We start from the raw sequence: 71,822 nt of genomic DNA, 5'->3' as shown, positions 1-71,822 counted from the left end.
AAATTCGAGTTCTTCCCCTTACGCAGGATACAATTTTGCATCACCAAGTCAACAAATCCATATGACCAGCCAAGTGCAGTGTTTACCACAAACTGCCACTCCTACTTCGTCAAACGGTAAGTGAACGAAACCCGGGCTCCTGAAAAAGGCTAATTTTTTAAAGACCTTTACTTATCTATCGGAAGCTTTACCATGTTTTTATAAACAATTACCTCGCCCAAATGTAATTCCCTTTAAAACCAGCATCGTTTCATAAAGAACATGTTTCGAACAAACTTAAAAATACACAATCTAATGATAAAAAACATAATAGCGTTATTAGCTATTGCTGTGAGACTGAGCCTAATAAAGTAGGCATGAATAGACTAAGCGAGTGAGGCTAAAACTGACAAAGTAAGAAATATGTACGTTTTGTTTGCAGTGCACGGGGTCCACCCGACACCAGCCTCTGCTATGGCAACGACCTTCTATGCTGCTTCAAGTGTAAACGTTCAACCAGATCCTTCTCAGTTTCAATTTCATTTACCGGCGGAATGCGATCAAAGTTGTCACAACACAGTTGGAAGTTACACTTGCTCTTGCGTTGGTGGATACCAACTGGCGGCTAACGGGAAATCGTGCTTGGGTAAAATTTATTAAACAAGAAAAGTTGTTTGGTGATATTTTTATTGTGCAGCTACAAATTTTAGTGGGAAAAGCAATAACGACAACGAATTGTTTGACGCGTTCGCGATTGAAATAACAGATCGCTGTGTCGATTTGTTCAGCTTCGCTGCCTAATTATCGTTTAAAAAATGCTGTTCCATACTTTTCAATAGTTCCCAATCAATTTGATTCATTACACCCTGACTCAAGTATCTATGCTCTTCACGCTGTTCTCGATAGATTTCTTAGGGTGCATACCAAGGAAAGTTTATGTAACAATTAGCAGCTTCTTTAGTTGATCATTTTCTTTATTCTCGTAACCTTAATGTGAGATTCAGAAGCCATGCTGAAAGGAGATATCTGATGCTAGTCACACTTAGGGTCAAAGGGCTCATGATATAGACTTGAGACCCCCAAAGTTACTCTCCTCTTCTTGTACGCGTTTTCCATTATCCCAAGGTGTCCATTGTCAGTTTAGCTTGCAATTTAAATATTTTACGTGGCTGAGTTTTTTCCTTCAATTTTCTAACTTTTTATTTCTTTTTACACAGACGCTGATGAATGCGCGATCAATAATGGTGGCTGTAGCCATCATTGTTACAATGTCCCTGGATCATTTTACTGTGGCTGTCCAGACGGAATTAGTATGGGTGCTAACAATTTGACTTGTGTTGGTAAGAAATGTGAGCCGTTACCTTTTCACTACTGACGACAATTTCTGCCCCTGATTTCTGAGTGGAAATGAATAACGATCAATAATGAAAAAGTATGTGGGGAAGAAAATATGACAATCTAATGCAACAACAACTTTGACAAGATTTTAGCGGTAGTGCTCGGTCTTGAGACCCGGAGACGGTCATAAGTCTGTTGCCCCCTGGTCAACAAAATATAAAGAGTTGCTCATTTGCAAAAAGAGCAGAAAAATATATCGAAAATGCAATGCGTTTGCGAATACGTGATACTTTTTTGTGACCCAATCACCTCGAAGTTATAATAATAATAATAATAATAATAATAATGAACGTTCTTAATACGCATTTAAGAATCTCAATGCGCTTACAATAATTTTCACTAAGGTAGAGATCGGACGTCAGCATTATCAGGCGCCTCTGGCAGCCGCTTTAGTCCATGTAACGACCTCACCTTTTCCCACCCATCCCACCCCAGGGGAGGACATCCATCACACAGTAATCTCGTGCGTGGGAAATTAACGTCTCCTACCCCTAACCCTGCAGGAGACGGGACCTCCATTTATTCGTCCCTATCCGAGAAGACTAGAATATCTAACCATTTCTTGATGTTGAGAAAGGAAGCATATTCTTCTCAGTTAATTTTAAGACCCTGAGTGTTGGTCCGGCCGGTATTGAACTCTCGACCTCCCGCACAGCAGTCCGGCGCTCTCCCAATTGAGCTAACCAGGCGGCGGTAGCAGGCACGAGTAGTTGAGACACATTTAATTCCTGCTAAATTTAAAACTATTGATTTGTTTACCTCATCTTAGAACCTGGTGTGTCTGTTAACTGCAGTGACATTATGACAGTTGCCTTAGAAAAGAAGACATTTCCCTTTTTTGACGCTGCCCGATTACATTTGAGGTACTCATCGTGTAAAGCCACACAGAATGACACCCATCTGCTAATCAGCACTCCGCTAAATGGTTGCGGAACACTGGTCAACGAGACTGAAGATGATCTTATCTTCTGGAATGAAATCCGAACGGATGTGATCGTTATCGACAATGTCATAACTAGATCACATGACATAAAAATTCCATTCTATTGTAGTTATTCGAGGAAGAAATGGGTCAACCTGGGTTTCAAGCCTCAGCATCTACACTTTGGAACAGAAGGTAAATAAAATTTTCCGGCCATCGTTCCGATTAATTCAAATCAGCAACGTTTACCTTAAGTTGCTTTCCCCCTGAGGAAGATGCAACTCTTTCATCTTGAAGGTAGAATGCAAAGTTGTTTAAGTCTGATAAAGATTCAAAACTTAACACGGTTAAGTGCTAATATGGCTTTATCTTTTCTGCTTTCTAGCTGGGTATGGTAACTTTACCTTTAAAATTGACTTTTACAAGAGTTCGTCATTTGCCACACCCTATACTGAGCAGGACTACCCTCTGAGCGTGCCAATCAATCAGTACTTGTATGTGAGATACAGTGTAGAATCCAGTGCTGATCTGGTAATAATGGCCGTGACATGTAAGGCCACTAAAACTGGAAGCTTTTACTCCTGGCCACAATACTCTATCATACAGAACGGGTACGTATGTTACTCAAGCGTATTATTTTGAATGGTTTTTCTGGAAAAAATACACAAGTTTTAGTCAGTTTAATCAAGGATTAGATATTTCATAGAAGTAAATCGTTTAAATGCTATTAAAGGTTTATAGTTCATTGGCTGCGAATGTTTAATTTTTGGTGCAAAGTATGGAGGCAGTCGGAGAACCTTTGAGTATTAAGCCCCATGCAAATGCACTGGATTCGTCCACTATACACGCTCTCGACATGTTGAGCTCAACAAGTTGAGCGCATTTGAACACCCTGTTGAGAGGTGTTGAGCGGTGTTGAGTGGTTTTGAGTCTTGTTGAATCAAATTTGAAACTGGTCAAACTTTTCGCTCAAAACCGCTCAACATTTCCTTTGTTTCGCGGTCATCCATGCGTGGCTCAACAAAGTCGAGTACATTTGTACAGCAACGCTCCACATGTTGATCCTGCGCACGCGCAGTGCCCAGCGTATCCATTGGGAGTTTAAACACACCAAACATTTTTACAAGATGGTGTCGCAGCAGTTAGAAGTTCTACAGGAAAGTTCAAATGCAAAAAATTCTAAAAGAGGAAATACAAGAAAATGGATGGAGGAAGAAACGGAATAGCTGATTGATATTTTGGAGAAGAATACATGCTTATGGGACGCCAAGCACGAAAGAATACCGTTTAAAAAACAAGAGAGAGAAAGCACTCAGTGATATGAGTGACGAACTAGACATTGAGGTAGCAGATATTGAGACAAAGATGTTTGGCCTTCGATCTCAGCTTGGCCGCGAACTTAACAAAATAAGGTCAAATAAATCAGGTCACGGCGGATATGTTATTCCATGAGCCTTTGTGAAATCTTCGGAATGCTCAAAATGTTGAGTCATTGTTGAGGTCATTTGAACACCCCACTCAACACCTCACTAAACACTCAACGTGTTGAGAGCTTGTACAGTGGACAAATCTAGTGCATTTGCACGGGGCCTTAAGGAAAAACAGAAGAGTAGACTTGATCGGATAATCATTCTGAGAAGTAAATGGACGATTCGATTAAGGTGTTGGCTAATTATACCTTTTTTATTCCAGGCTTTCGTCGATCCACAACATAGTCATTCTCAAAAGCTAGGAATAGAAAAAGAAATACAGTAGCTGAAGGCCCCAATCGAATCGTTCATTCAATCATTATGTTACTGAAGGACAACTTCGAACGTTTAACTGATTTTAAAGAGTAATGAATGGATAGAATTGGACCACATAGGCCAACACATTTTCTTAATTACTTTTACTATCTACAGTTGTCCGCAAGATACAACCATGGAATACAACTTTGATCCTAAGAGGAATTACCAGCAATTTAAAATCAGAGCGTTCAGATTCTTTAACGACTACGATCAGGTGTACATTCACTGCGAAGTTTTGGCCTGTCATAGATACTCTTCAAACTCCAGGTGAATTAACCAACTTGGACAGCTATACTGAGAGCATTCTTTCTGTACTGCACATTTAAGTTTGTACTTGAGCCTATAGGCCCACCCAGCCGGAGCTTTTCCCCGTTTCCCCGCTGTATCATAAAGCGACTAGAAGCATGACTACTCCCCCCTGGGATGTATGGGATGCTATCCCATTGCAAAGTTACCCCCCCCCCCTTGAGTTGCATCAGGCTTCCCTAAAAATTCGCCAGTACCCATCTATACTCCTGTGTTGAGAGAGGTACTGTGAGGGTAAAGTGTTTTGGCCAAGAACACAACACATTGACCCGGCCAGGTCTCAAACTCAGACCTCTCGACCCAGTCCAGTGCACTGACCTTTGAGCCACTGAGTCTCCTGCATGAGTATCGTTAAGCCACCTGGTACATCTAAATGATCATTGAGCCCAATCAGGGAAAGTAACATAGGTAACTGCTGGGGATAACGAGGATATGTGAGTAACATTACAAATCAGTTACAGTTTAGCAGAGGCTCTTTTTTAGCCTTCGAAACTCAACTGGACTTGCTTTAATGTTTGCAGTTGGCTATCTTTACAAAGGTACTTGTACAAAAATGCGTTTAAAATGGAAGGTACCTCAGCTTTCCCTTACTGGTTTACATCATTGCGAGAACAACATCAAAACAATCAATGGCACAAATAAATAGCACGGAAATCTCACCGTCACTCAACGCTATTCTTTAATGCTACAAGAAATGTTGTCGTTTATTATGGCGATCAATGCAATTGATGGCCTGATTCTAAATCGTAAGACAAACGATTATTCTTTCATTTATTATTCTGTAAAACGTAAAGGTTTATACAATGTAAAATTTTCAAATACTTTTCAAATACCAGCCACGAATTTTTTTCACAAGTATTTAAACGTTTTATCAAACTAGATCGATCTGTCCAGAAAAATGCTGTAGGCTAGGAGATGCCAAATAAATATTGATCAGTGGCGAGTATCACAACCATACTAGTGAAACTTGATTGTAATATGATTTCTTCACAAGATAACGAAGGCGTTCGAAACTAATTCAAATCTTCTTCAACTACTTTGACAGGTGCAGCCGAAGTTGCTTAGGCAGTAAGAAGAGAAAGCGGAGGGATGTTACTCGTGACGAAATAGAACATGAAGAGAGCACTACCAAAGTTACTCTTACGCGAGGACCACTGATCATCCAACAAGAACAAGAGCTAGGAGGCAAGTTCACATACAATGTGAAGAGATGGGGGATCGAAATATAGTTTTATCAGTTAATCTAGGGCTTGTGTTGAAGATATCAACAACGCTATCTTGCCTAAATTTTAAATTTAAGTACTTTGGAGTATTACTCAGACTGGTTCAGGTTTTAAATACTCAATAGTTGGCCATTTATTGTAATTGATAAAAATAATAGTGATGATGAGAAAAACTTTTAAAACCCAAAAATTAAAACATTGCGCATTTGATCATATATTACATGTATTTTGCGCAATACAAATATTAAAGTTATTATTATTGTTATTATAAAATTCGAGTCCTCGTCTATTATCAAAAACAAAGGTGAGTATAAAAGGATTTTGTAAAAAGATAAACTACGGTGCTTTTTAAGCAAGGAAACAGTTAATTTTAGCTTCTTGTCAATAAATATTAAGATGTTTCCTTCTTTCATTTCTACCGCTAACTTCATCAACCGAAATAAGAATAGTAAGAAAAATTAGAATTTAATGTCTCTCTTTCCTTGGTCCCCACTTAAGCTTTGATTCATCTCCTGCTTTCAAATTACAGACGCAGATCAAAACAAGCAAACTGCGCTGATTGGTGGCCTTGCAGGGGCTGGAGGATTTGCTCTGATTGCAGTTGCAGCATTGGCTGTGTTATTTGTCAAATACCGCATTGCACGACGGTTCATGAATAGGAACAAGGTTGGAGACCAGTACGCAACCCAAGATGAACAACTAAGCAGAAGAAATGCTTACGTTCAGCCTGAAGACATGGCCGAACATGAAGACTCTTTCTAAATATATGCTATTCTTCTGCATCGTGTATTTGCCCCCTTAACAAACAACAACCCAATACATACTTTATGTCGGAAGTTAAGAGGTTTCCGCGCTTTCATTGCAACCTCTGAGAAAAATAAACATTCTCATCTCCCTCCTGGGTAATTTAGCCCCTTAAAGGTTACGTAACTTGTTTGTTTCACTCCAGCTTTACATTGAATAGTCTCTTATAGACTGCAGGCCTTATTTTGAATAGATCGCTTTTAAATATTTAGAGAATGTTGTGAAGGACATGTAAGCCAAAACAGTATAGATCTTCTAAGTCGTGCCTTAATTTAAGAATCTTTGATCACTGTAACTGGATCTTTTAAAAGCAATCAAAATTGAATAGAAAAGGTGGTTTTAAACCACGCTGATTATCATTTCTCTTCATCAAACCTGCCTTTTCAATCGCATTTTATTTTCTTTAGCTTTAGTCGTTTTAAAATGTCACGAAGTATTAAATAAGCACACCTTATCTTCAGACTCTCTGGTGCAACTAGAGGCTAAAATACGTTAACACAGTGACAATCTTTTCTGCGCTTTCAAACAATCGCAAAGATGGAAAAAACTCACTGATTTGCCTTGACTAGGTAGGGTCAAGAGATGTTATTCGAAATGTTGTCTAACCTCACTGACTCCAATTCGTCCCGTCATGTCTACGTGGCCAGAAGTTGATCCTCTCTGTTCGTGGAAGCTGCTGAGAGTGTAGATAAAACAACTTTATTTTGACGGTGGACGGCAAAATTTGCGACCTTTGACGGTTCATGAATTCAGAATAAAAGACCACTGAGAAGTGAAGAAACTTAGCCTCAGTTATTCATCCAAGGTTACAATTTGGCAAATATTCGAAGAAATCAGTTATTAAATTAAAAGTAACAATTTAGCGCTTAAACTATGCTCCCCAGACTGCTCGCATATTTTCAAAATAAATAAATGAATAGTTTTCCCTGTTCCTTTTTTCAGGCCAACCACCTTGCTCTGAGTTTTGATTTCAAATAGTACTCTGGGATGGATCTATAGTGCACGGGTCACACAATCGAGTTGCGCTTAAATTGGTGTCTGTTCATTTGCAGTCAATTTAATTTACCACCTAGTCATTACGCCAAGTACTGTATTGAAGCAGTTCTAATTCTTTTTCCTTTGGTTTTATCTGCGTTTGGAAGTGAAGGTCGTGAAGGTGTTGCACTAGATTACTTTCGATTTCTGTCAAAGGAAATCATTTTGTGCCCAATTAATCTCAAGTAAGTCTTAATGGTACTTGAAGTCAAAAGGAAGCGATTGAGGTCTGCTATATCCGATCAAAATTACCTGAAAATCGACTTTTGGACACCTTTGTACGAAAAGAGAATTAAAAAGAGAACTCTTTATTTAATCGGAGAGCGACCACGATTTTCATACTGCTTTCCCAACGGATACCAAAGGTTGATCCCTGAAACTGAGTAACAATCAATGGAAATCTTAATTTCTAAGGCAATAAAAAATTATTCCCTCAGAATTGAGATTGGCCAAGTCATCCTCCTCACGAGAGGTTTTCAACAGAAGATGAACTTGTGTACGTTTTTATCCCCCTTTCATTTTAACTCATCTCCATGGCGAAGGTAGAAGGTGCAGTTGGACCTTCTTGAGGGCACAAACGTCGATAGTGACGGATAGGAACAAAGGGATCAAGTTCCTAATCCTCCAGTTTTTGAAACATCATTTTATTCAGAGCATGGTGTGTCTGTGAGGTGTGGCAGCCAATAAGTACAAGCGTCATTTCACAAGGGAAGTTTCCTGTCATTAGATGCTAGCCAGTTGCACTTGTTAGACCCTTAATGCCAAGCTACGGATACCGAGTCGTGTCTTTTTATTAGCACATCCTTGAATGGCTGTGGCACAACGCTTTTTCAAACAAAAGAGGATTCCGTATTTTTAAAACGTCGTCTACTACTATTCTGAACGGATTGGTAGTGTGGTTAATCGCGAACAGGACTTTGAACTTTCATTTAAATGGGACTATTTTACAGTAGATGAAGTCACCTAAGAACGATGTCTCAGACTTCGAAGTTCTTCCAGAGAGACGCCCACTACCATCCTTAGGTAAGTATAGAAATGGTTGATATATGATGAATAGCATTTCAAACCTCCCAATACAAGCAACTCACAGAAATTTACAGCTAACATTGTTGTGATATATGTAGTAATGTAGTACGTCACTGAATCACGTGGTCTTTTTTAAACATGGAATGGTGTCAGAAGTGGTAGATCTCAAACACAGTTTGAACTACGAAAATCACGCTCAAAATGAGTGTCTTCAAGCTCCCTTCAACGCTAAGGGAAATAATGCAGACAACTGGCGTAGGTGAAAACATCGATTTCAACTGTACATGGAAGCTTCAGTCAAGTAGCAATCATTCCCATTCTTAGGTTTAAACGCGTTTTTGTATCTTTCGTTTACTCGTTACGCGTTAAATGGTACCTGCTAATAGTTTTATACGACGGTTCGTTCGCTGGTCAATACATTACGTAATTTAGCTCACTCCGTAGGAACCCTTACCGTTTCCCTGCAGGTGTTAGGTTTTAGGTTTCAGGTTTACGTGAGTGTATTCAGTCAGATAGTTGCGATCGGCTACGAGCGACGGCTATCTATAGCTACAAGAGATTTTCTTGCATGATCGTGCATGCTGTTGCCTCCTCTGGGAGCTGGACCAAAGTAAGTTCCTGTACATTTATTTTAGGTTTATTTTATCTTAGTTTCGTCACGTTGTCCATTTATTTTGGGCTTTTGTTTTCTACATAGTCGTTTCTTTGTTTTTTAGCGTTATGTTCTTGTAGCTCATTATACTTAGGTAGTTGTCGTCCTATTCACGGTTTATAGTTCAAACCATGAAGTCACAAAGCTTTACCATAATAATTTCAAGCTATCGGCACAGTAGTCATACGTTCATTGTATATTTACGTCTGCTGGATTAAACTTGGACTTTGGCATTATACGTGCGTTCTAATTCAGCTCCGACTCTATTTACGTTGCACCAGTCGAGTTTTCCACAAAGGTAACCTCCCAAGGTTACACCCATTAATCCAGACAATACAATTCCTTTTACGCACCATCTTGCAGAACAAAAATAAACCAATTTTCTTTATGTTTCCTAAGACCTAAATTTTTCAATTCTCTGAATATAGAATTCAAAATGTTGACACACTTTCCCTGTTCAAGTCTAAATTACTCCTTGGTTGAATCCCCACTTATTCCCTTATTATTTATTTCTATTTTTCGCAAGCTGTTTAAGTATATGTTTGTTTGAGTGCCTGCTATTGTTGTCGTTGTTTTACATGTGTTTGTGCTATTTCCATTTTAACCGAAAATATTTTTGTACCTAAATTATTCCAAAAAACTGATACCTCACTTTTGTTAAATATGAGGAGCCTGTAGCTCGCATAAGCCTCTTGGTTTCCCTACGGGTTTCCTCGCCACGTGATAAATCTTCAGTTGTGTTATGTATATGTACTTCATTTTATTACTACTGATGTATCATAAATTACAAAATGGCAAAATAAACCATACAATACAATACAATTCAGGGTCAATGAAGAAACTCGAAAAGCAACGAGTCCCCATACCTCATCTCGTGGGAGAAGAAGCACTTGAAATTTACAACACATTTTCGGACTAGCGTAATCCGAGACTCAATACCACATTTGCACGGCACAAATTCTTCACCTGTGTTCACGAGCCAACTGTAAGAATCAATCAGTATGTAACCAAGCTGTGTATAAAGGCAAGCACGTGTGTATTTGGAGAGCTGTGTAAGCCGAGCTTAATTCGAGATCGTACGTGGAATAGTCTGCGACACAATAAGAGAAAAGGTGGAAAGCAGGAAACCGACTAAATTCTTCAGAAAGTAATTGATATGTGCAGAGGGTCGGAGTTTCCAAAACTGACGCCAAACGATATGATCACCAAAGAAGCGAAGAGTGTAGGTTGTGCAGACAAGTAAGCTACACCTAGTGGTAAATTCCCGCCAAAAGCTAAGACAGTGAGGAATATTACAACCAGCCGAGGAAAAACAGTGGACTCCTAAACGCATGTAAGAGATGTACATGTGGAAGACTTCATTCACCGAGAAAATGCCCTGCTTCAGGAAAAATCTGTCAAAAATGTAAAATGGAAACCATTTTGCATCTCCGGGTCTCTCGAAGAATGTCCATTTTGTGGGAAGTGATCAAGCCGCTCAACCTGTTCGCAAAGACGGAAATTAGAAATATTATTCATCGGTAAAGTACAAAAAGATGACCATGGTCAAGGATGGAAAGCATCTCTTTAAGTGAGCGACAAAATTGTAGAGTTTAAACTGGATACTGGAGTACAGGCAAAAGTAATTCCATCAGCTGTATTTATCTCGCTCAAACGAACAACGCAGCTGAAACCAATCAAAGCAAAACGCACTGGTTTCAGCGGATCTGAGATACCTGTCCTACGAGTCGCAAGGATGATTTGGAAGTACAAAGACAAAAAGATTAACGCTGATTTCTTTGTTGTTGAGGTTGAGGGTCAACCTTCCCTACTAGGAACATGTCAGGAACTGAGCTTGATTAGGTTTGTCAGAACTATTGATACAGCTAATGTCACCACAGAGAGTTCAATTCTTGATGAGTTTAACGACCTATTTCAAGGTCTCTGAGAGCTTGAAGGGGAACATCATATTGAAATTAACTCAGAAGTTAAGTCTGTCATCCTTACCCTAGAAAGTTCCATTCACCCTTATATCCAAGCTAAAGGAAAAGCTAGAGAAAATGGAGCAGCTAGGTGCCATGGAGGAGATTCATCAGCCAAGAGAATGACTTAACCCCATTGTGATAATGCAAAAGCCAGACGGATGTCTGAGAATCTGTCTTGATCCAAAAGATTTGAACCGAGCAGTAAAGAGAGAAAACTTTCAACACTCAACAGCCGCTGAGAGAAACAGCAAGCTAACTAGCGCTAAATTATTCAGCGAATTGGATGCCAAAGATGGCTTCATGTAAAGCTCGACCACCCTAGTGCTCTTCTCACAACCTTTAACACACCATTGGTCGTTTCAAATATGATCGGTTACCATTTGGCTTGAATTCCTCAAAATAAAGTATTTCAGAAGAAAATGCAAGTTTCTTTTGAAGAAATCGAAGGAGCAGAAGTTATAAAATTATGATGATCTTCTTGTGTGGGGCAAAGAATAAGAGAGCCATGACGGAGCACTCAGAAATGTGCTTGAGAGCCCAAAATAAAGCGATTAAACTGAAGAAACAAAAGTGTGAAATCAAGATTCCCGAAGTTTTGTATGTTGAGGGGGACACAGGGGGTTCTGAATACCGCAAGACTGCAAACAAACTAGAGCAAACACCGCATCACCCCAAGAATTATCATCAACACACCTAAACCGCGATATAGTATAAGTCTCAGGATTTACCTGGTCTGGCTTCACTCATCTTTACCACGCGCTGATCTTTGGCTGGCTGATAGTGCGTGTGGTAGAAGTCCAGAGGTCAATTAAAATAATAACGAACACGGCCTAGGGTTAATCAGCTGATGTTTATTAAATAAAGGTTAACTTGGATGTGTCGCTTATTTTGTTCGACAATTAACCATAGGTAATCAGAATCTAGTCTTTATAAGTGTTAAAGAATAAACTCCAACACCGGAAATAGTTTATTTTACCGAACACGGTCAATTTGAAATTACAAACATCGTACACCGTAAGGTTTGAGATTACCACAACACCGCAATGGGGGTTGTTCTTCACCGCAATACCGCTTAAAGAAAAAGGGTCAACACCATAACATCGCAACCCTAATGTCCCTCTCTATATTGGTGACAAGATTACCTAAGATGGGATCAAACCTGATGAATCAAAGATTGATGGAATGCTCAACTTGCCATGCCCACAAAACAAGAAGGATGTGAAGCGCCCGCTAGGCATGTTAACCTGCCTAAGTAAGTTCATATGCATCCCAAACATGAGCTCTTTAACTGAGCTGCTAAGAGTAATAGGTACATTGACACTGGGGGGAGCAGTAAGAAAGAGCTCCAAATGAAATTAAGAAGATCCTAACCTCAAAGCCAGTACTAAGCTACTAAATGTGAACGAGCCTGTAAAGCTTTCAGTACATGCATCCCAATCAGGACTTGGAGCTGTCTTGCCTCAAGATAATCAGCCTGTGTCATATGCATTAAAATCCCTGACTGATTGTTAGAAAGGGGAAGGCCCAAATTGAGAAAGAAACAATGACAATAATATTTGGATGCGAACGCTTTCATCAGTATCTGTATGGCAAAGAAATAGAAGTAGCATCCGATCACAAACCACTAGAAGCAATATTCGCCTAACCAATTGCAAAAGCACCAGCCAGAACTCAACGCTTACTGCTTCGATTTCAGCACTACTACCTTAAAGTGAGGTACGTCTCTGGAAAACTAATGTTCATATCTGATGCAGTATCCAAAACCCATATGAAGACTACTCACAATAAGAAAGGGATACCTAATGCTGAAACTGAAATGCAAATCCATTTCCTGATAGCCAATCTTCCAATTTCAGAACAGAAATTGAAAGATTTTCAAGAAGCAACAAAAGCAGATCCAACCCTTCAGAATGTTACACAACTGACCTAACAAGGATGGCCTAACACAAACATGAAATACCTGCTGATGCAACACCATCATCACTGGATTTTCAAAGAAGAAATCCATGAAGCTAACGGAATTCTGTTAAAAGATTATTGTTCCAGAACGTCTGAGACTCGAAATGCTCCGAAGAATTCCCGAAAACCACCTGAGAATTGAAAGGAGCACACAAAGAACCCGCAACATCCTGCACTGATGAAACATACATGCACAGATAAAAGATCTGATTGCAAATTGTAGTTCATGTCTATAACATACAAAGAACAATACCAAAGAGCCCCTGATACAGTATCAAGTCCCACATCGGCCCTGGCAAAAGATTGCCTGCGATCTATATACCCTTGGTGGAAAGGATTTTCTTCTAACCGTCGACTGTTACTCAAAATGGGTAGACATTGGCTTGCTTCGCAACAGCACCGTTAGTTCTGAAGTCATCACCCAACTTAAATCCACCTTTGTGCGCTATGGGATGGCTGATGAACTCATTTCTTACAACGGTCCTCAGTTTCATGAGTCTTGGACAATAAACTGTGGACAGTGTTGAATTGCATGTTTATTACTCTGCATATTTGTTTGGAAAGGAAATGTCATGATATATGTATTATGCCAATGAACTCACGTGGTGTTTATTAAACATGGCAAACACAAATATCCAGATGATTTGGTGGAGAGTCGCATCATTGAATAAGATCTCGCATTCTGCTTGGTTAACGAAGCGAGGTATTTTGCGTGGAATTGCGAGTTGAAAACGAGGCTAAGCGAAATTGTTTCGCATCTACGTCACTAAGCACAACAACTATCGTCAAATTGTTACAAAGTTTGGTTTCTAAGTCAATTTAAAATGTTTTCAAAACCATTGTCACATTCTAAAGAGCAAAAACAACAAAAGCGTTTTCAAAGTGAACGTGGGGTTCTTCCTTGTTTTGAATTGAACTTCAAATTCTTGGAGAGGCATGAAAAACCTCTTTCGCTCGCGACATCCCAAAAACGAGAAAATCCTGTGAGCACAGCCCCATAAAAAACAATCTCCGAGCTAACAGGTCACGCCAACCCGGGTTCAGTATCCATCTGCAGCCATAATCTTTTAGAAAAACGACAAAGGATGTCAAGCAAGTTGGCTGGGTTTTCAGTCGTACCACTACGACTATCACAGCTGCCAACGCCGGCGACGGTCCACGCACTAAAGCTTTGCGAGATATTTATGTCCACAACGTTGCACTTCCATCAGTAGTTGGCAATAACGCAACATCAATGAATAACGGCATTGATGATCTAGCAGCAAGAGTTCTAGATGGATTGTTCACCAAAGTATCGCTCAAAAGCTCTCCAGTGAATATTTCCATCAACTTTCAGTCGAATGCTCATCCCAACGATTCAGCTAGTGGCAGTCGCCTGTAGTGAATTTCTACAAATAAAAGATTGAAGTTTTTGGACTTTTCATGAAAAACTTTTTTGTTTTTAAAGGAATAAAGAATCGATCAATAGACGCATTTACACTTCAAGGCACTTACCTTACTTTAATCGCGATGTTATTTCACTTGAAATCAGCGCTTTCGCTTGCACACTTCATTACTCTCAGTTTGCCACCGAAGAGGTAAAGAGCTCCCATCGTCAAAACTCTACCATCATATATTAAAGACAGCCAACACGCTCTTCAAAGTTTTCGCGACTTTGATTGCCTTGGTCAAAACAAACTTCTTTTCACCATGGATATTACGTCTCTTTACACTGTCAATCCTAATGGCGAAGGTCTACTGGCCCTTAAACATTTTTTTGATCAACGTACTGTTAAGGAACCTAAATCTGAAACACTACTACGCTTAGCCGAACTAGTGCTCACACTCAACTGTTTTTCATTCGGGACAACTTTTTCAAACAAACCAATGGTGTAGCCACGGGTACCAAAATGGGACCTAGCTATGCCAATCTTTTTGTAGGTTTTGTCGAACACCAATTTTTCAGCCAATACAACGGCTCCAAACCTGAACTCTACGGTCGCTACATCGACGACTGTATCGGCTCCACCTCCTCTACCAGAGAGGAGCTGACTTAATTCATAACCGCAGTCAATTCTTTTCACCCGGCTCTGAAATATACCTGGGAAATTTTTGACAATTCTTTATCGTTTTTAGACATCAAAGTTTCAATCGAAGGCAACGGTTTATGCACTAGTGTGTATTACAAACCTACAGACTCGCATAATTACTTATTGTATTCGTCTTTGCATCCGTCTCTCGTTAAGAATTCCATTCCTTTTTCTCAGTTTCTAAGACTTCGTCGTTTATTTAGTGATGACTCTGATTTCCACCACAAATCAGAGTCAATGTGCCAGTTTTTCGATGAACGTGGTTACCCTGATTCTGTTGTTCAAGCGGGTTACCACCGCACCCAACTTATTGATCGACACTCAGCACTACAAACGTCACAAAAGGAAGATTCCGATCGCATTCCATTCACTCTCACGTTTCACCCTCACAACCACTCAGTTAAATCCATCATTCTTAAAAACTTTAAATTACTTCAAAACGATCCAGAGACGAGCACTATCTTTTCGCAACCTCCGCTCATTTCATTCAAACGCGACAAAAACATATGCAATTTTTTGGTCAGAAGTTCTTTTCAGACTAATGACCAACCAAGCACTTTTAAATGCGCTCTTGCACGATGCAAAACGTGTCCTTTCATTCACAACACTGAGAAAATATCGGGAGCCAAACGATCCATTAAGATCCCCGATCACTTTACGTGCACCTCCACCAATGTAATCTATTTTATAACTTGCTCTTATTGCAAAAAGATTTACATCGGCGAAACAGGCAGAAGACTAGGTGACCGATTCCGAGAACACCTTCGCGACGTGGAGAGGAATGACAAGAACACATCGAAACCAGTCACTAGACATTTTAATTTACCTAACCATTCTAAGCAACACATGGCAATCTGCCGTCTTTCCTTACACTTAGGTAGCACGGAAAGCCGGAAAACTCTTGAACAAAAGCTCATCTTTCAAACCGGCAGTCTAAATCCCACAGGTATCAACGAACGCTTTTCATTCCACTAACTTATTCGTGTTTTTCTCGTTGCCATGTTCCCATCAATCACGTAGCTCCTTTTTCTGCCTTTAAAGGTACACACAACCCACAATTCCTATAAACGTCAGCTTTTATAATCGTAACGGTGGTCAATTTACCATTTCAACTTTGTTGATATATTTAAATTATCCTTGTCGAGCAAACTATTTGGAATTTTGAAAGAAGATGTTAACGATAAACGGCTTGTAAATTCAGTGAAATACCACTATTATCCTTAAATAGTATGAAGCTTGTTTAAAAAGTTCGAAAATTAATGTAAAATCGAGCACGAGGTACAAAGAAAATTGTCGAAGGTTCAAACGTGTACGACTAACCTTGCTTTCTATTCGTTAACATAATGACACTTCCGACAAGTGGCTTTGAAATGGCTTTCTAGAGCGCGCGCTTCGCGATTCGTGCGATATCGGTTTTCAAGTGCAGTTTAACGCGGAATTCCCTCGTCGGGTAATGAATTTTCCTATATAATCTTGTTCCCAGGTTCAACTTACTGCACACTATGAGAGATTATCACCTGCACATGAACTGATGGCCCTATAATTGACCTTTTCTCAGCAAAAGGGGCTTTTTCAATCATATCGTTTGTGCTTTTCACCTGCATCTCGTGCTATAACGGTATATAATGGTGTCAAGGTCTTTCTCTTTAAACGTGACAATACTTTGGACAAACCATGCAATGAAGTAAATAATTGTGCCTTCTCAAGTCTATTTTCTTGACAGAATTATACAAAAGTCATCTAATTAGTATGTGACTTGTTAAATGTTATTAACATCAACAAAACAATTACCTATTTCTATATATAAATATTATTAAAATGTCAACGTTGATTTGCTAAGTTTATAGTTTTCTTAGGATCATGTTCAACACTTTTCAACACACTGGCTGCTGCCCTCAATAAAGATTACCAAAATCTTTATCACAATCGTAAATTATTTTATTATTGACGCCTCTTTTAAAGCCATTTGAACCTGAGCTATTTACTGTGAACAACTCCATTGCCACGTTATATTTCAACCAACTTTTCTCATATCATTTTCTCCTGCATAACCTGTCTTGTTCCCAAATAAATATCAATTTTCAGAAAGATAAGGCAACCTCACCCTCAGGCCTAAAATCTACAGAAGCTCTGGATATGCTACATCTCACACATCCTACCCTGAGCGAGTGAGTCTCAATGAAGACATGTATTTTTGGTACTGTGTGGAGTCCAGTGCTGACATGCATGGTGGTTATGGTACTTTAACAGTAAGCCTACCATGCCAATGGTCCAGGTTTTCATTCGATGCCAGAATACAGCATTAATCAGAAGGTTGGGTTTAATTCAATCTTACATGGTTTTAAATATCCAAATACCAATTGATAATAGGATCTGTTACAATTTTTGGGTATTTCAGGACTGGATTGATTACTTTGAGTGTAAAGCAGTACTTAACCCTTTAACTCACTTGAGTGACTGAGACAGGATTTTCTCCTATCAATGTCAAATTAAACAACATAACGCAGACAAGTGATGACAATGAAGAAAAATATATCACATTTCTACATCCCGATTACCGCAAGAACAGTAATACTTGCCACCATTTGTTTGGAGAAAATTCCACAAAGTTTGCAATTGTTCTTCTGTTACCCGTGTCACAAAAGTCATCTAACCTTCCACAAAATCAGGTATAATATATTAACTAACTATGCAAATGTATTATGTTGGTGTTTAAATTAATGAGGGTCACTGACCCGCTTGAAAAGCATTTTGCCGTTATCTGCTTGATATCCTAATTCATCCAAGATTCAAGTCTGTTTTTAACAATGGCATTCTTTTTGTCTAAGAATTCAACACAGGCGGCCCAGGCTCAACTGTGGCCAATGTTTAACAAAACAGCAAGCCATTTAGCAAAATATTCCCTCCACTTTTGGGTTGGTATTTATTTCTGACTGAATCATTCATATCATGGGGCTACCCGTTGGGCCTAATTTTGCTAGTGTCCAGGCTGACCGCGTCGTAACGAACATTTGACTGCACAGGTTTTGACGGATGCGCATTCTAACGGCGTTGAAATGGCGGTAAATTTGAGATTTTCGCTGGACTGGTTGCTCGACAACCCAACTTTTGTGGGATTTGTTTTGATGAACTTGAAGGGCTACGTTTTGGCTTTCGTGCTGCCAAGTTTCGATTTAAGGGGAAGTATTTAAGTGTGTTTTTTGAGCAATTTTGGCGAGCGTGTGTGAGACAGAGGTTTCCTACCTTCCCTTTTACTTGGTAGTGCTAGGACGTTGAGCTGAAACACAGCAAAACGGCCTCAAATCGCGACAAGAACAGCACGGACTGCTCTGTATGAAGGTAAGACTTTATTTCTTTTATTATTTGACACAACTTTATATTTATGGGGCTCAAAAGCAAGTCCAACTAAACCACTATGCAAACTCTATAATAATCCACTGTGAAAGAGCCTGTGACAGAGCCTGTGACAGAGCCTGTGACAGAGCCTGTGACAGAGCCTGTGACAGAGCCTGTGACAGAGCCTGTGACAGAGCCTGTGACAGAGCCTGTGACAGAGCCTGTGACACAGCCTGGGCCGCCTGCGATTTCAAGGACTAAGGTTGGTGTCTACAAAAGAGTTAAGTCAGCTATGTTATGAATATCATTGTCAGGGCCCTTCTTAGCTAAATTAATGAAAACAGCCTTTCACCAAACAACATCTCTGACTTTGTGGTTATATACTGAAAAACATACTAATTTAGATTTTGTTATTTTAAAATGAAAGCATGAGAGATGAAATTAAATCAACAAATGCTGCCAGCTAACTTAACCTACATGTTAAGTACGCGGATCCACTACAAATGAAGACCAGTTAGCTTATAAACGTTCTGAATGCCAAAGCTGTGCAATGCAAGTCTTGACTGGATGGAAGAAATGAATAAGCCATGTAAGAATTATACTAAAAACAATTAATGATAAGTGAATAACTTGTAAAAAGTTTTCGCTCACTTTAGTAGATTAGTTAGACCTCATTTTTTGGTAATGCTTCTGCAGGTTATTCCTGGCACCTTTGACTACCTTGTCTATTTCAACCCAGTCCACCCCAACATCAGTGTGCATGTTCTCGAGATTCTTTAGTTTCCAATCATGTCCTTTATTCTTGTGACCTTAATATTTAATAAGTTACTCTCAGGGGTTAAAGAGCTAATAAACACAGGAGATCTACTTGAGAATGAGGTTACATTTGCTGCTGATCAACCTCTCATTACACTTTTACATTTTATTCAAAACATGTATTGAAAGTATGTTTTGACTTGTATCTCATTCTTCAATCATTTTTAGTAGTAGAGAATGCAATCTCATTTGAAAATACACAGTATATCTTTTCACGAAAAAAAAGGGAAATTTATCCATTTCTGAAAGCTTGGTACTATGATATTTATCCAAAAGCATTTAGTCAACATGGAAAAACATCGCGAAATTTTTGAAAAGGTGAACACATGCAATTTTTGTACGACCACTCAACAACTTGGGGAGTTTTTAGCGCTTTGCCTGGATTATAGCAAAAACTCCCTTGAATTACTAAAATATTTAGTTTCCGACAATTTTTTCCCCGCGAATACTAAAGCATTCCTTTACACGCATTCTATCCCCATGAAAATCAAACATTGTCAATTGTCTCCTCGATTCGGAAATCGGCCCTATGCAAGCTTTTATCGAAAGTTATCCAGCTCTATACTCACATAAAGCATAATGAACAAGCTTATGTAGAAGTTGAGGAGTTTCTAGGCTACAATACGGAGATAAAAAGAGTATTTACGTGCATCTGTAACTAACCTTTATGTAAAAACTATTAAATTACGAACGTATGCACGTGCTTACACAACCAAACCTTCGCTTAGCTCAATTACCGCTTGCATCGACCTTGTAATTCCACCCTAGCTGTCGACATTAATCCTTAGAAAACTGAAAAAACGTTTTGGATTGTCGTTCTTCTTGAAATTCGTCTTCAGGAGCTCTCCAAGTCTTTAAAATTTACCAGGACGGCCGGCCGCTTATTAACCACTATGGCTTCGTTACCGTTTAAATAATAAAAGTTGCGTAGCGTAATTTAAGTGTCTTAAATAAAATTTCCTCTGTAAAGAGCTTTTAGGTTAAACCGTCAAGAATTATTTGTAACCCGTTGATCAGAAAAAAAGGAAAATATCGTCGAGAGCCAATGAGAACTCGAAGTTGATACAAACAAAATTCCTAACGTGGCTTTTACATGAAAGTAGTGGATCAGTGATTTCCATCACTGATCTGTATTATCGCCAATATGTCCCTACCCGGCCTTGTGATGGTCATATAGCCGAAAATTTACCCAGAAGAAGGGGAAGTCAGCTGATATAAAAGGAAAATGACTTGCCGTTCTGGAGTGACTTTTCCGAGCAGCCCTTCTGCTTTTGTTCTCACAACCTTTCTAGGTTTTTCTGTCTGTCCGACTTAAGGTGTGTAAAGTCAGTTGAGTTGTTTTCTCTTTAAATCATTCGATTATGTGATTATCTCTTTTTTTAGCGCCAATGCAGGATGTTGAAGCTTAGGAAGAAGAACAGTCTTGGATATTTCTTCTTTAAAATGTGCAACTGAAAGCACAGCATTCTTTAGCCAAAACGGTTAACCCGGCTGAAGTTAATGCAGGATGCCACCGAGTCTATTCTGCAGCTGTGGATTGCAGAGAACGCGAAGCTATATTCGCGTTGCAATATGTTCCCTTCATCCTTATTGCCAGTAATTTTAAATCCCACAATTGAAAATATATCTAAATTGTTTATAGATCCTTAAGAACAGCGTTAGTCGTTCAACATTTACTTAGATTCCAATGTTAAGAATGATAAACCATAAAATATTATTTGTAAAAATGATTACAATCGATCTATTTGGTTTTTTCCTTTAGGGTCTTATCATGCTCAGTCAGATGACTTGGGTTTACGGATTTCAAAAAGGTGCTCCTTATTTCTCAGTGTACTCAAGGACAGAAGAAGTTTTGAAAATGGAACAAGATTGACATTACTTCCCAAAAGATTGGATACAGCTTTCAAGAAGCTAATACGAGGTGATAACATACTGAGTGAAATAACTAAACAACTGTGTTGACATTCTTTCACAAAAACAATCAGATACCTGTAACAATTGTCATATGCCCTAACGTGCTCTCGTTTCTTCCTTAATTTCTTTGATTTCCCGAAAGAGATCTGTTTCCCAGAAAAATTCCCTCGTCAAGCTTACACCGCAGTGGCATACTCACTCAGCCAAGGGTCAGCAATTTATTGTTCCATTATAATTACTTTAACAACGGCTTTAATTATAACAAATGGCAAGAAGATGTAGCATGTTAACATTATTTTACTTTCAGTTTGAGGAGAAAATGCAATGGAAATAGCTAATACGGGGTGACAGTTACTGAGCAAAATAAATGCGTTTTTAATCTTTCAAAGTCACAGCCAGTGAGGTGTGTCATACGCGTAATCGTGTGGACGCCTGTCACGTTCCTCTTTTCCCAATTTCTTGAAGGAACCTTGCTTAGTTTGCTTTGAATCACGTCAAACATCATAGATCAGTCAATTATGTTTTTAACAGACCGTCAAAATCTTACATTCCCAAAGATCCGATAAATGTGAAATCGCTGAGCTTCTCCCAGCTAAAGTTTTGGCTAAATTAAAGAAATGCTATTCTTTACAAACTCCACGCCTTGATAAAAGTATGCAAAGAGAGTAAGTGTTTTCGCTTAATATGCAGAAGTACAATATATGACGACAGCATAGATTCATTACAAACCCACTCGTGCACAGAGTGAAGGTGTGATGTTTTATTTGGGGGACAAGTGAGGCGTTTTGCTATTTAATAGGAACGGCATTTTCCAGCTAAAACTAAATATTCAAGTGTATTTGTCTTCGGTAATTGGAGCAACTCCCTCATGTTATTGTAACAAGCTTGACAGCAGTCTGCTTTATTTGCATACTGTCTTGAATATTCAAAGCAGTTGTGGACTCGCAAAAAATTATCTACAGCTCAACTGAGCAGGCTTGTGATTGATATCACGTTGTTGACTCCATTTGCTTGATTATGTTTTGATTGATTTTGGTTTTGCTTTTATTTTACAGAAGAGTCACATTGCGGTCAGGGATGGCAAAAGTTTATTTGTTGGTTTTTCTTGCCCAAGTGAAACTAAGTCCCCTCTCGTGCACTACTCACGAAATATGTTTGTGATTAAGACATGCCGGAGCTCCACAAAATAATTTGCCTTTTCAGTTCATGAAACTATATATTTTTTAAGATTAAGGCTAGCTCTTTTCTTGCAAGCGATCAGTGGAACTTCTGGGAAAAGAGAAATAATTCGCGTAGAAATCCTACTGAATACTGAGAGCGTGGCTGCCGTGTGGTGCCACAACCAGGCACAATTCAGTGGGTAAGAACAAAGGCTGTTTTTAATCAAACAATGCAAGTCAATTTTGAAATTCACTAAGTTATTAACTTAAAAAAACCCTTACAATACCTATGATTCAATAAAGCGAGATGGAGGATCAAAGGAAACTTAAAGTTTCCATGTACGAAACTATGCATTACCCTGAGTCTACACTCGGCTTGGATCGGAGTGTTGGCGACTTTTATAAAGACGCTTTCAACGAAGTGGTAGTCAACATTCCAATAGCTTTCGTGATGAAATCTTGTTTTTAGGAAAATACAAGGAATGTTAGGTCAAAAGTCAAGTTCCAAGCGCTGTTAGAAAAAAACTCATTGCGTCAAGAAAACAAAAGAAATCAATTATCTTTAAGAATCTTGTTTGTCAAGCCCATTTAGCTGTGTCCGTTCTTTGACTCGACGTCGAGTTCTCTACAACTTCGCAAAACTGATCAAGTATCCTCCATTTTTTAGCATGTCCAATTGTGTAATTGTCGGTTTCTTCGATCACATAAAACAAAAAAGATCACACTGAGAAAAAGGTTCAATGCAAGATTGAAGCGCACTCAACCCCCCGGGGCTATAACTGAACTAAGAAGTGTTTGACTAAAAAAAATGAAATAAAGAACGTTGTGCACTCTACGTTAGGCACATGTGATTTTTTCAATCGAGAGTCTGGTTCTCCTAGATTAACGGAGGGAGTGTTCAAAGCAGTAAACAATACTGTTCATTAATGTACTTAAGTTTAATTATTAATATATCGTAACGACTTGTGGGGGTGAACATTAAATATTGCAGAGAAGACAGATTGAGGTCGACACTTATGAATTCAAATACAAAAACACAATTTGCATGTCTCATATTACACCTGTCTGACTATGCGAGTTTATTTTCGGTCTTTACCTTTCTAAAAGTGGGTCTTAAAAGCAGCTCATTAGAATCGTGCAATGCAGAACGAACAGAAGTATTAAGGATGCAGGTGGTTGATGGTTAAGACATAAACATTAGAATCAAACATGGAAGTTTCATTATAATTATTCTCGATCGGAGAATAAGGAGCCTTTTTTCTCCTGATTTCCCCGACTGCAATGCCTATCTTTAACTAAAGCGTTGGACGTGAATTAATGAAAATGTTCAGTTACAGCAGGCGTACGTAGATATACTGTCTTGCAGCATATGCCAGGTGCAGTTAGTTTTTCATATTCCAAAAATTTGAATTTTAAGGGAACGAATAAGCTATATGTATTACAGGATTTAAAGAGTCTGGAATATGGCGCTAACAAATCTTTTGAAATATGTATAGCTGAAATTGAAACGTGTTTTCCGAATCTAACTAATATGAATTTTTCACCTGGGGCAACGTACCATGTTCTCACGCACCAGGCATGTTTTTAACGCCCACACCACTGCGAAAGCTCACCGCCAGCCTCGGTCTCAACGAATTCCCAAATGGGAGTTGTAAAATTTCGCTTTGCGTCCGTTCAGAGACAATGGAGATACAATTGAAGCAATTAGTATTGTTTGAAGGTGATGAAACGAAGTTTTGTTATGGTAAAGCTGAGTTGGAACTGAGCGTGTACATACGTGGAGCAGGAATTTACAACGTATACTTAATAATCTTTTCGAAAAGTAAATAGACTTTCCCGACGTGTAAAGTGAAACTGACAGCAATAACGGGCTAAAAAGGAATATTTCTGTAATGTTATTTTGCTCTCATGGCGAAATTGATGGTCGAACCTCTAAATCTGCTGCATTTCCGTCTTAACGTATTTATTCGTCTATGAGCCGAACTCAGCTATAAGCCGAGACCCTAAACTTCGGTCTGTTTTAATTGGGTTCTTAAAACATGTGAACTGAAAATACTCGCCTATAAGCCGAGACCATATTCAGAGAATTCCATTCTCGAAAAAACTGAAATGAACGCAGAAGTTTCGAAACAGAAAAGTGTTTCAGTGCAGTATTGCCGTCGAGAACAATTCCGTGATAACCAGAGAGTACGTCATCAGTAAGTCGATGGTCCGAGATTTTGGTAAAGTTTATGTAAAAAATCGCTCGGCTTGAATAAATAATTTTACATGTGATCGATTTTTAAACAATATCGCCTAATCAAGATTACGGCTATTCTTCTTCGATGAATAGCGCTATGTTTTGGTTTTCTGAGCAAGAAACAATACTTGCGAACACGGCGTACACGGGTGATTACATGATTGACAGTCAGATTGACAGGCCTGCATGAAGTTACGCATGCTCTCTTTCTCTTTTCTAGCTTATTTGCATTTTCCGTGCGACGTTTTTCAATGGGCGCGATTCCGTAATGATGAGGAAAAGAATGATTGCCATGCATGTGCACCAAACTAACTTTATTGTACCATATTGGGATGTGAGATATACGGAGTATAAGCTTTCTTTTCACTCATGATTAAGCAGAAGTAAACCTGAGTTGTAATAACCATATAATGTGTCATGAAAGAAATAACTCGACTTACTTATTTCATAAGAAGCTACTCTGTATTCGTATTCACGAGACCTACTCTGAGGCAGTTAGATATGCAGCCCACGTTGGTAGGTGATTTCTTAGCTTGAGCACCAAACTACCTCTGTCAAATCTACCAATTGATCAAAGGCCTCCCCTTAATGATATGACAAAATATCAAATGAATAAACAAATGCGTCCCTATTTTATGGACAAAGCATATTGTATGTCCTGCATGGCTTGGAAGCTATTTTAATTGGTTACCTTGGATACGCGCGAGTAATCTTGATTGACATAGTTTAACTTAGGCCTAAGCCTAGCGTGTCTGGTTAAATGGATTTAGCGGTTACATCTTAACCTTTTTTTTCGGAGTGGGTCAGTAGAAACGAAAGGCTACCTAGGATGACAGCTCATACATTCACGTTCCTTCTTTGCTTATTGGTGTTCATGCAGAGGTCGTATTTAGTGGAAGGGTCTCACTTCAGACATGCCTTCATGAGCTTTGCTCCGACTGATGCTGATAACAACACGGTATGGTCCTAAATTTCACGCTATTGAGCTGGTTTGCTTAGATCTTTTGTCTAACATTCTTGCGTGTTGTATATGAAACGTTGGAGGTATGAGTAAAGGCTCAATTTTCTGAGCTTGCCTTTAAATGTGTAATACTAGTTTTTGTTTTAACTTCTTAAAAAGACAAAAATGTAATGTACCATTGCAAACGAACGTTTTCTCCAAAGCATTTAACGAGGTGTGGTCAAGAAATTTCACTAAGGCACCACAAGACAGTCTACTCAGAGCGACTGGCTGTCACCTTGTTTCGACCCACCAAGACCTTGAAACTTTTTGATTTGGAAATCCTGTATTTCAGATTCTATGAACTCGCGGAGATGCTTCTCTAAACATTACTGTAGACTTATGTTTGTCAAGAGACCGAACGAAGTATCAAATAAAGCATAATACAGACAAACAATTGCCTCTTCACCAAGTGGTGGCATTTTCCTTTCTAGTCATGTCTCTTTTCTTTAAACCTAAGTGCTGAAGAAGGCATACTCCAGCACAGAACATTTGAACAAACCTGACACCTGGCTATCACTAGCCAAGTTGTGGCGTTATATATCGTAGTATTGAAGGAGATTTGTTTTGTGCACTGAGTCCAACTTCAATGGGCGTATATTTCTTTATTGTTACACGTCATTGGTATGTTGCACAAATGCTTCTTTATGAAGATTTGGTTTAACGGCATTCGAATGCTTCAGATCAGTTGAAACATACGTTTTCCTTTTGCTAATCTAGATCCTTTTCAGCCTTTCTTGAATACTGTAAATAACTTTTTCGAACATTTTAAGAAACGATGTACTCAACTAAGTTAGAATTGTGCTATATCTTGTTTGACGCAATCAACTGTGGCCATTTCTTGGAAAGACAGCGGCTTATATTGTTATTTATTTAAATTCATAACTTACATCCAGACGTCAAAGAGTTCTAAACCACATCCGATAACTTTTAGTAAACATTCCAGTTTTTCCGACTTGGCAGTCAAGGCCATTGATTTAATTAACTTTCCACGACAAAGAGGCTCGCAACGCCAACTGTGTTACATTACTGAAACGCGTGTATATAAAGAACATTAAAGAACTTTCTTTTAATAACAGGCGTCAACCGGAAGGGTATTTCAAGAATGAAACCGTCCACTTCATCAAAAATGCAGCGATGGCCGAAGTCATTAACTCTTTCAAAAGAAATTTTATAATCGGTTGTCGTCATACTCATTCTTTTGGTGTTGAGGTCGATTGAGCACGCGTCACTTATATTGTTAAACTCAGCTGTAATGTGTGCGCAAGGTGAAAGAGGCAATCTATATAAGACTTCAGACTAACAGCATCTATAGAGACATTGGAACAGAAATCTCAGAAGCCTAGATGCCGACTTTCGAGAAACACTACTGCAGGAGAGCTCTGCAGCAGCGGATAGAAGAGAGAACCTTCCGAAGACGCACCAATCACAGCCGTGGAATTCCAGCCAATTACAGCTGAGCACAACAGTATAGATGGGCGACACGTATTCAATATACCTTATCGCCTGAATAAGACTAGGAGTATGCAGTCGAAAAGTCGCGATCCACATCTAAAATGATCACATCGTGAGACAAACGATTATGCTTCTCTTTAATTTAAGAAGCGTTGGTCACCGCTATGACAAACCACAACCTATTTTATGATAGAAAGTCACTAACAGTCATTGTTTTCAGAAAAGAAAATAACTAAAAATTGCTTTGAGTTAAAATTATATACCTGCTTTACCAAAGGTATACAACGACTAATGGCCACAGAAACCTTCAGAACATAGTAAAGTAAATACTAGGTTTCCTGCTGTCTATGGAAGGCTTATGCGACTCGGCTACCAATAAGTGCAGTAAGATGTCGTTACACCAAGCTATATAAGGGAAATACTGTTCTGTTATTTTTCTGTACGTGTTACGTTCTATCGATATCTCTAATTTTTTTTTACTTGACAATGGGCCATGACCACCTAACTTGATAAGGCCATCACGAAGTATCGCCAGCGTAAAATGACTTACAATTTATGTGTGATTACATCGAATAAACTGTGCTGGCTAATTTAAGGTCTTAGAGATGACCGAAACATCATTTGAAATGCTAGCTTTTGTTTAATATTTTTCTGTTTATTTTCAGATTCATTTTACCTTTCGTCTGGCTTTTCGAAGGTCGTCTATTTTTTGTGATGAGAACACAATTAACACAGGAGGAATTATTGGACATGGGAATAATTGGATAGCTAAGTGCAGCGATTATTCCAGTGCAGTGTGTTCGCAGACCTTTTATCTTGCAAAAACACGCTTTCACTGCACTGACTTTAGTCGCGACGAAGACTGGTCCATGGGGGAGAATAACTTCACCTACAGTTTTCCGTCTAGTAATCTGCAGTGGACAGTGAGGTGTGTTAGTGTGTGAATTAAGGGAAACAGAAACTCGTAATAAACAACTTTTTAAGAACGTTTTAGTTTCAACGCAGGAGAAAGCCTTGAACAATTAAGAGCCGTTTACAATGACCAAAACTATCTTTCAATATTGGGGTGGTCTTTCAGATATCTTATTTTTAACTCGGAGAACTTTATGGCTGAAAGGCATTACCTAATGTTTTCATGACCTCGAATTCCTCCCTTCCATCCATCACTGACTCCAACACTCAGTCAATCCATGACTCCTAATTACTTTCATTCCAGTTAACTTTTTTTTAAATCAGCTGGCAAGCGTATGAGGTTTTTGCATGTTCAGTTTCATTGGTGGGGTAGCCTGTCTTTCCAAATAAAGATAAATTTCTGCAGTCTCGCTGTTTTTTACAAACCCTCCTTTCTTGTCTCGTCGACAGTTACCAAAGTTGTTGTTGGATTTCTAACCTTGTGCGATATGCAGACTCAAGCTGGTTGGTATCTACTAAAGTAAATCTTTATAAACGATCAGATAATGGAAAAATAAACTCGTCCCCAGTCTCCAGGAGCCCAGCTATAGTACGGTTTCAACAGGGCTGTCACAAGTCTCTTAGAATTCCGGTTGAAGATCCAGATGGCGATTTTGTGAAATGTCGTTGGGCAACCTACGCCGAGTCCTTTATAAGAAATGATAGTTTTTCTTATGGTGAACTTGATGAGGTAAAATTGTTCGCTCTATTAATTTATTTTTTCATTGTACATGAAAATTATGCACCTGTTAATCACAACTCGGCGAACGATCTAAAAGCTCAATTATTAAAAATAGGATGCTCACCCTTTAAGAACTTAAAACTCCACTTCCAAGACAAAACTGTGGATAACGTTTCTTAGACAGAAAAAGAAAATTTATCTTCTTGTTTTGTGATCAAGTTGGAAGTTCTTAATGAGCCCACTGAAAAGCGCGTGACAGCAATCAAAGCACCCAGCGAGAGCTTCTCGGGTAGAACAACGACCGAGTAAATTAAACGACATTCGGAAGCCGTGTGGAAATTACAAGGAGAACCGAAGAGAAATAGTGGTATACTAAATGAAGGCACCTGCTAAAAAATTGTGCCAAAGCGAAAAAGGGAAGAAGCGAACTTATGTGCTGAATTGTAATATCAGCGGTAGCGAACCAACGCTTACGTTTCAGCGTTTCTTAGAATATTGTTAAGTTACATGTCTTTCAATAGCAAAAATTATTTTTATCTCATGAACTTTTTTCTAAACTGTAAACAATTTTATAGAATAAGCTGAAATCTACGGGCATTTTAATTAGTTCTCACTAAAGATCTATTGAAGGTAAGACGCAAAGATAACGTCAGCATTAACATTTTGCTTCTTTATCAAATAAAACAAATAGATTCTATGTTTCCGTATTCAGCATTAGATGGCCTATTACATCAAAATGTGGTAAGAACATTAACTACGTATCTAATGCATCTAAATAAATGGTTTGTCCATACTTTTCTTTGCAGAAAAACTGCGTTTTAACTTACAGAGGTGGACGTGCAGTATCGGGTACTTACGTAGTGACCTTAACTTTGGAAGACTTTCCAGCTGGAACCACAAACTTCAATAACATCAGACCATTCAGCGCTGTGCCACTTCAATTTCTTGTCATAATAAACAATGCGTCCGCTTCTTGCCAAGACATACCTGTTTTTACTGCTTCCACACCTCAAAATGGTGAATGCTCAGAGATTCAGATTGGGTCAGTATACAGAGCAGTCATTGAGGTGCAGCTTCCACGCGTTGCTAAACAGTAAGTATTCAAGGTTGTAAGTCCAGGGCATCTAACTTTGACTTTTCCATCTATGAACTAAATATATGACACATATCCAAAGGTGCATTACTCGCCATGTTATGTTTGCTGTTATCCTTGACTATGTTCTTTATATTGTAAGTATCGTCGAGATAAACACAAACTCTCCACTTGGTATGCAACTGACGCCATTACGCTTTCATGGAGGCATCTACTTCAGGAATGTCACGTGGTATCCGAATCAGAACCAAGTTGGACAGCAGATGTTCTGCTTTCAAGCTTTGGATTCAGACGGGTGAGACGCTATTATACGTCGTGTAAAAAAATTTGCACCTAGAATCAGAATTTAATGAACTGCTAAATCAGATTTAGTAATTTGAAGTCTCATTTATTGTTAATGATCACTGTCAAGACAAAAGTATGACATTAAATGCGCTTTATGGAGTGCAACATGTGCATGTCGGGCAGCACTTCCAACCAAACAGACAGAGCTCTTTACTAGAACAAGAAACTCGAGAACTAGCAAAATCAATTTTTGTCAAGTTCATCTTAGCGCATACCGTAAGTAATTTACAGGAGGATGAAAAAGTTCATGTTGCGTAAGTCCGTTTATATATATTCATGTTTCATATAATTTCCAATTGATACAGATTACAAAGTGAATGGCGTTGTGTCACGATCCTTGTGGGTCTAAGTAAGTAGTTTTAATCCTGTAGACCATTTCGGTTCATTAAGAAAAGTGGATATTTTGAGCTTTTGCTTTTAGTCTTTTCTTCCTTTTTAATGTTTTATGCTGCTAAAGAGTGTCTCTATTTGATCCATTTGTTTTTTAATACAGACTAGAAAAAAAAACAAATACACATAACAGCGCAAAAAATGAATAAGAATATTTACTATGTTAATGACAAACAAACAATTAAACGATATTAATATCATCATAAACAAAAATTGAAACAAAAGCATATCAATGGAGTCCTTTAATCATTCACTAATTAAGAGGCACGTATCATTTCGTTATTTATCCATAGAGACACTCAATTATTTCTAGGTAATACGCCTCGTATTATTTTGGAAACACGATGGCCAATAAGCCCTCCAAGTGAGATTGGAACGGGACTAATATGGTGGAGCATTCATTTTGACAGACTGGTAAGGAAAACTATGTTCTTTCCTTCTCAAAGAGTGACCTGTATGTAGATCCTTTATTAGAATTTTGATAAATTTCCGTGCTTTGGAGGGATAATAATCATGAAGAATAAAAATTAAGGAAGATTACCAGGATATAACTCCAGATTCTCAGTTAGAAAAAACCAAAAACATAAATTGCAATCATCTTCTAGAAGAACCAGCTGTCAAGATCTTGGGAATTTGAAAGGTTAGGGAAGCAAACGCTTGTTAATGATTTGAGGTTGATTACTTGCAGATAAAGAAGCCTCGTAGCTCAGCATTCATACGATTGGTTCTGCAGTCAAATGGTTTTACCGTCTTTAAAGTGGATGCCCTCTCCGGTTACGTTATTATCGATAGTAATCGCACAGCACTGCATTTTGCCACGCCCAAGGCTGCACTGAGTATGAACGGTTCATACGCCATCTTGATAGATCACGGTGCAGTCGTTGGACAAGGCTGCTCATATGACGGTCCACCCACACCTGGTATAACCTCACCCAAATACTGGGCTTTCTCTGTAGATGGTGTATGCCCTGTTGGTTATGCTTTGGCTCCTCCAAATTTTCAAAAGTGTGAGGGTACATCCGGAGTTGTAATATTTGATTTTAAACATTTTCACAAAACTGGCATCTTTAGCCTGCACTGTCTCGTCTCGTTGTAGGCTATGAGGGTGCATAATCTATACTCCTATCTCAAACAATGCAAAAAGCGCCATCAGTAAGTCTGATAATATTCAGTAATAGGGCTGAATGTATTTAGTAAGAATGATTTTACGCGGCCCAACGAAAATTTTTCTTCCCATAATTATCTTAAAAGGTTCTGTGCATGAAGAATGTTCTGTTGGAATTGATTAAATGGAATATGTATTGTTCATTTCCACATGGTCGTTCAGAATGAAATTACTTTCCGTAATAATGCAGCAATGTATGAAATTTTTGAAGATCGCAAAGTTTGCTTAACATTCTTCCTTTACAATTTGTACGTTTCGAGATTTTTCTATTTATTGTTGGAGTATGAAACCTAGACTAAAAGCAAACCAACATCCAGTGAGATCAAGCCACGGCTTCAAAATTTAAATCATAATAATCCAACTAGTGTAAACCGTTCTAACATAAACTCAATTTCAAGATATGTTTTAACGAGAGTCTATCGATGCGAAAATTTCTCTTCTCTTTGCAGATATAGATGAATGTGGGGGACATCATCGGTCAAAACGATCTCACTGGTGGTGGCAATATACCCAGACTTCAGGTGGATACATTTACTGCTAGCACTTTTCATGGGATGCTTCCTTCTGCTAATAATAACAATAACGGAAAATGGGACCTTTAACATAATTTTTCTTTGAGTCATTCGATTATCTCAAGGCACAGGCTTACCCCATCAGTTCGTGGAACAAGGGTTACGTTAATCTCATGACAGAGTTGAAAACAACATCTTACCTGTATATTCTCCTATCTGTTTCATCTAGGGTATCTTTTAAACTCATCGCTATAGTTAATAATCTTTGCAACATGATTACTTTTCAGTGTTTGATTTAGTAAACTTTTCAGCTATTCATACCTTGGAAAATGTTTCCCACGTTAACATCTTGGTTGATTTCTTTCTCGTTTCTCCTGATTACAATTTAGCATATCCCTCCGGTCATGCTTAGTGCAGGCTTTAAGAAATGTAAAAGACATAAGAGATTCATTTTGCGTTTGCCCTTTCGAATTTCAATGCACAATATCGGCGCTTGCAAGGTAATTCTTCGAGACCTGTTACTGAATGCATATTTTTTATTTCTTGCCACACTGTTAAGAATAACGTTAACAGGTGAAAGTCGATGTGTCCAACAAACTAACAAACGCTTACTCCTCAAACAGAGATCTCGTCGGTATTAATTGTATGATTATTTCTCCTTGTGATCTTATTGTGCTTTTCACTTTCTATCGACAGCCACTTCTTCAAGCATAACACCTACTTCAACTGGTAATTATTTTTTCCGCTAACACTAGTACCACTTCCACACCCATTACCACTCTCATTTCCATCACCATTTAACTCTAAAACTAACCTCAACACTGCCACTAGTGCTACCCCTGCTAATACCACTATACCCCTACCTCGATTATTAGCACTTCCATTTACAATACCAGTAATACTTTCACCACCCCTAAGGCTGATGTCATTACTACTTCTACTACCACTAATATTACCATTAGTACCACTGCGTATTTCCATGGCTACTTTGACTGCCAATACCACCATCAATACCGCTGCTACTCCTATAAGTATTTCCACTGCTAGCTCCACAATCACTAACTACTATCACCACTGACACCACTATTGCAGTACAGTTACCACATGACATGAAAGCTATTGATTGAGCTTAAACCAATATACTGATACTATATAGGAAAGTTTTTAGATAGAATTAATAAATATTAATTTTGAGAGATGTTAAAAAAAGGCACTAAAGCCATAGGGAACACTGAACTTTGTTTGTGAATGTGATGTTCGTCGTTTGCAATATATTGTCACTATTCTTTTTGAAAAATGCTTGCTAATTTTTGGCTGAATCTTTCAGTAAAATTAAATCTAAGTTTTGTTTTTTCTCTACACAGGTCCATCTACATCCATTAGCGCAGCTCCTTCACAATCTTCAGGTTTTCATATAACGTTTCTGCGTTTTTAATCCCTATTCTTTCAGATCACACTCTTAGTTACTAGAGCAGTAATAACTAAATTTCTTCAAAATGAACATAAACTGAATTAGATCGTGATTGTTCCTAGAACTTCTCTAGTACCATTCTAGGCTATTTTAAAAACATGTATGGTGAAGATTGTATTGTTCTGTTATTTCAGATTTCTGAACACAAAAACTAAAAAATTACTAGTTGTGAATCTTTGTGAAACACAACTAAAACTAAAGCATGCATTCGACATTACTTTGTAGAATGCTATAACCACTCTTACCTACAAGATGCAGAAAGAGGGATGGGTCATTATAACGGCTTCTACGGAAATGTAGATTGTGATCGTTACACCTTACAACCTGGATGGTACAGATTTCTTGGTGCAGCTGGAACAGAGATGCCCACGTCCTGTGTAGGAAAAAATCGATGCGGCACCCACATAACGGGTTGGTTGAGTGGCCAACATCCGTCGGTCGCTGATGGAATCGTCTATGTTAAAGTGTGTTTTCATTGGCACTCAAGTTGTTGCCAATGGTCTGCCTACATCCGCGTTCGTAACTGCAGTGGTTTCTACGTGTACGAGCTCGTACCCGTACCATATTGTCACTCTCGCTTTTGTGGAAATGGAGGAGGTAAGAAAGACAGACATTATAGACTGGTAGAAAAACAGACAGAAAGACAGACCGATAGAAAACCAATAAGCAGACGAATAGACTGCAGACAGACAGTTGTGAGGGACAAATGGCCAGTTACCAGGCAGACAGACGAATTGAACAGAGACAAACATGTAGACGAACAGCATACACATTCTAACAGACAATAGACAAACCCGATCGACAGACAGTTATATGAAACAGACAGCAAAGGCAGCAAGAGAGTAACAGAACGGAGAGTAGAATTTTGTTAGCGCAGGTAATAAATTTTTCCTTCACTGCTCAAGCTGACACAAAGAGTTGATATCTGGGCGGGTTGGCCAGCCAAGCCACCGTTTATTTTACGCCAAATCGATATGCTAACAGAAGCCTATTACAATTGAAGTAAACTAAATGCACCAAAGCCCGACACGAAAACCCCTAAAAACCAGCAGGTGGAAAAAACGGGGAACGTGTACCCCCGACCAAGGCAGTGGTGCCACCCTTGGGGTTTTAGGGTATCCTATAAATGACATTTTTACATAGTTACTTAAGGTACTATGTGACTAACGGTCTAAATTTGTACAAAAGACGAAAACGAAAACGAACAGCTACGCCCAGTGAAGGCTGACCGTAGAATGCCTTACTCTGTTAACGACCTCTGCTTACAAACCACGATCCCATAACTCTCTGTGTACCTCGCAGCCATCCCCAGTCCTCCGATAAGTGCCGGCAAAATATCAATTTATGCTAATTAGGATTACCACAAAATACATTTTTTAGACCTATTTATCGATGACGTCAAATCCCAATTTATACAGCTCTTCACTTTTTTCTCAACAGGTAATTACTCATCGACGTCTACTACTATAGCACTCTCACCAGGTATTTCTGTTGCTTAAAATTTTCTTTGTCTGTTTCGTCAGCGTTGTCAAAGTTGTTTCCTCGTAACATAATACACCTATTACCGTTCCACTTTTACATTAGGATTAAAAGTAACTACATCCTTTTGTTCAACTTATCAGCCTCTGTACAGCCGACGGCGACAGCGTCTATGTATGTTTCTGGGAATGGTAAGACTAAGTTTCTCCGCTCACTTTTACACCAAATGTTTGGAAGTAAGAAACGAGTCGAACCATTTTTACTGTTATTTTGCAATGAATTGGAGAAGTTCACTTTCACTAAAACGTCTACTGCATCTATGTCGCGTGTTTTAAGGTTATTGTCAACAAAATGAAATGTGGTCTTTCATATAATAATACAAAAACTATACCAGTGAAATGACCGTCACAAGTTGTGGTCAAAAGTTTCTAAATTTTGTCTTTTTTCTCTTTAGTCAGAGAAATCAGTTTTCATTGCTTCCTTAAAAAGTTTACTTTGTCGAAAAAAAATTAAATTTAAAAAAGAACTCGACATGTGGCTGAAAGAATGTTTTAGGGGAACCGGTACCGAAGAGCGAAAGTTGACACAACTTGTGAAAGGCCTCCAGCAGTGTTTACGCGCTCCGCGGGCCTTTGCCCTGGATCTTGATTTTCCTATTTTGTTTACATTGCATCTTGCACTGCACAACAAAGAAGATTTTGCGGCACATTTCGGAATGCACTTGAATTATTCATGAACCTTGCAAATTTTTTCCTCTAAGAGCAAACGTAAAAAGCACATGAAAGGTAACGGTTCTATGTTTGTGGTTGATATAATGAAGTATCAAAGATACGATTTTATTTTGTTAGATAGAGTTGAGATTGTTCCACGTTAACGCAATTTCCAATGAATGTTAATTTTATTTTTTAGCTCTTCACTCAACTAGTATCGCACCTACTCCTTGTAAGTAACCTTTCCCTTAATACGAATTTAAAATTTTCAGCTGTTTTACCCTGATTGATTTTTTTAATTTGTTATTCCGAACGAACGAACGAACGAACTGGATAGATGTTAGGACTACATTGAAGACGCTCTACCATTCCTAAAATTCTGTTTTCCTCCATGATTACATTAAATTACTGAAGAAATGGTCTTCTTAAGAAAGAAAAATTGGATGAATAATCCACGAAATAGTTTCCATGTTTAAGGTGATTCCTCAGTATTGAACTGCGCACCTTGTACTACGCACAAAAACTAAGTAAACAGGCGCATAAGCACGCACTTACCGAGAATATGGTATTGTTTATCAATCAATGGACCAGGTAAGAAGGTACGATGGTCTTCAGCTCTTGAACTAGCACAGTGACCTATATTTATTATGCACAATTTTTGTGTTAAAATAATTCCCTATGATTTGGAGAAAATTAAAAACATTCATCGATGGGAAAAGAGGACATTGCTAAACGCGCGCACGAAGGTCGTTACTCGAGGTTGCAAATTATGACCTATAAAGCAACGACTCGAGGTACGTTTTAAGTCAATGTCGTTTAAAATTGCGTAATTTTTTCACAAATATATGTCAAATTTATCCATACGTTCGAGACTGCAGCTTTCCTTCCACCAAGGTTTTTTTTTTAAGTGTTACTCTAAAAACCCTTGCTTTCAGCTACAGCAAAATGTACCGAGAACCGATGAATTGACACTCATAATTAGTGCCAGTGCAGGCGTAAATGGGATAAGTTTGGCTCATCATATCTCCTAAACTAGCATGATGACTCATCTTTTTTATTGTATTCTTCTAAACAGACATTGATAGGGAACATTTAAGGAGAGTTTTAAGAAAATTGTTCGATAACTTTTTTTCTGAGGAATCACCACCTTAAGCGTAAAATGCAAGAGGTTTGTCAGCCTTTCTCAGTGTAATTATGCATTTTTAAGAATAGTGTTTTGTGGTTATGAATTTCAATGTTAATGACGGTCATTCTTGTTTATTCTTCCTTTTTAAAGCCCAGTATATTGCCGTTGCTACCCCGGCTTTTCCTGGTGAGTGACAGATGGTAGAAATCAAGGCATGCCGCTGTTAAGTTAATGTGTTAATTTGAATTACTATGTGGTTTAAGTGGAGCAGTTACAAAGCTCTCGGTTCAGATTTCAACAATTCCGCTGACTACTAAATCAATGTGAAAGATGATATTATTCAGTGAATGACGGAGCATACTCAGAGAAAAAAAACTCCAATTTCTCCTTATAGGAGTCGAACTCACGACCTTTCGATTAGAAATTCGGATGCTCTACGACTGATGCACACAATGAGACGTGGGAGACTCGTGGCAGGCGAAGCTGTTTAAATGGGTCGACGGTGGCAAAATCCCTGCATATTACTAGAATAGGATGTCCATTGTGGCACTTTTGCGCTATGATAGAGTAAAGGAGGATGGTTAATTTGAGGCCTGGTTATTTAAGTGGAAGATGAATTAATGCTTCTTTCGGTGCTTTACACCTGTCTTATCTGATGTGAGGAAACTTTGCTAGTGCTAACTCTCCTTAGAAATATCCAGTCAGCGTGAATACAAATCGACGACCACTGTGAAACCTGGACAAAAGATTTCACTTAATTTCAAACGAGAGAATATTCTTTTGGTCCAAATTAGTAGTGTTTAATTTGATATGTTTTGTTTTTCTCTACAGGAAACTGTTTCCATCACTTCAACAGTTATGGCCACTTTGAGAGCCCGGGAAAACCAAGTTGTTACCCGAATAACAAGGAGTGCGCCTGGCTGCTCGAAGCTCCAGTTGGCCGACACGTTTATCTATACTTCTCTTCTTTCCATTTGGAATATGGAGGTTCTCACTGCCCGTGGGATTATGTGACAATTCTGGATGGTAACTCTTTGTACAGCCCTGTTCTTTTCAAGGCGTGTGGCCAGTTGTCATGGTTCGGATTGTACAGTAGTGGAAGGTTCCTCATGGTGCTGTTCCATTCGGACGGTGTCATAAGGATGCCTGGATTTTACGCTTCTTTCTACGCTACAAGTTATAGTAAGAGGAATAAAGATATTTCTTTAATCCTTTCTTAAATTAGAATGTGTAGATGAAAGTTTCATGGCTGACAGAGAGTAAGGGCAATTTCAAATTTGAATGAAAATTTAAAGCAGGTTCAAGTCGTTTGCGAGGTTAGTCAAGTCGTATGATGATTGAATCAGGACATATCAAACTTTGGGTTTGGTTCCGGTTTAAGAATAGGGCTAATGAACGCACCATTTATGGTCATTTTCTTTGTTTGAGGAGAATATGCACTTTTGTTAAGAGATCAAAATCTAGAAGCATCGACCTTATGCCGAATACTTCAGCGCGCAAAATTTGAGTTCATCGGCAATAGCCTAAATAACAATTATAATCTGCTTTGGTGGAGGGGTAAGGAAGTCTTTGTGAGCAAAAAGGACTTATTTGCCAGGTGAAGAAGGGTAAATTGTGCAGGCATAGAGGGGTTAAACTCTATGACATACTAAAGATTCCGAACTCAGGCACTGTCCAGCGTTTACCACGACTTGTTTAACTTTTCTCACCTTTAGACAAAACATACGAGAGCTTCGTTGTTGTTCTGCGCATTTTTTCATAACTTTCAAATAACTTCATGGGGTTAATCTACGAATGATACTTAGAACCGAAAAGAACACGTCCTATTTAATGTTATTGTTTTTGTTTCGTAATATTTACAAATCCAAACTCTTCCTCAGACGCGGGAAACAATTTTGTGTTATCAAGCCTACAAGTGTCTTTCACAAGCCATGTGCAGTGTTTGCCCACACAGACACAAACTGCTACTCCTACTTCGTCAAATGGTAAGTGAACGAAACCCGGGCTCCTGAAAAAGGCTATTCTTTAATGACTTTCACTTACCTGTCCGAAGCTTTGCCATATTTTTATGAACAATTTCCTAGCCCAAATGCAATTCCTTTTAAAACCAGCATCTTTTCATAAAGAACATGTTTCGAACAAACTTGAAAATATAAAATCTAGTGATGAAAAACATAATAGCGTTATTAACTATTACTGTAAGACTGGGCCTAATAAAATAGATAGGAATAGACTAAGCGAGTAAGGCTAAAACTGACAAAGGAAGAAATGTGTACGTTTGTTTGCAGTGCAAGGAATCCACCCGACACCAGCCTCTGGAATGGCAACGACCTTCTATGCTGATTCAAGTGTAAACGTTCAACCAGATCTTTCTCAGTTTCAATTTCATTTACCGGCGGAATGCGATCAAAGTTGTCACAACACGGTTGGAAGTTACACTTGCTTTTGCGTTAGTGGATACCAACTGGCTGCAAATGGGAAATCATGCTTGGGTAAAATTTATCTTATAAGGAAAATTGTTTGGTAATATTCTCATTCTGCAACTACGAATTTTTGTGGGAAAAACAATAATAACAACGTTTGACGCGTTGGCAAATGAAATAATAGATCGCTGTGTGTTGATGTTCAGCTTCGCTCCCAAATTGTCGTTTAACGCGTGGTGTTTCATACTTTTCAATAGTTCCCAATCAAGTTAACCCATTGCATCCTGACTTAAGTATCTATACTCTTCATGCTGTTCTCGATAGATTTCTAAGGGTGCATACCAAAGAAAATTTTTGGAAGAATCAGAAGCTTCTTTAGTTTGGGATCACTTCCTTTATTCTCGTAACCTAAATGTGAGATTCAGAAGCCATGCTGAAAGGAGATATCAGATGCTAGTCACACTTAGGGTCAAAGGGTTACTAGTATAGACCTCAGACCACCCAAATTACTCTCCTCCTCTTGTACGCGTTCAGTTCCATTTTACCTAACTGTCCATTTTAAGTCTAGCTTGCAATTTAAATGTTTGAGGTGGCTGAGGTTTTTCTTTCAATTTTCTAACTTTTATTTTCCTTTTACATAGACGTTGATGAATGTTTGATCAGTAATGGCGGCTGCAGCCATCATTGTTACAATATCCCTGGATCATTTTACTGTGGCTGTCCGGACGGAACCAGTATGGGTGCTAACAATTTGACCTGTGTTGGTAAGGAATGCAAACCATCTTCTTTTCATCTCTGAAGGCAGTTTCCTCCACTGATTTCTAAGTGGAAATAGACAACGATAAACAATGAAAGAGCAATGACCCTTCCAATAAGTTAATACCGTGAATTTATAGTTTTCGGGAGATAATATGACTATCGAATGCAGCAGCTTAAGCAAGATTTCAGCAGTACTAATCCATCTGAAGACGCTTCTCCAGACACGGTCTTCAGTGGTTGCCCCATGTCCACAAGATATACAAGTTTTCTTTTATTTCGATTAAGAGACGAAAAATATATTAATCATGCACTGCGTTCAAGAATACATGATAATTTTTTGTGACCCAATCATTTCGAAGTTGTAATGGATTAGGCACGAGTAGTTGGGACACATTTAAATCCTGCTAAATCTAAGAATATTGATTTGTTTACCTCATCTTAGAACCTGGTGTGTCTGTTAACTGCAGTGACGTTATGACAGTTGCCTTAGAAAAGAAGACGTTTCCCTTTTTTGACGCCACCCGACTGCACTTGAGGTACTCCTCATGTAGAGCCACACAGAATGACACCCATCTGCTGATCAGCACTCTGCTAAATGATTGCGGAACACTGGTCAACGAGACCGAAGATGATCTTATCTTCTGGAATGAAATTCGAACGGATGTGATCGTTATCGACAATGTAATAACTAGATCACATGACATAAAAATTCCATTTTACTGTAGTTATTCAAGGAAGAAATGGGTCAACCTGGGTTTCAAGCCTCAGCATCTACACTTTGGAACAGAAGGTAAATAAAACTTTTCGGCAATTATTCCGATTGTTTCAAATCAGCAATGCATACCTTAAGTTGCTTTCCCCCTAAGGTAGATGCCACCCTTTTATCTTGAAGGTAGAATGCAAAGCTGTTTAAGTCTGATAATGATTCAAAACTTAACACAGTCTTGTACTAATATGGCTTTACCTTTTCTACTGTCTAGCTGGGTATGGTAACTTTACCTTTAAAATTGACTTTTACAAGAGTTCGTCATTTGCCACACCCTATACTGAGCAGGACTACCCTCTGAGCGTGCCAATCAATCAGTACTTGTATGTGAGATACAGTGTAGAATCCAGTGCTGATCTGGTAATAATGGCCGTGACATGTAAGGCCACTAAAACTGGAAGCTTTTACTCCTGGCCACAATACTCTATTATACAGAACGGGTATGTATGGTACTCAGATGTATTATTTTGAATGGTCTTTCAGGAAAAAAATATAAAAACTTTTAGTTAGTTTAATCAAGGATTATTTATTTCATAAAGGCTGATAGTTTCTAAAGAAACTGTTTGGGGCTGCGTCGGTGGGGGTAACGAAATAATTTGAATATATCAACAAAGTTGAAATGGTAAATTGGCCACCGTTACGGTTATAAAAGCTGACGTTTCGAGCGTTAGCCCTTCGTTGGAACGATATTTATTTCATATCACCTATATTTCTCAGTTCTATAAATAAATCGTGTAAATGCTTTTAAAGGTTTGTAGTTCCTTGAGCTGCGAATGTTTAATTTCTGGTGCAAAGTATGGAGGCGGTCGGAGAACCTTCGAGTATTAAAATGAAACAGAAGAGTAGACTTTATCGGATAATAATTCTAGGGAGTAAATGGACGATTCGATTAAATGGACGATTCGATTTTTTTTTTATTCCGAGCTTTCGTCGATCTACGACATCGTCATTCCCCAGCGATACCATAGATCAGCAAAAGCTTGGAACAGAAAAAGAAATACAGTAGCTCAAGGCTTCAATCGAGTTGTTCATCTAATCAGCATTTTACTGAAGGACAAATTCAAACGTTTTACTAATTTTATAGAGTAATGAACTGATGGACTTGGACCACATAGGCCAACGCATTTCCTTACTTTTACTATCTACAGTTGTCCGCAAGATACAACCATGGATTACAACTTTGATCCCAATAGGAATTACCAGCAATTTAAAATCAAAGCGTTCAGATTCTTCAACGATTACGATCAGGTGTACATTCACTGCGAAGTTTTGGCCTGTCACAGATACTCTTCAAACTCCAGGTGAATTAAGCAACTTGTACAGCTATACTGAGAGCATTCTTTCTATCATGCACATTCAAGTCTGTACTTGAGCCTATTGGCCCACCCAGCCGGAGCTTATCCCGGTTTCCCTGTATCATGAAGCGAATAGGAGTGTGACCACTTCTCACTTGATGGGACGCTAGTCCATTGAAAGGTTACCCTCCTATTTACATCTGGCTTCCCTGACAATTCGCCAGTACCCATCTACACTCTTGGGTGGAGAGAGGCCGCATTGTGAGAGTAACTCGTCCTACTCAAGAAAACAACATACTGATGTGGCCAGGTCTCAAACTCAGACCTCTCGACCCAGTCCAGTACACTGACCATTAGGCCACTGAGTCTCCTGCATGAGCATCGTTAAGCCACCTCTTAGATCGAAATGATCATTGAGCCCAATCAGAGAAGTTAACATAGGTAACTGCCAGTGGTAACGAGAAAACGTGAGTGACATTACAAATCAGTTACAACTGGTTTAGCAGAAGCTCTTGTTTTAGCCTTCGACACTCAGCTGGAATTGCTTTAATGTATGCAGTTGGCTACCTTTACAAAGGTACTCGCACAAAATGCGTTTCAAACGGAAGCCGGGTACCGCAGCTTTTCTCTTATCATCTTACGTCATTGCGAGAACAACATCAAAACAATCAATGGCACAAACAAATAGCACAGAAATCTCATCGTCAGTCAACGTTATTCTATAATGCTACAGGAAATGTTGTCGTTCATCGTGACAATGAAATTATTAGCCTGATTCTAAATCGTGAGACAACCGATTATTCAGTTTCATTTATTATTCTCTGAAACGTGAACGTTTTATACAAAGAAAAATTTTCAGATACTTTTCCAGGTAGCCCAATGTGCGCTGGAGTGTTGTGCGGGAGGTCGAGGGTTCGAGCCCCGGCCGGACCAACACCCAAGGTCTTAAAATAATTGAGAAGAATTTGCCACCTTTCTATAACATCAAGAAATGGTTAGATATTCTAGTCTTCTCGGATAGGGACGAATAAATGGAGGTCCCGTCTCCTGCAGGGTTGGGGTAGGAGACGTTAATTTCCCACACACGAGATTACTGTGTGATGGATGTCCTCCCCTGGGGTGGGATGGTGGGATCTACAGGCCCTTATTTAAGCCAGCTTCAAGCTGAACTGGGCTGGCCTGTCTAAATATCGTACATACATACATACCTACATACATACAAATACCAGCCTCCGAAATTTTTTCACAAGTATTTAAACGTTTTACGAAACTAGAACGATCTTTTCCGAAAAACACTGTAGGCTAGGAGATGCCAAATTAATATTCATCAGCGACGGGTACCACGACCATACTTGTGAAACTTGATCGCAATATGATTCGCTCGTGAGATTAAAAAAAAGGTGTTCGAAGCTAATTCAATCTTCCTCTACAACTTTGACAGGTGCAGCCGAAGTTGTTTAGGCAACAAGAAGAGAAAGCGGAGGGATGTTACACGTGACGAAATAGAACACGAAGAGAGTACTACCAAAGTCACCCTAACACAAGGACCACTGATCATCCAACAAGAGCAAGAGCAAGGAGGCAAGTTCACATACAATGTGAAGAGATGGGGGATCGAAATAAATATGGTTTTATCAATTAATCGAGAGCTTGTGTTAAAGATATCAACGCTATCTTGCCTAATTTTCAAATTTAAGTAGTTTGGAGTATTACTCATACTGGTTCAGATTTTAAATGTTCACAAGTTGACCATTATCGCAACTAATTCAAAAATAATAGTGACGATGAGAAAAACTTTTAAAACACAAACTTAGAAAAGAAAATTCGAGTCCTGGTCTATTGTGAAAAAAAAAAGACGAGCATAAAAGGATTTTGGGAATAGGTACACTAGGGTGATTTTTAAGCAAGGTAACAGTTAATTTTAGTTTCTTGCCAATAAATATTAAGATATTACCTTCTCTCTTTTCTACGGCTAAATTTCATCAACAGAAATAAGAAAAAAAAGATAGATTAAAACTTAATGTTTCCCTTTCTTTGGTCCCCGCTTGAGCTTTGATTCATCTCCTGCTTTCAAATTTCAGACACAGATCAAAACAAGCAAACTGCGCTGATTGGTGGCCTAGCAGGGGCTGGAGGATTTGCTCTAATTGCAGTTGCAGCATTGGCTGTGTTATTTGTCAAATACCGCATTGCCCGACGGTTCATGAATAGGAACAAGGTTGGAGACCAGTACGCAACCCAAGATGAACAACTAAGCAGAAGAAATGCTTACGTTCAGCCTGAAGACATGGTCGAACATGAAGACTCTTTCTAAATATATGCTATTCTTCTACATCGTGTGTTTGCCTCCATAACAAACTACCGAGTACATACTTAATGTCGGAAGTTAAGAGGTATGCGGGCTTTCATGGCAACTCTGATAAAACTAAACATTCTCCTCCCCCTCCTGAGAAATTTAACCCCTTAAAGGTTACGTAACTTGCTTGTTTCACTCCACCTTTACAATGAGTAGTCTCTTATAGACTGCTGGCCTTATTTTGGATAGATCGCTTTTAAATATTTAAAGGGAATATTTTGAAGGATATGTAACTCGAAACAGTATAGATCTCATAAGTCGTGCCTTAATTTAAAAATCTTTGATCACTGTAACGGGATCTCAGTTTAAAAAGCAAACAAAACTGAATAGGAAAGGTTGTTTTTAACCAAGCTGATTATCATTTCTCTTCATCAAACCTGCCTTTTCATTCATACTTTTATTTTCATTAACTGTAGTCCTCTTAAAATGTCGAGAAATATTAAATAGGCGCACCTTCTCTCCGGACTCTCTAGTGCACCTAGAATTAAGCTAAAATATGTTAACTCAGTACGCACGTAAGAACGCGTGCGTACAGCTGAAATCTGGAATTTTTTTTTTAATACCCTTATAGCATTTGTCACAGTTACCATAAAATAGGATTGATTTTAAATTTCGAATTATACTGGTGTGTATGTTCGTTTCTCCCGTACCTTTTTTGTTGTATGTTATTGAAAACTTCAGAGATGGGTAAAATAAATAAGAAAATATTGCATTTCTGTCGCATTTATTTACAAAAACGTTCTGCGGAAATAGTTGGAATGGCATTTCCGAGACCCTAAATTTCAAAAATTTCTGGGGCAGCATGACCCCGCCAAACCCCCTTAGTTTAGGGCGCCTTTGGCGCTCCCAATTCCGCGCTATGCGCACACCTTTATTATTTCACGCTACGTCACTGACAGTGACAATATTTTCAGCACTTTCAAACAATCGCAAAGATAGAAAAAAACTCACTGATCGACCTTCAATAGGTAGGGTCAAAAGCTGTTATTCGAAATGTTGTCTTACTGACCCCAAATCGTCAAATCATGTCTACGTGGGTAGAAGTTGATCTCCTCTATTTACGGTAGCTGCCGAGAGTGTGTTTAAAACAATTTTATTTTGACGATACACGGCGAAATTTGCGACCTTTGACGGTTCATGATTCAAAATGAAAGACCACTTAGAGTAATGAAGAAACTTAGCCTTTGATACAACTATATATATCTTATTAGACGTTTTATTGTGTAGTATCGCTGAGTATTTTTACGAGTACTTTGTGCCGTATTTTGACGAGCCCGTAGGGCGAGTCAGAATACAAATAACGAGTAAAAATACATATATCTTATTAGACGTTTTGTTGTGTAGTATCGCTGAGTATTTTTACGAGTTGTGCCGTATTTTGACGAGCCCATAGGGCGAGTCAAAATACAAATAACGAGTAAAATACTCAGCGATACTACACAACAAAACGTCTAATAAGTTATTTATTATCCAACACTCCAAACTGTTATTTCAGTGTGGGCGAATTTCGCGGATATTTATTTACGGGGAGTGCGTGACAGAAGTATGCGAAGCGGAACAGAATTGGCGTGTTGTCGTGTTGATGTTTCTTTTTTCTTTAATAGATGAATAAATTTCCAGGTCGTCTAGCTGTTTTTCTTCGTTCGATTCATCTAATAAACTTGATGTATATTTGCCAGCCATTCTGACTTTTCGTCGTCAGAAATAGGATTCAAATTGTCCGCCATTTTTTTTTTTCATAACCACAATTTAATTCTTCGCTTGCGCGATGCGAGAAAACCTGTTTAACCGGCACTCTACGGTACAAATACCGCGGGATATTTGTACTCGTCTATGGAGTTATTTGTACTCTACGAAGTGTAGTTGGATAATAAAGGCGAGTATTCGAAGAGACCAAATTTTCAAACTAACATTATAACCTATGCGCTTTAACTTTGACCTCAGACTGCTAACATACTTTGAAAATCATAAAAATAATGATAATAAATAAATGCTTTTCCCTGTTTTCCTTGTCACGCCACTCACCTCGCTCTGGGTTGAAAATCCAAAACAAAACGTACTCTGGGATTGATCCACGTTTAGCGCACGCGTCACGCAATCTGGTTGCACTTTCGCTGCCACACCCTCGCGACTCCGGTCTTAATCGATTGTACATACTTACCACCGTGTCATTCACACCGTCGAGACCAAGGATGGAATCCTGGATTAAATCTGTTCTGATTATTTTCCCTCTCATTTTATCTGCGTTTGGCAGTGAAGGTATTGTGCGAAAGTTCGATTACTTTCAGGCGCTTTCTGGCAACACAAATCATTCCTATTCATGTATTGTGCTAAAGTTCCATAACTTTCTGGCGCTTTCTAGCAACGTAAATAATTTGTACTCATAATTAATTTTAAGAATGTCTTAATTAGTACTTGTAGTTCAAAGGACGTAAGTGCGGGCTGCTTTGTCAGATTAAAATTACTTGACGATCGATGTTTTGGACACCTTCCAAAGAACAGAGGATTTATTGATTCTTCATTCTATCAGAGAGCGACCGCGTGGTACAGTTGATTTACTAACTTATGCCGAGTAACATGATTTAACAGACATTATGAATCTTGATTCCTGCCTCCCTAGTGATAAGAATTTTGAATCTCAAGACAACTCAGATTTGAGGTTGATCGAGTCATTCTCAAAGGAACTCAGAGATTTCTTGGGGAGAGATTTTCAACAGAAAGTTAAAGTGTAAACAGACATCGGATATTCCTAGGAAATTTAAAAAAACTTTTAGGTGGAAATTCTGCGAAAAGTTGTGACTGCCGCGCATTAAGTCTATTTGAGACCGTCTCCGGCTGCCGGGCACCTAGTCACCCTTATCTCTAAAGCAAAGAAGCGATTAGACCTTAAGGGTAAAAGGGTCGATAGTGACTGGTATCAACAGAAGGATCGAGTTCCTAATTCTGCAATTTTTTAACACGTTATTCAGAACTGGGAGTATCTGTAACATGCGGCAGCCAAGAAATACAAGTTTCATTTGACAAGGGAAGTTTCCCGTCGTTAGATGCCAGTCATCTGCACTTGTTGGACCCTTCATGCAAAGCCACCGAAACCGAGTCGCATGTTTTTATTAGCACATCCTTGAATGGCTGTGGCACAACGCTCCTTGAAACAGAAGAGGATTTTGTCTTTTCAAACGTCGTCTACGACTATGCTGAGCCGATTGACAGTGTGATTACTCGCGAACATGACTTTGAACTTCCATTTAAATGCAACTATTCTAGGAAAGATATTCCAAACTTGGATGTTCTTCCGAGGAGACGCTCACTACCACCCTTAGGTACGTATAAATGCTCTTGGGTTGACACATGATGAGTCACAATATCAAACCTCTGAATACAAGCAACAATGTGACAATACTTTGGAACATACCATGCAATGAAATGAAAAATTGCTCCTTCTGAAGTTCATTTCGACAGAATTAGACAAATTAAATATTATCATTCCTATAAATAACTATTTTTGTGATGTCGATATTGTTTTTTACATAATTTTTAATTTTCTGAGGATCACATTCAAATATTTTAAGACAGTGAAATTTTGCTACCTTCAATAAGCTGTATTAATTACCAAGTTCTCTAATCAATAGTTATCAATTATTTTATCAGTGCATGTATTTGAGGCTTCTTTAAAGCAATTCAAACTGTTGTCGGTCACATGACCTGAGGAGGTAATGACACGTGGAGCAACGAGCGAGGGATATCAATTGAATTCGTTTGTTGTTAGTTATCTTATAAGTGATTAAAGAGACGTAGTTACGGACAGAATACAACTCAAACTTTACTTAATTACTGTGAGCATTCCATTGCAACTGTTCATCATCATCATCATCATCATCATCACTTGTTTGCCTTTTCAGCAATACCAAAACTTAACAGTTATAGTTATAGGGAGAGAGGAGACCTCAAGATAATTACATTGGATGGATAGCATGGGCCACAACCATAGAAGTTTAATTAAAAGATCATTCCCATTTCATTTACTCATTCATGACTATCATTTCTCTAAATAAATGTCAATTTTCAGAAAGACAAGGTAACCTCACCTTTAGGTTCGAAATTTACAGAAGCTCTGCATATGCTTCACCTCACACCTCCTACCCTGTGCAAGTGACTCTCAATGAAGACATGTATCTGAGGTACAGTGTGGAGTCCAGTGCTGACCTGGTGGTAATGGCACTTAACTGTAAGGCTACCAATGGTTCTGGTTTTTATTCAGGGCCAGAATACAGCATTATTCAGGACGGGTGAGTAAAATTCAACCTTGCATGGTTTTATACATCCAAATATCAAACTAGGAACATTGTGTGGGATATTACAGGCTGGGCACTTATACAATAGTGACTGTCTTGTATTATTTCGTGTCTAAATAAGTACCACTACTTAACCCTTCAATTCCCATGAGTGACCAAGACAGAATTTCTCCTTATAATGTGAAGTGAATACAATATCAAGCCAACCATTGATGGGAATATAAATTCAACAGCCAAGGGATTATTAGTTGATCCAATACCAAATTTGTGGAGCATCATAAAAAATTGTTCAGTAGATAGTAAGGAGATTTATTGATGAGATCTAAGACAAATTAAATAGCTCAGAGTGTGTTGATACCTTCCCATTTTTAGAGCTTACCTATTATGATTGTTCTTTCTGAATTAAATAGTAACAAGAAATGCAAAACAAACAGAACCAGGTATCAGGCAGGGGGAGGGTTTCTGAAAAATATATCTCTTGCAGCACAATGAGGGTTCTAAAATATTTTAAAATCTAATCAAGGAAAGCATAGAAACTTTGACCTAATCAATTCATTTCTCTACTCTCAGGGCCAGCCCTACCCCACATTGAAATAGCCCCCTGTGACTTATGACTTCAATTCATGTCTTGATAAAAAGCTTAAAGAGCTAATGATTGATAGCACAACAAGGCTTACTTCATAGGTATGCTAATAAAGCCTTAATAATTAACTGCTAATGAAGTTCAAGGTGTGGCAAAATATATGGTCACCAGTTCATTTCTCATCTCATCATCCTCACTTCTTGCATTAATTTTATTTTAATTATTTCAGTTGTCCAATGGATAAAACTCTTGAACAGAGCTATGACCCTTACAGCAGTAGCCAGACATTTCGACTGAGAGCGTTTAGGTTCCTCAATGATTATGATTCCTTTTACTTGCACTGTGAGTTGCTGGCTTGTGACAGAGATTCTGAGAAATCCAGGTAAGTTCTTAATACTGGGATTATTACTACGTTTGCTGAGATCATCCTTTGACCAGAGAGTTAATTGGATTGCATGGCTAAGTTGTAATACACTCAATAAATTTGTTTTTACTTTATTTTTCATTTTATTTACTGTTTTCTAAGTTTGCTTTTATTGTTGAGTTTTTTTCTTTGAACTACTAAATTTCTTTTATTTGAAGGTGTCGCCAGGGATGCTCACCACCAGAAATATGGATGAAAAGGCAACTGAAAAGTGTTGTAGACACAACTGGCCCCTATACCTTTAAAAGAGGGCCAATAATTTTCCAAGAAGAGACTCAAAATGAAGGTGGAGGTAAATGACTACAGGAAATAAGTCATACAAGTCATGTGCTCCTAGTGGCTTTTCCCATTGGAAGTTAGTGCAAGCACTGATAAGAAGAAAAAAAGAGAAAAAAAGAAAAAGAAAGGAGCATTAATTTAGCCTTCTATCTCCATCCAAAGGCCAATAAGCATAATTTACACCTCATTGAAGTAAGGGGTGTCATAATCTCCCACTTATTTTGTTAAGATTACGAGACAAATTAGCATAAAGTTAATTGACTTTTGTATTAAGTGATAATAATGATAATCATATTTTCTTTACCTTAGCACGATAAAGATTTAAGCTTTGCAGCTTATGGAGTCGTGTACAAAATAGATAAATGAACAGATAGTTGCTTAGATAATAATTGTAAAGTACGACTTAAAATCTACCAAAGAAAAACCAGATATAGCAATAAGCCACCTCAAGCCTCCGAAATAGAATCTCAAATCATTCTTGAAAGTCCAAGCAAATTTTTAGATCAAATCTCAAGGTTAACATTTTATTTGCATTCATAGATCTTTTAAAACATTCCGCAACTGCTATGGGAAGCACACCTTTTGCTTATGGATTCGCTACAGCTGCAATGTTAGTTGTTGCTGTTCTATCTGTGATTTACTGCATTTCAAGATCCTTGTTGTCCACAAACAAGACATGCAACTTAATGAGCAGAAAAAAGGATCAAATGAGCAGAAGATATGCCAGGCCTGAAGTCCAGTTATTCACCAGTGGAGGGTTGCACCAGAATGTCATGACTCCACGGAATGGCAGACAGAAGTTTACAGTCCAGTCTGAGGGCATCTACCCCTTTGCCATGTAGGAAAATTAAGTCACTCTAGTTGGCTGAATACTTTTGAATTCAAAAAAATGTTTGGAAAAAAGAAACCTCAAGTGACACTTCTGAGTACATTTAGAGTCACAACATAATGGGGGACTAAGATCACATTTTTCTGGAGTCTGTAGTGCAATGAACATTTTCTTCCACAATATAAAGTGTGGCTCCATGGTGTAAACCAGGCATTAGTGAACTAAATATACTGTATTATGTTTTCATGAGGCATTGTGGATGTAACTTTTTAGCTAACAGTTCCTAAGTTTTGAATCTTTAAAAAACCTTATGGCAGGTTCTTATAAGGCACAAATTGCAGGAATGGTGTGAAAGTATCCCTTCTGTAAGAGTGTGTAAAGGTCTGCATACATGTTTCTAGCTGGATGCCTTTTTCCTTTAGATTCAAATGATCTTCCATATCCTTATAAGATTTTCAAGGAGGATGATGTGTCTATTATCAATACGCCTGTGTTGTCACACAGAGATACCAGTAGTGTAGTCATTAATGGTCAGCAGTAACTTGATTATACAGCAGTAAAAAATGTTGATTAACATACATGTAAGAGGCAAGTTGATAAAAGTTAATGGCTTCATTATTTTACTATTTTCCTTAAAAAGTACTTAATTGCACATGGTGCAAACTTTTTTACTCTCAATGTGAGATACAAAATGCACTGTTAAATGCCACTACATACCCTAGTAAAATGCAAAACTACAGTGTCCTATCATGTGCTATAAATGATTAACATACAAATCTCAACAATAACTTTACATATATACTGTATTAAGCAGGGAGTGGCAAGGTGACCACCAACAGAGGTTGACAGGTTGGTAAAGGTTCCATGGTAAAGTGGTATAATTATAAAAGCCAATAAAGAAATGTCATTTTCTGCCATAATTGACCACTTAATGTACAAAAACTTACTTAACTACCATTATGCTATACAAATGCAAAACAAACAGTTGTATCACGAGCTGCAATTAAAACTTAAAACTCAAAAGTAACTTAATAGCTTTCCTAATAAGGATTAAGGCAAACAACTAGTAGTTCCAGATACAGAAGATTGATGTGCACAACCAGTAAGTCTATTTTATAAAAAGTATCAGATACTTCTTGACATGTGCTGTTCATAGTTTTAGGTAAAATTTTTCTTCAACTTTTTAACTTTTTTTTTGATTGTTATTAACTTTATCAATTTTTTTTATTTTATTTTTTTTTAACATTTTTTTCGGTTGGCATTTTATTATTTTTTATTTTGCAAGTACTCAATTTGAATGCAGTTAGGCCTGTTCCTTTGTTTGGAAGTTCCCATTACTTTCATGCCTTAAACTGAAAAACACACAATTGTATCACATTTTCATGGTATTTGTTCCCATTGCTAATTACTAGGCTAGCACAAGCAAATTTGTTTCCGAACTTCTTAGCTATGTCCTTTTGAAAACCTCTTATGGAACACCACAAAGTATTTGTAACTCAATTAACTTTGAGTTACAAAATATTTGTAACTCAAAGTTTCTTTCAGTATCATACTGGGTTTTAAAATCAAGATGCAAAATGTATACCTAGTGTATGCTACATACATTTGTCTGGGGGCCCTGGATGATAAAAGAACATTAGGTAAGATTTTGTTTGGTTGTGCATGAATGAGAACAAACAGAAGGATAAGCAACAAAGATTCAATCTGTACTATTTTGATTTTGGTAAAATTCAGCAATGGTTCTGCAAATGTCATGCCGTTTAAGGGAATGAATAAATTGAACAAATTCCTTAAGAGATAAAACTCTCTCCACTGCAGATAAATAACTTAGCAGTTGTGTTGTAGGGCTTCCTGCCTCTCGCTCTTCCTCTCTCTTAATTTTATAAAGCTCTGATTCTGGAATTTCAATCCTTCGAGCCACATCCCACCAGTTTTTTATAGGAGGCTTTTTTCCATCCAACATTTCGATAAGTTTGTCTGCAACTTGATATGGCAGTTTATCAAGTTTAATGTCTGAAAAAAAGGGCCACAAGCTAACATTAAGAAACTGCCAAATATATGGAGTTCTAAAGCCTTTTCATTTTAGAAGATGAAAATTACAATAATAGTAATGATAAGTATTGTAAGAAATAGACAACTTTTTTAAGAGATGTTTCGGCACGCTTATGCCATCTTCAATCAATGAGTAACAGAACGTGAGTAATTATATAACAGACAAGTAGATGAATAAAATATTTACAGTATGATGTAATACAAAAGTGGGTACTAATTACAACGTGACGCCAAACATCAAAGGTGTGAGCTAAAACACAACAAAAGTGTTATAATGCTGTAATTGTTTGTTAAGTTCAGGGTTGATCTTATTTATATGAAAAGCTTCTTTGAGTGTTAAATCGATTGAGTTGTTAGCAGAATCCAGAATACTAAAGCAAGAAAGGGAGTATTGGTTCTTACAAGAAGGAGATGTATATGAGCACGATCCTTCGCAGTAAAGCACTATTTGAGCAATAGTGAAAATCAGACCTGAAAAAAATTTCAGGCCTGTACGGGATTCGAACCACTGACCTCTGCGATACTAGTGCAGCGCTCTACCAATTGAGCTAACAAGCCAACTGGGAGCAGGCCATCAAATTAATTCGACATAAACCCGTAGATGATAAATCAAACAACAACAAACATATGAAACATATGTGTGAACTGCGGTTATGAGACGTATATGAGCATGATCCTTCGCAGTAAAGCACTATTTGAGCAATAGTGAAAATCAGACCTGAAAAAAATTTCAGGCCTGTACGGGATTCGAACCACTGACCTCTGCGATACTAGTGCAGCGCTCTACCAATTGAGCTAACAAGCCAACTGGGAGCAGGCCATCAAATTAATTCGACATAAACCCGTAGATGATAAATCAAACAACAACAAACATATGAAACATAGGTGTGAACTGCGGTTATGAGACGTATATGAGCCTGATCCTTCGCAGTAAAGCACTATTTGAGCAATAGTGAAAATCAGACCTGAAAAAAATTTCAGGCCTGTACGGGATTCGAACCACTGACCTCTGCGATACTAGTGCAGCGCTCTACCAATTGAGCTAACAAGCCAACTGGGAGCAGGCCATCAAATTAATTCGACATAAACCCGTAGATGATAAATCAAACAACAACAAACATATGAAACATATGTGTGAACTGCGGTTATGAGACGTATATGAGCACGATCCTTCTCAGTAAAGCACTATTTGAGCAATAGTGAAAATCAGACCTGAAAAAAATTTCAGGCCTGTACGGGATTCGAACCACTGACCTCTGCGATACTAGTGCAGCGCTCTATCAATTGAGCTCGTGCTCATATACGTCTCATAACCGCAGTTCACACATATGTTTCATATGTTTGTTGTTGTTTGATTTATCATCTACGGGTTTATGTCGAATTAATTTGATGGCCTGCTCCCAGTTGGCTTGTTAGCTCAATTGGTAGAGCGCTGCACTAGTATCGCAGAGGTCAGTGGTTCGAATCCCGTACAGGCCTGAAATTTTTTTCAGGTCTGATTTTCACTATTGCTCAAATAGTGCTTTACTGCGAAGGATCGTGCTCATATACATCTCATAACCGCAGTTCACACATATGTTTCATATGTTCGTTGTTGTTTGATTTATCATCTACGGGTTTATGTCGAAGAAGGAGATGTGTTGAAATGCTTAAAAATATGTGAGTTTTTATCACTTTCCATGTGCCCCTTTATCCTATTAGAGAAGTGGCAACTAGTTTCGCCAATATTATGGGAATTACATCCCGCACAAGAAAATTGTGCGGGAAAAGTGGCAAATTAAAGGAGACGAGTAGGAACTTGAGGGGGGGGTGTTTGTTTGATATTAGAAGGCCTGAAGGGTGTGGGTGCCTATTCAGGGGAGAGTGCTTAGTAAAGTGTCAGTGCATATTCAAGGAAATACAGATATGTGCACTAATTAAAGTCTACAATTATTTATACATTTAATAATTAATACACATGAAAGAATTTCTCGGTTTTGATTGGTTAAGATGAATGCAGTTTTCAGGTAATTCAGTGCAAAAGAGAGTTAATTCAGTGCAGAAGAGGGTTAACTCAGTGCAAAGAAAGTAACAAACAAGACATTCTGATCGATTGGCCAGAATGATTGGTCAATGTCAAGGTCAATGTCACTTGAAGGGTTTGAATAAAGAAGAGCAAGCTACCTCGTATTTTTTCATGCATGTTATTAATACATAAACGCATGATTTTCTCATGCAATTTGGAATAAACAAGCACTTGTAAATATTTTCAAAGACCACAAATTGCACTCGCCCTACGGGCTCATGCAATTTTGTTAGTCTTTGAAAAAATTTACTCATGCTTATTTATTCCAAATTGCACTCGAAATCATGTGATTACCTATACGTATACTTCCATTAACTTTCATCACTAACCTTCTGGTATGACATTAAGCTTGCAGGAGTTGCAGCCTGGTAGGAAAGGTCTCATCTCTATAGAAATGTAATAATCATTAATGTAATTAGGAAAAAACAACAGCAAAAAGTTACTGTATGTATGTATACTTAGGTAACTGACCACTCTTACAAAGGGGCTTTCTAAGGCCAATATTTTATGAATAAATGAGTGGATGAATAAACACAGTAACGAAACATCCCAAATGCCAGGAGGTGGGCTTGTTGGCTGTATACAAAAGCACACCTAAGGACTAAGGGCAACCAGGAACAAATCCAGGGAGCAGTAGAGTGGAGGGCTTAAATACAACTGGCTCCACTGCTTCCACCACAATGATAGAGTGATGTAATGATAGCATTATGAAAATAAGCTAGCAACTTTAACAAAGTTAGTACAGAAAGTGTACAATGGCACATTTACCTGCTGAAGCTGAAGAGCTGCAGGTAGGTATAAGAATCCTCAAACCACAGTGCCCAAAACTGGTTGATGGAAGAGATTCCTCACTGTGTGATGACTGCTTAGTTCTCTTCCAAGCTAGCCAGCCAAAGAATATAATAACTACTATACACAGTCCCAGAAGACATGACAGTGCAATGTGTAAGCCATCAAATGAGTGACTACCACACTGCTTTGAGGAAGAAGACAATTTTTGGTTTGGAAGTTCCTTTCCTGTTACACTGATATTGTTGGATAATGAATGATTAATGTGCATGTTACTGCCACTCAGTAAAGAGCAATTAGATGGCATTGTACAGTTGCAGTCACATCGGCTTGATGTAAGATTTTTCTTTGGCAGATCATTATTGCATGGTTTTGATGATTGCCTGCAATGATTCTGGCCTTTCCCCCAATCACTGCACCCAATTTGATTGTTATACACTGTGGTTCAATGTTTATGTCGTCACCTTCACAACATTCAGTACATCTAAGGCATTCATTGTCTGTGCTATTAAAATAATAATCATTTGAAATGCACCTATTACTGCATACTCTGTCCTTCCCAGATAAGCAGGGACTATGTTCTAGTTTTTTACCGCAAGAAGTACACTTGCGGCACCTCACATTTGTCTCCTTGTTGGAGTAGAAATTCTGCTGACAGCTTTGGCAGGTCACTTCTGTCCCAGATGGGTGTGTTGAGCCAGGTTCCACTGATGGCTCTTGACCATCATGGCATTCAGGAAAAGGCCAACATGTATACTTAGCAGGGTTTTGCTCTTGATAAAGCTCAATTTCACCTTTGTTTCCACATCTATTTCCATATCCCTGGGCTACTAAGACAGTCTGCAACAAACAACATTTCGTAAGTGCAGTGTAAAAAAAGTTCACTGATTTATAGTACTTAACTCAGATTATTGCAAGGTATAACGATAATGGAAAAATGTTCTATCAGAGTACTGTTCCCTATTTTATGGCTATTTTTGCAATGTATCTGAATCAGTCTTCAAATTGTGGTATTTTTAAACAACAGTGATCATATCTGATTTTATTTTGTTACTCACAACAATGCCTCGGGTTTACTCTACCATATAACTTTAACTGAGATTATTAGCTAGCTAAAAGAACCTATCCTAGGCTTTGAGAAGTAAAAAAAATTTTTAAACCAAGTAAAACATCTGTTAAAGCCATGATTTTTCTAGCTAACGATAGCCCCTGCCCCTCAAAAGTCAAGAAATTATTTAAAAAGTAAAAATACATGTACATGTACTACCAGGTATCTATAGTAACTACTTTGGGAAGGCGTGAAACTTAATGAGGTCTTTTCTTTGACTTTATATAATATAGTATAACTCAGTCCACCTTTCATTTCATATTCTAAGGGGAACACAATTTATCGGCCCATTGCCTCCACACTGCACCCTGCTAGTTGTTGACTGACATTTGGCTGACAAATGATTAATTTTTACGGTCTGTTTAATCATGCTAGTTATTTCTTTACCCTCCCTTCCCCACAAGGGCTTAAATTTACTTAAGGCTTCGTGGGTGAGGATGGTGTGTCTGGGGATAATTGTTTTGTGAAACATTTCAACAAATAAACCAATTCTGTGTAAATTATGTTAATGTAATCTATAAAAGAGTCCACAAGATCGAAAAATTAAACATTTAAGACCATTAAATATTCAGCTGACTACATCGAGACATTCCATTCATTATTGAGGATTCCTACTGCTAACAATCCTAAAACCAGACATCACGTATCCCTCGGTAACTGCATTTACATGCAGTAAATTAGGTTAAATTACACAAGTTCTGGACCAAATGGTTGCTAGCAACGTTTAATCGGCAGCAAAAAGACACGACAGCATTCTGAATGAATGAGTCTCGCAGTAAACGTGACCAAACGTCGCCATGATTTCGGAATAATCGTGAATTAAGATTTGAGGAAATTTTAAGTTCGCCATGCGAAGCTTTTCGTAATTAAGGTTGATGAAAATAATAACGAGGGGTTTTACAAGTTTATCGGTTAATACAAAGTATTCAAAACAAGTGTTCAACTCACCGCAGTGATCAGAAGTACCGCGAGAATTTTTTCTTCAACTTGAGCAAAGTCTTTCATCCTGAGAAGATATTAAAATGCTGCACTCTTTCCAGATTAATGAACAAAAAATTCTGTTTGCAGGTATCGATGAAGCTCTAAACATTTAAAGGGTGTGGTGAAATACAGTAGAAAGTTTCAATAACCAAAAAAAACCCTGCCAAAGTCATTGATGCGATAGAATATCCCTGAGCACGCAAAACTTGAAAAGTTAGATTCACATGGCAAGAGGTTGTCATAACCTCTTAGCGAATATACCGCTGACAAGAAGCTAAAATGACCATGGGCTTGGTCAAACCAAGGCGAGGGGTTTTTGTGTGACGCGTGATGGCCCCAAAACTTTCAGCGTGACGCGCGATTGAACTCAAATTATTCGCGTGACGGGGGACCGGACATCACAACCTGATGCCTGATTTGGATTTGCTATTTTACGAGCGGGTGACGCGTAATTTACATGTCTTGGTAATTAGATTTCCGTTATAAGTGAACGCTGTTTGATCTAGAAGGTAGTCTGAATGTCAGCCGTCCTCTCCCCCTAACCCCTGGGAGATATTGCGCTACGAAACCCTAGTGAACGCTCTCGGAGCGTTTAGTTTCATCGTGTTGGTCGTGTCTATACATCTAACAAAAAGAAGTATGACAAGTGAAACGCAATTTATTCCAGAATAAAAAATCGTTGGATACAATCTAATTTTATATAATACATCCGATAGGTTTAAATCTTACAGTATTAACTTAACGTACTTTACTCCTTTTACGTGGCGTGTGATTAGCTAAAAAAGATTCTCCGTTATGCGTAATTTATTAGAAAACTTCAGCGTGGTGTGTGTTTGGTACCCCCACCCCTTCCCCTTTGCCACCCTCTAACGTAGTATCGAAGCCGCTGACAAAAGAGGATCCTCTCTTGCTGCTACTGATCATTTCATCAATACCTGAACACCTCTCTAGCTACATAATAGCCCATTTCCGAATTACCCTTGGCCTCATTTTCAAAAGGAGTCTTGGTGCTCATCCTTTCATATGATTATAAGTTTTCATTCACATGCAAATTAAACTCATTTTCACAAGAATGGTTGAGCACCAGGCCTCGTTTTGAAAAAGAGGCCAAAAGTAATTCGGAAATTGCTTAATTTTTACCAATCCTAAGAGTCATAAATTAGAGGGGGGGGTGGGCTATGAAAAATTGGGGGTGGGTCACTAGTTTTTAACACGTTAAAAAGGGTGGGTCAGGGGAAAAATGCACTGCATTAGGGGTGGGTCGTGTTAAATTATTCACATATCACCACAAACGTTAGTAGAATCTGTTTTTTAATAATATATGTAATTTTCCACCTTAATCCAACTTTAATAACAACAGGAATTCACATATTATATATTTTGTTTCCATTTACGTACAGTCTTAAATATACAGAGTAGTCAGGAAACGTTTTAAAGTATAAAATCTCGAACACTAATTAGCTTTACTGCGTGTGTTCAGAAACCTTCACTTTATACATCATTTCAAACATCTTTTTACACAGCTTCTCCTATAAGTCATCTTTTAATAGTCATCTTCACCACTACCTTCACCCTCAGAAGTATTATCATCCTCCTCCTCCTTCTCATTATCATCATCATCATCATCACTATCATCTATAGCACCCAATACAACTTGGGACACATTTGCTTTGATTGTTTCAATGGCATCCACTGTAAATTGATCTTTACTTATTAATAGTTTTCGCCAGCGACCATCTCTCTTTTTTTAAGCTGTTAAGGCCTATCACACTACAATGATTAGAGGTTATCACATCACCATAAGATAACGAGTGACTGATTGCGGAGAACACTCTCTAACAATTTTTCTCTGCTCTTTCACAGCGTCGCTTCCTGTCTTTTACTTTAATTTCTTTCACTCTTCTCTTCTTTGAGACGAATGTTTCTTTTGCAAAAGAATACATCCTTTGTGCTTTTCTTTTTGGGCCTCTGCTCTAGTCAAAGTCTGATCAATGTTACTCTGCAATTCGGCAATCCTTCCCAAACATTTTCCATTAAATCGTTGCCCACACTCTTTTTGTCCACTGATAATTTTCCCAAAGTATTCAGTGAACCGCTAGGCTTTTGGATGCTACTCTTAAGCTTCTCAGATTTCTCCTTCAAATCCTGAAGTTTTTAATATTGTAATTAATTGCTTGGCGGCTGGTAGGCTTTAATGATTCCTCTTCTGAATCGATCCCTTTTTGGAATTGCTGCTTGCAATTACATAGCTGACAGCTGGCAGTGAAGGTCGTACTGGCGTCTGCCTTCAGAATGGAATTTTTTCACAAAATCTCGTGCATTTCTTGACCACTTCCATTGGCATTCATAAAACAAGGGTAGGACATCCTCATTAAGAAATTTAGCTCGTGCTGATTGGGGATTTGGCATAAAGCCAAACTTCTTTTCTTTCCAAGGTGTTGTAGAGGGTTTCTTTACTGAACCTGACAATTTGAAGCCACTGGCACTTGAAGGGCTGGCCAGGTTTCCTTTTAACTTCAATCTAGATGTAGTTCACGATGTAGTTCTCCAAGAAGTTGGAAGTTCCGGCGGAGAAGAGGAAGATGATGATGACGATGAACATGAAGTGAATGATGACATAGAAGATGAATTCTGTTCAAGAGTGGGACGACGTGTTACAACATTTCGATCTCGAAGACTTTTTGGAGATTCTGACTAAAGTGGTAAGCCAATGTTCCCCATGTAGCTATCCACATTTATTTACTGATTTTAGTTGAGGGGTGGGTCACTAGGTTTTTCTGTGTCACTCCAGGGATGGGCCACTCTAATTTTGTCAAATAACTCGAAGATGGGCAACTGAAAACCTGTACTTTAAAAAAACATTTCATAGCCCACCCCCCCCCCCTTTACTTTCTGACCGGTCCCCAAAAGCAATGGAGCTGTAACCTTTGCAGGGTTCTGGATCAGAGTGGGAAAGGAATTTCCTTCCCAGATTCCCATCGTTTTTCTCTCCTACCTTTTAAACACGTACAATTTTTCAAGAAATAGAGCCTAAAACTCTTATCTAACACATGACGGAGTTACACAAAACGAGCAATGCATCAACCATTCAACCCCTGAGAGAGATATGCATCTAATTTCTCCCAACAATATCACCCCTTCATCAAAAAACATCATAAGAATAAAGAGAATGATTGCAAACTCAAGCTCTCGATTGTTAGCAAATTTCTCCTTATTAGTACTGAAGACATGCTTAGAGGACACATGGAGAACTTGCATACTTTTGTTATGGATCCTTCCCAGCCTCCTCTCCTCTGCACATGAGAATTGTCCGAAATGATCATCATCTGGGCTTACTTATAACATAAGCCCATGAACTATTTGGGAACATAAAACTGTCCAAATTATATTTGACTGCGCCAAGAAATCGATTTTCTATGGGAAATGGTCTGTGTTTTTTTTCCCAAATACAGTTTTCTAGTATAATTGTTAAAAGCATTATTTAGCTCTCCTATTCCCTGTTTAGGGTTTTGAGTAATCAGGAAAATTGATCATAGGTCTGTATTCACTAAGACTTTCACAAAGAAAGTAGGTTAAGATTGTCCATAGAAAACAAACTAAGAAAATCAAGTCAGCCAACACATTTTTAGCAACCTTTACTTTCACTCTGTTCTCTAAAAAATTATTATATTACAAACACAACTGAGCACATAGTGCCAACACTATAACTCTCAATATGAGATACACAGAGACAAACTCACATTCTAAAATAGTTGCATCATAAGACACTGGAGGGTATAAAGCCTTATGTAAAATGCTGACACTACCAGAAACTACTTTCATGTCTACTATAGCTAACTAAAAAACAGAGAGCCTTATGTACATTGTATAAAAATACAAAAGCAAATGAGCATTTACATAACACAGGTTACACAGGTGTGCAATAGGCAACATTTGAAATTCTAAAACTTAAAAGACATTTGAAAGTCCTAGGGAATATACGAAACTCCCAGCAAGGTGGGGACTACACTTAGAGCCTGTAAAAAATATTCACTCAATATTTAAAGGCTACCCTTTTAACCAAAAGACAACTATCCCACCATATACTTACTGGTGCAGATATCTGGACATTATGCCATTTACGTTTCAAGTAATTGTACTGATTCTATAATTTTCTCCTCAAATCAAGACCTTTTAACTTCCTGCATATCCCTTGCAGTAAATTAATACCCTTTGAATGTCCAGGAGAAATACCATCTTCTTAAATGGTATTGTTTTAATTCTTCTTTGTTTTGTCTTGTTTGATTTTGTTTCGTTTGCTAATTTTTTTTGTTTTTTGCTTACCTTTCATTACTATAATTTTTTTAATTCTTTTTTTTTCTTGACATTATTACCAAAAAATACTTCACATACCTCATTAAAGGAAACTAACAATACACTTTAACAACACGATTTTAAAAAATTCACGTTAATTTAATTAGTGTATTTTTAAATTAATCAATGTTGATGTAAATTTGATGCACACTATTTTACAACATTGTTATTTAAAGCACCTTTAGTTCCTAAAAGCTAACTACTGTAAATGCTTCTTTTTCTCCATTAGACGTGTATGTTGAGATTTTGTAAGAACAGGAAGTTTGTGTATCTGCAACAAACTGCGCTTTGGTTTGCCATCAATCAAATGAGTGAGCAGCTCTTGGGATATCATGGAGGCTTTGACAGATCTTTTGAATTGATAGGGTCTAGATAAGCTTCAAAACCAAATTTTCGGCTTTAACAAAAACTTAGAAACATCTGTGGACTTGTCTTGGAAGGTTTTATTGACAGAGGCCAAAACGCAGTTTGGCATTCAGAAATGTAAAGTGCGAGTTTGCAAAATTATGAAAATTGCAGTAAATAAATATATTGTATTAACCAAGCGCGAGGGCCGTACTGGGAGAATATCGGCCCAAGGTCTTGACAGTACGGACCGAGCGCAGCGAGGTCTGTACAAAAAAGACCGAGGGCCGATATTCTTCCAGTACGGTCCCGAGCAAGTTTAGTTAATAAGAGATTTATTACACGACTGAAGTTCAAAGGAACACAAGTGCGGTATCATTTGGGACCATTCGGGACCATTCGCCCGGTCCAATACTGAGAGAATATTGACCAGCAATAGAGCCTTTTGATTGGTTGATTTTAGTTATTGGCCCTCTGACTTCTCGAGTTGTGTAATAAAGCAAGATATTGTTTATCAAAAAATTGGCGTTAATTTAATGCATGTAAACCTAACTTTTGAAAAATTCGCGTTAATTTACTGTAACGTAAATTTTCTTTGCGTTGTCATCGTGCATTGTTAATTTCCTATTAAGGTACAGACGGTGTATGCCACTTCATAATACAACTCACTAAACTAACCCACCAAATTACTAATATTAGCATATTTTGCAACATAAAAAAAATTAAATAAATCTTAAAGAACGATAAGTTATGCTCTAATTCATCAATACTACTTTACACAGGTCTGTTCAGTGCTTATGTCACAAAAGTTAAAGAGAGGCTTAAAAGGGAGCAAAAACCCATGGCACATTAATTGTGACATGAGACAAGCTAGGACTGCTTACCTTTCATAATGTGGTTCCTATTTTCTCCTTTGTTGCATTATCATGCCCAAAAAGGTTCCAACTGGCACCAATGAATTAATGTCGACCTTATGATATTTAATTAAACTCGAGGCTGAGCATGCAGCTCAACTGCATTTACTTTTCAACTAAGTTTATACGGCTGTTTCTGGTGTTGAATTTTGATAGAATTCAACAACAGCATTACAAATATCATGTCGCCCTAACTTATGAACTATTTCTACAAATTGCCTAATGGATGGAACATCACTCCATGTGGATAAAATATCAATGATTGTTTTTGTTGGGTACCCCCCTTGTTCAACATTTTCCAGCTTTGAACGCAAAATTCCAATCTTGCGACCAACAGCCCACCAGTTCTTTGCCTTGGGTTTGTTTGCATCTAATTTTTCTGTGAGAATTTCTTCCACATCATATGGTATCTCATCAATTCTAACTTCTGAGGACAAAAACAAAAATAGACAGTCAAAGACTGCATGTGGCTACTGGTATAGCACAACGTTTGTAGCATTGAAATTAAAAATTGTGTGCAATCCTGGAATGATTGTGAGAAGCTTGTTGTCTCCTGCTGCCTTCCCTAGTTTAAAGGCAAGAATTGAAGTGCTAGTGGCTATAAGCCAGAAATTACCAAAATAAGAATTCAACTGTGTATTGTGTGTGAAAGTCGAACTTCTAAGATACTCCCAAATAAACAATAAGTAGCACCAGGAAACATTGGGTCAAAATTGGGTCAAGATCGGAATTCCATTGTTACACTCACTCACTCATTGTGACAAAATATGTGGCTTTGCCTCCTTTAGGAGGCAGTATCCATAAAAACAATCAGCTCTTAAATGTATTCCAAAGTAAAGGCATGCTATAGATTTTTAAAACCATTTTCAAGAGAAGAGGTTTAATGATAATCCAAATACATGCACATATAATTTATGTGATGCAGATTTCAAGACATGTATGTATTCACAATAAAACACAAATTTTAAGTAACAATAACACAAGATACAGAGTATTTAATTCCTGTCAGAGGATGAACCTTATTCACACTAGAAGTGAATTTTCTGATAGCTATTTGAACACTGCGGACAGCAGCATTCCTATGTCTCTAGATACAGTCAAACCTCCCTTTGCGACCACACCCTCTCATAAGTGACCCCTTTTTTGGAGAAACCAAGCGTTTCTAAATCAAATCAGTATAAACAGAATCTCTTGTAAGACTTGTAGCACAATCATAGTGCCCATTTGTGTAACATAAGGCATTTTCATGAAAATGTGGCAAGTGTGCGAAAAATGTTATTGTTTGCTAGATAAAAGCTAGTTATCATCATAAAAGCATTTTTAGTGAGTTTTGCGATGTTTGTAAGATTTTTAAAGCGAAGTTATTAAATACCCACAATCCTCTGTGGGCATGGTATTTGACTCTCTCACTTGATTTCACTGGCTATAATGACTAAAATGCAAGATATAAATATATTTCAACACTATCTGGATTTACAAAGAGGCAATGATTTCTTCATTGACATCCATAGGGACTTTGTAAATGTTATTTCTTTTTCTCTTTAGTTCTCCACACACGTCTCATAGTTCCAGCAAGAAATGCACTTTTTTTTCCATCACGATTTCATTCGTAATACTTTTTGTCAGCTTCTTTCTTTTTCTCTGTCTTTTTCTCTCTCCACTTTTTCATCTTTTCAACACTTGAAGAGCTCTCCTTATTGCCATTCATCTTTGAAAAACTCCTTTGTTTCCACTCTGTTCAAGATTGTGAAATCGGGTGGATAGCAAGAACTGAAGTAGGCATAGCAATCCAGCACGTGTTTTAGACCCTGAAATTGTCCACAAAACACCCCACACATTCAGAGGAGAGGTTACAAAGGAACTTTTCGATGTTTACTCCTCGATTTGAATGGGAAATTAGGGGTTTGAGAGCTTCGTCTTGTGCAGTTTTCTGTGCAGTTTTCTGTGCAGAGTGCATTTAAAATTTGATCGTTACACTTAGATAAACACCAGGTGAGAGTGAATATAGGTTTCTGATTTGGTTTATTTCGTATATCTTCGTTTGTATTGTACTTAAGGCTTTGAAACTTTGGAGATTTGTATTCGATTACAGGAACTGTGTTGTGGAGATGTCTAGGCAGCCAAGGTGACCTGGAAGCTGAGATACGCACTTTTAACTGGGTAAGTAGTATTTAATTTTTGTTGATACTTATTGACGACAACATCGTTTCCGAATTGGGAAATCACTAATTTCGTCCTTGCTGTTGCTTATTTTGAAGATTTAGCTTTACAAGAGAATGAATAGGTCTATGAACCTTATTCACACAAATCAACTTCATTTCTAGGTCAGCGGTCAAGTTGCCAGACCCGCACTTGTATCATGCGAAGCTCTGTTGGATCTACAGCCTTACACAAGCAGACAACACCAACGAGAATTCAAGTTTTTATTCATGCTGTTTTAAAAACGGACATTGAACGCTGTCACTTTGCACACAGTGTACTTTGGTCCTACTCAATAAATGGATGTAATGGAAGTTTCAAATTGTTGTGGTTTTAAGCACAAAATTTAGCCTTCTTCCTATATTTATGCAAATGAGATGTTACGCATTACACCGTTAAATAAGGGTATATTTGCAGTAATCTTCAATATTTTTCCACTCTTAAATTATTTCAAATGAGAATATAGTGATGTTTTATTGAACTACAATCATTGTAGCCCAAAAAGGGCTAGTTTTGAAACAATCCATCATTTGCTGACCAAGATTTCGATATAGTTATTTGAACAGCCCCGAATGGGCACCATGATTGTGCTACAAGTCGTAAGTGACCACCTTTCATAGGTAACCACTTTTAGAAATGCTGGTTTACAATTTTCAATTCTTCTTAATATAACCTTCTGTAGTTAACCATTTAAAAGACATTCAGGTTTATCTCTTTACACTAGAAACTGAAAACGTTTTCAAGAGATGTCATTAAAGTGGAGTGTTTCCTAAAAGAGCTTTACTGCATGAATTTTTTCTCATGTTAAGTTCCTGGAAAAATTTCAAAAAGAACCACTGAAAGTAACAAACAAGCAAAGTTTCTTTTGCATGAAGTTCCAAACACTGTACTAAATAATTTGGGATACATGTACAAAACAATCACCATACATCCTAACCATTTTTTTTTTCTTGAATAAGCTGCTGGAAGTTAAAACTATAGGTTTCTAGAACCACTAGCAAAAGGGTCCTATCACCCAATATGTGGACCCCTGCGGTCTCACCTCTGGTCATCAAATGGGTACATGAACAATTTTTCACACTAACCTGGGATGAGACTCAGTTTTTCCTGGCAGGGCATGCATTGCTGAGTCAATTGCATTACCTCCTCATAACATCCCGAACCTAAAAGTGCATCACAAATGAAAGATAACAGAACACTTTAATAAGCATTCAGTGAACTTCAATGAAGGCAATGTACTTTGTGCAGCAAAAGTAAAAATGTCCCACAAAGGAATGTGTAAACTTAGGGTGTGGAGGAAAGGGAGGGGAGGGGGGAGATGTTGGTCACCTATTTGATACACAAACCATGCACTACAGTGTAAATGTTTTCTTCAAACTCAAATGTACATTATGTGTTGTGCCTTCTACATAAAGTCATGAAAAGCTATATATACGTTCCTATCAATACTATGAGCACTCAAACAACAAACATATGAAATACATATATATGAACTGCGGTTATGAAACGTATATGTGCACGATCCTTCGCAGTAAAGCACTATTTAAGCAATAGTGAAAATCAGACCTGAAAAAAATTCAGGCCTGTACGGGATTCGAAACACTGACCTCTGCGATACTAGTGCAGCGCTCTACCAATTGAGCTAACAAGCCAACTGGGAGCAGGCCATCAAATTAATTTGATGCTCCCAGTTGGCTTGTTAGCTCAATTGGTAGAGCGCTGCACTAGTATCGCAGAGGTCAGTGGTTCGAATCCCGTACAGGCCTGAATTTTTTTCAGGTCTGATTTTCACTATTGCTTAAATAGTGCTTTACTGCGAAGGATCGTGCACATATACGTTTCATAACCGCAGTTCATATATATGTATTTCATATGTTTGTTGTTTGATTTATCATCTACGGGTTTATGTCGAATTAATTTGATGGCCTGCTCCCAGTTGGCTTGTTAGCTCAATTGGTAGAGCGCTGCACTAGTATCGCAGAGGTCAGTGGTTCGAATCCTGTACAGGCCTGAATTTTTTTCAGGTCTGATTTTCACTATTGCTTAAATAGTGCTTTACTGCGAAGGATCGTGCACATATACTATGAGCACTATAGCTCCAATTAAGTTAACTATGTACATAGCTTTTGTAAATTGTACTAGATACATGTACACACAATACTAGACAAAAAAAAAGTCTTGCAGAAGGATGAATAAAATTGATACAGCTAGCTTTGATTCAACTTAACGGTAACCTTTCAGAGTGATCAAACTGTACATTGTAACTTGCCCTTAAAAAAATTCCTAAATTACAAAATGTAACAAACACTTAAGGAGAAAGGTGTATCAGTGAGATGCTCTTCTAGCAACAACAACCCACAAAAAAGCAACTCACCGGGAAAATGCATAGTTATTGTAGCGGTTAAAGAGGAAAGTTCATCATTAAATGTTAAGGTTAACTGAAGCTACACAATTTAATGCAAAATACCTGCACAAGTTGATGAGTCAGAGATGCAGAATGTAGGACATGTTCTTCTCCAATAAAAAAAATATCCCAAAATAAGAAGAAGCACAACTACCAGAGAACAAGAAAGTCCAATGATAAAAGACATTTCTACAACACAGGGCTTGTGCAGTGAAGAGCTGTTGTTGTGCAAGTTTGATGACATATTCCATGTTGGGAAGTCTCCAATCGCAACACGCAAATTGTTTGGTACAGAACAGTTGCATGTACATCTGTCAGGTGAAGTACTTGGCAGTTCATCACACCTTCTATTTGACAACCTGCAGTGCTTCTCTCCTTTTCCTCCTATAACTATGCCTTTTCTCATAGTAATGCACTGTGGTTCAATGTTCTCGTCATCACCTTCACAGCATTCAACACATGGATAACATTCCTTTTCTGTGCTGTTGAAGTAGTATTTATCAGAAATGCACTTGTTTGCACACTCTCTGTCCTTCACAAATGTGCATGGATAAAGTTCTTGTTTTTTGCCACAAGAAGTACATTTGCGACACTTATAAATTGTCTGGTTGTTCGAAAAGAAACCATTTTTACAGCTTCTACAGCTGATATCAGTCCCAAAGGGGTGTGATGAGCCTGGCTCCACAGTTGCCTCTTGTCCATTATGGCATTCAGGAGGGGGCCAACATTTAAACTTAGCAGGATTTTGCTTGTTGTACAGCTCAATGTAAGCTTTCCTTTGACATCTATTGCTGCCATAGCCCTGCTCCACCAAGACAGTCTGCAACAAAGGATAGTCACAAATTTTTTGAAAAAAGTTCATCACTTCATTCATTCACTTTGTCGGAGCACAGGTTAGTTCTTGTGGAGGGTGTAAACCAAGCTTAAATTGTAATTTGCTCTAATTGGTTGGCATTTTTTGTGATATATGTCAGCTTTCACATTATAATTACATTTTTAAACAACAATGATAAAATCATTGACTTCTGTTGCTCAAGACAATACCTCTGCTCTTCTTGTAGTTACCCTTTAAATTATATAACTGAGATGTTTGACTACAACAACCAATCCCTGACTTTGAGAACTAAAGAAGAAAATCCTAGGCTATAAGTCTAAAAATATCTACTGAATAAAAAATGAAATTTCTTGATTTATGACCATGATTGATGGAATCTCAAATTTGAAGAACAGGTTTGCAATACCCACAATTTTTCAACATGCCATTTAGTGCGCCCACAGGTGCACTACAAAAAAAATAGTCCTCTACTCTTTAAATCCTAAGAGTGAGTCCAAAATTTAATTTCTCCTTATAGTAATAATGCCAAATCAATCATTAAAGCCTGGTTCACATATAATCGCAGATGATCGCTGAAACCACTCAACCGAAGATTGCGAATAGTATGTTCACATATGATCGCAGCCGACCACAGCGATCTGTGACAACCGAGTCCATGGTTTACCATTCAGCGGCAATACAATGTAACTCCAGTCAACCAACATAAACGCAAAGGACGCTGAACTTTTAAGAGGACTGGTGTTAACGTCCTGCTTCTGTTGTCTTTACTAAAACAGAAACGTTGCTTCTTGGTGCAGGAAGTCTTAAGAAAGAGAGAATTCTTTGCTAAAGCGATTAAACAAACAATCGTATTTTTTAATTCCTTCCATAAACTGTTCCGTGTCAATTTCACCTTCCATCTTGTCAAAACACATGTGTGTAAAAGTTGCTAAAAAACTGGTTGTCATGGTATCATTCCACTTGCATAGCATTACTGGACACATTCCAATCGCATGATCACAGAACTTTGTTCATATATGATCGCACTCGATCGCAGACGACTGCACGAATAGAACATGGTTCTATTCCTGCGATCGCGATCCCAAATGATCGCACACGATCACACAGCTGTTCACATTATAATCGCAGACAATCACTGGTGATCGAGTGCGATCGCCTGTGATCATATGTGAACCAGGCTTAAGAGCATAAGAACAAAGTGAGTGATTACCAACATGAGAATCTTTGATTTAAAAAAAAAAAATATCCTTGTCAGTGCCAAAGGAAACGTAAAGAGAAGAGTATGGACTGAATATGGACACTGATGTTAAGCTGTAAAAGATTCATATAAATCATAACATACATGTACATGTATGTATCTCTTACAGGGGTGACTACTTTGAAAGTAGGAAAACTTCATGAGTTCTAGTTTTGACCATCTGAACAAGTGACGATTAATAACTAGCTTACTATAGTTAATTCACTATAATTTCAGTATTGTCATTAGCCAATTCTAATATATTAAATAACCATTCCCCTATAGTTAATTAAAACTCCTTGAATTGTGATGGGAGGAAATTTAGGTTTAGGAGTTAGAGTGATCAGTAAATATTCAAGTTTAGGTTCATCTACTGTCATACAGCTTGCAAAACAAATTCCATTCACTCCAGACGAGTTAGGCCATTCACCTGTCCATCAACTGAAATCACGTATTCCCACGATATCTACATAAAGTGGGTTAAAATTTAAGGTTTTTGGTCGCCAAGTTCTATGCCAAACTGTTGCTGTAAATGTGCAAACGACGATAACAAAATAGGACAGATTTGTGAATGAAGAAGTCTAAGAAATGAAGTAACCGCGTGCACGATTTCCACATCAAAATATCAACTTTTGAAGTCCATTGAAGCTAGCTGTGTTTACTACCATTCCCACTTACGACTTATAAAAATACCAAACGATAATTTTAAACTGTATAGATCCTTGCTATAGTACTCTTAAAAAATAATATGAAAAAGAGCGTTTAACTCACCAAAAAGATCACAAATACAGCAAACATTTTTTTGACAAATCGGCCGAAGTCTTCCATCCTCTAAGAGATGAATTTCCCCGTGTTTCCTCTGGTAAACAGGTGCCAAATATCTTTTTAGAATATCAGGACTCGAATGATGCGTCGTTGAAACCACGGCTAATTTTCAAAACTGCTGAGAGAAACCTCCCATCCGAGAGAGCGAAGAAGCGAACTATCAGCTGACTCAGCAAACATTTCTTTTCAGAACCAATCGTTCCCAGGTCTTCGTCAGTCAGGTTTCTCCAAAATGGCGGCTGCTTTCAAGAATATTGAGAAACCGGTCAGTGTAAAATAAGGACTGCGGACTGCAGACCGGGGGTAAAAGGCAGACCGGGGTAAAAGGCAGACTGAGGGTAAAATGAAGTCTGCGGACTGAAGACCAGGGGTAAAATGCAGTCTGCAGACTGCAGACTACAGACTGCTGACCAGGGGTAAAATGCACACTGAGGATAATAACAAAAAGCAAGACTTGGGAGTGTTCCTACGCGTACCCGTAATTTTTTTTTCTTTTTTCAAAATCCCGAAAACTCAAACCAAAAGGCGTTTATTCACCTTAGTCAAACATATTATCAACGTTGAGTTCTTGAACTGCCCATTTTGATGAACCAAGTTTTCCAAAAGCGCCCAAACTGATCGTAATGCTAGGCATCTTACCATTGTTTACATGTCGGCCATTTTGAATTGTGCTTTCGCGAGTAGGTCTGGGACTGAGTAACTCTTTCAGCGTTCAAATTCTTCACATGGTCTTGGAATTGT

General features: G+C 38.1%; 4 protein-coding genes, 1 long non-coding RNA gene and 1 other non-coding gene across 7 annotated transcripts in view; 4 read left to right on the top strand and 2 right to left on the bottom strand.

The window, feature by feature from the left end:
- The window catches only part of LOC111327217 (uncharacterized), a 32,726-nt gene extending 25,847 nt beyond the window's left edge, over window positions 1-6,879 (top strand). The window contains exons 18-25 of the mRNA XM_088757666.1: window positions 27-116; window positions 422-625; window positions 1,197-1,319; window positions 2,147-2,494; window positions 2,685-2,910; window positions 4,201-4,353; window positions 5,438-5,577; window positions 6,145-6,879. Of these exons, the coding sequence (XP_088613792.1) occupies window positions 27-116; window positions 422-625; window positions 1,197-1,319; window positions 2,147-2,494; window positions 2,685-2,910; window positions 4,201-4,353; window positions 5,438-5,577; window positions 6,145-6,377 (1,517 nt within the window). The 3' untranslated portion in view covers window positions 6,378-6,879. The remainder of the gene's footprint in view (window positions 1-26; window positions 117-421; window positions 626-1,196; window positions 1,320-2,146; window positions 2,495-2,684; window positions 2,911-4,200; window positions 4,354-5,437; window positions 5,578-6,144) is intronic.
- Window positions 6,880-25,369: 18,490 nt separating this feature from the next.
- Window positions 25,370-45,279, top strand: LOC111332922 (uncharacterized). The gene is made up of 25 exons (XM_022938403.2): window positions 25,370-25,547; window positions 27,710-27,972; window positions 28,407-28,686; window positions 29,484-29,770; window positions 29,913-30,065; window positions 30,421-30,464; window positions 30,819-30,919; window positions 31,194-31,518; window positions 32,120-32,191; window positions 32,879-32,911; window positions 33,547-33,588; window positions 33,879-34,250; window positions 35,094-35,135; window positions 35,276-35,323; window positions 36,042-36,074; window positions 37,119-37,154; window positions 37,800-38,150; window positions 38,849-38,953; window positions 39,257-39,460; window positions 40,033-40,155; window positions 40,593-40,940; window positions 41,131-41,356; window positions 42,065-42,217; window positions 43,653-43,792; window positions 44,293-45,279. The coding sequence occupies exons 1-25, from the start codon at window positions 25,419-25,421 to the stop codon at window positions 44,523-44,525; spliced, it is 4,143 nt and encodes a 1,380-aa protein (XP_022794138.2). The 5' UTR covers window positions 25,370-25,418; the 3' UTR covers window positions 44,526-45,279.
- A 1,384-nt stretch (window positions 45,280-46,663) lies between these two features.
- On the top strand, window positions 46,664-51,223 carry LOC111332949 (ZP domain-containing protein). The gene is made up of 6 exons (XM_088757669.1): window positions 46,664-46,826; window positions 47,537-47,887; window positions 48,634-48,853; window positions 49,672-49,824; window positions 50,025-50,158; window positions 50,686-51,223. Exons 1-6 carry the CDS (start codon window positions 46,760-46,762, stop codon window positions 50,985-50,987), a joined length of 1,227 nt encoding a protein of 408 aa, XP_088613795.1. The 5' UTR covers window positions 46,664-46,759; the 3' UTR covers window positions 50,988-51,223.
- Window positions 51,224-51,571: 348 nt separating this feature from the next.
- LOC111332927 (uncharacterized) lies at window positions 51,572-58,208 on the bottom strand. The gene is made up of 4 exons (XR_016000249.1): window positions 57,937-58,208; window positions 55,860-56,720; window positions 55,421-55,477; window positions 51,572-52,987 (listed from the first exon to the last, which is right to left on the bottom strand). It is a non-coding gene; the product is annotated as an uncharacterized LOC111332927 (transcript).
- A 3,379-nt stretch (window positions 58,209-61,587) lies between these two features.
- LOC111332925 (uncharacterized) lies at window positions 61,588-71,273 on the bottom strand. 2 transcript variants are annotated; one of them, XM_022938409.2, is made up of 4 exons: window positions 71,028-71,266; window positions 68,248-69,004; window positions 66,866-66,943; window positions 61,588-64,008 (listed from the first exon to the last, which is right to left on the bottom strand). In XM_022938409.2, the coding sequence occupies exons 1-4, from the start codon at window positions 71,082-71,084 to the stop codon at window positions 63,704-63,706; spliced, it is 1,197 nt and encodes a 398-aa protein (XP_022794144.1). In that variant the 5' UTR covers window positions 71,085-71,266; the 3' UTR covers window positions 61,588-63,703. The 2 variants fall into 2 exon arrangements, with proteins under 2 accessions (XP_022794144.1, XP_022794145.1); XM_022938410.2 differs by lacking the exon at window positions 61,588-64,008 and adding an exon at window positions 64,035-65,389 and having other exon boundaries at window positions 71,028-71,273.
- Window positions 65,613-66,175, top strand: LOC148732784 (uncharacterized). Its single transcript, XR_016000600.1, has 2 exons — window positions 65,613-65,741; window positions 65,906-66,175. It is a non-coding gene; the product is annotated as an uncharacterized LOC148732784 (long non-coding RNA).
- Window positions 71,274-71,822: the final 549 nt, after the last annotated feature.

Source organism: Stylophora pistillata, chromosome 4 (genome assembly GCF_964205215.1).
Source record: "Stylophora pistillata chromosome 4, jaStyPist1.2, whole genome shotgun sequence".
Classification (NCBI taxonomy): Eukaryota; Metazoa; Cnidaria; class Anthozoa; order Scleractinia; family Pocilloporidae; genus Stylophora; species Stylophora pistillata.
The sequence above is the reverse complement of the archived record's forward strand: the minus strand, read 5'-3'. Positions and strand labels throughout refer to the sequence as shown.

Bases quoted from the DNA above. Each gene is read 5' to 3' on its own strand.
- LOC111332922 (XM_022938403.2), top strand. From the start codon at position 25,419: ATGACAGCTCATACATTCACGTTCCTTCTTTGCTTATTGGTGTTCATG. The intron at 29,771-29,912 runs GTAAGTATTCAA...TTATATTGTAAG, and splicing joins CTTCCACGCGTTGCTAAACA to TATCGTCGAGATAAACACAA. The intron at 37,155-37,799 runs GTGAGTGACAGA...TTTTCTCTACAG, and splicing joins TGCTACCCCGGCTTTTCCTG to GAAACTGTTTCCATCACTTC.
- LOC111332949 (XM_088757669.1), top strand. From the start codon at position 46,760: ATGGAATCCTGGATTAAATCTGTTCTGATTATTTTCCCTCTCATTTTA. The intron at 47,888-48,633 runs GTACGTATAAAT...GTCAATTTTCAG, and splicing joins ACGCTCACTACCACCCTTAG to AAAGACAAGGTAACCTCACC. The intron at 49,825-50,024 runs GTAAGTTCTTAA...TTTTATTTGAAG, and splicing joins AGAGATTCTGAGAAATCCAG to GTGTCGCCAGGGATGCTCAC.
- LOC111332925 (XM_022938409.2), bottom strand. From the start codon at position 71,084: ATGGAAGACTTCGGCCGATTTGTCAAAAAAATGTTTGCTGTATTTGTG. The intron at 69,005-71,027 runs GTGAGTTAAACG...CCTTTGTTGCAG, and splicing joins CTGTATTTGTGATCTTTTTG to ACTGTCTTGGTGGAGCAGGG. The intron at 64,009-66,865 runs GTTAGTGTGAAA...TTTTGTCCTCAG, and splicing joins AAAACTGAGTCTCATCCCAG to AAGTTAGAATTGATGAGATA.